The 61,080-nt window shown below is 32.7% G+C and overlaps 4 protein-coding genes across 6 annotated transcripts; 2 read left to right on the top strand and 2 right to left on the bottom strand.

The window, feature by feature from the left end:
* Positions 1–5,451: 5,451 nt before the first annotated feature.
* On the top strand, positions 5,452–11,627 carry LOC133318011 (uncharacterized). Its single transcript, XM_061519939.1, has 3 exons — positions 5,452–6,058; positions 6,197–6,319; positions 11,317–11,627. Exons 1-3 carry the CDS (start codon positions 5,540–5,542, stop codon positions 11,455–11,457), a joined length of 783 nt encoding a protein of 260 aa, XP_061375923.1. The 5' UTR covers positions 5,452–5,539; the 3' UTR covers positions 11,458–11,627.
* A 10,387-nt stretch (positions 11,628–22,014) lies between these two features.
* Positions 22,015–42,692, top strand: LOC133317976 (protein ARABIDILLO 1). Its single transcript, XM_061519895.1, has 12 exons — positions 22,015–24,057; positions 24,319–24,477; positions 24,566–24,646; positions 24,778–24,909; positions 25,804–25,931; positions 30,460–30,547; positions 36,885–36,979; positions 39,221–39,284; positions 40,091–40,266; positions 41,528–41,749; positions 42,022–42,106; positions 42,199–42,692. Exons 1-12 carry the CDS (start codon positions 22,705–22,707, stop codon positions 42,373–42,375), a joined length of 2,760 nt encoding a protein of 919 aa, XP_061375879.1. The 5' UTR covers positions 22,015–22,704; the 3' UTR covers positions 42,376–42,692.
* A 5,404-nt stretch (positions 42,693–48,096) lies between these two features.
* On the bottom strand, positions 48,097–48,984 carry LOC133318013 (V-type proton ATPase subunit G 1-like). The gene is made up of 4 exons (XM_061519940.1): positions 48,962–48,984; positions 48,736–48,828; positions 48,350–48,450; positions 48,097–48,240 (listed from the first exon to the last, which is right to left on the bottom strand). Exons 2-4 carry the CDS (start codon positions 48,821–48,823, stop codon positions 48,097–48,099), a joined length of 333 nt encoding a protein of 110 aa, XP_061375924.1. The 5' UTR covers positions 48,824–48,828; positions 48,962–48,984.
* A 2,530-nt stretch (positions 48,985–51,514) lies between these two features.
* On the bottom strand, positions 51,515–60,768 carry LOC133317970 (uncharacterized). Of its 3 annotated transcripts, XM_061519882.1 has the most exons (12): positions 60,635–60,768; positions 58,353–58,437; positions 57,973–58,024; positions 57,867–57,887; positions 57,729–57,782; positions 56,223–56,273; positions 55,952–56,014; positions 53,837–53,902; positions 53,613–53,651; positions 52,694–52,816; positions 52,480–52,572; positions 51,515–51,954 (listed from the first exon to the last, which is right to left on the bottom strand). In XM_061519882.1, the coding sequence occupies exons 1-12, from the start codon at positions 60,717–60,719 to the stop codon at positions 51,760–51,762; spliced, it is 927 nt and encodes a 308-aa protein (XP_061375866.1). In that variant the 5' UTR covers positions 60,720–60,768; the 3' UTR covers positions 51,515–51,759. The 3 variants fall into 3 exon arrangements, with proteins under 3 accessions (XP_061375866.1, XP_061375868.1, XP_061375867.1); XM_061519884.1 differs by lacking the exon at positions 57,729–57,782 and having other exon boundaries at positions 57,834–57,887; XM_061519883.1 differs by lacking the exon at positions 57,867–57,887.
* Between the last annotated feature and the right edge of the window lie 312 nt (positions 60,769–61,080).

Genomic DNA, 61,080 nt, shown 5'->3' with positions numbered 1-61,080 from the left:
GCTTCATAAATTTTTGGTTATAAGTAATTTTGAACACAAAATCAAAATTACTTATAATTAAAAAAAATTGAACATAAAATATGTTAATTCGAACACATTCAAAGCTTCTTATAATTAAAATTTTGTTGAGAGAATTTTATTTTTTTTTATACAAGTGATAATTGAACAAATAACCTAATACAACCTACTCAAATTTTTCATTATTAGACCAAACCTAGTGACTTTGTTGAGAGAAATTTTGAAAAAGGAAAAGTATTTTTTTAATTAAATTCAAACATGAACTTAAAAGTAGTTTAAGCTCCAAGTTGTGTAAAGGCTTAGAACTTATTTTAAAATCTTGAGAACTAAGTAGGCGGGGTGAAAGCATATATTCGATTTTATTCGATATCATTTTTTTAGTGCGGTTTAAAGTCTTATCCAGGACTCATTCCGAACTCCAGATTAATTCATATGGAACCTATAAAATTTTCGAGGAAAACTCTAAAAATAAAAAAAAGTTTTCAAGTTGCTGTGGAACTCCTCTAAAGTCTTGTTTATTTCAAGGAATGAAATAGAACCAAAATAGGAGTGAGTGATTCTCGTTCTTCCCATGCTTGGTTGGATAATTGGGATGAAAATGACCATTCCTACTATTATAAAAATAGATATTACATCATAAAATTGATGAAATTGCAATTCCACTTCACCATAAATGGATGTGAGCATAACCTATCTTTCACCGATGTGTTAAAATATCTGATGTGTTGTGTCCAACATTTCCCCGACACGTTGACATTTCTCGATATTCCTCGATATTCTGACACGTTCCAACATTTATAATATTTGAAATTTCATTATATATTATGAAAAATTAATTGATATTTTACCAAACTGATATAATAAAATTTAAAAGTGGATACTAAATAAATTTCACTGAAGTGTATAAGAGATTTTCAATTTGAAAATATAATAGTAAATATTTACATCTTATGGTATTATAAGTTTAGTTTCCTTTTTTATTAAATTATTAAATATTAAATATAATATACACTACATAAATTAAAAATATTATTTAATATTAAAAAGTTTCAAACTCTAATAATTTCTAAAATTAACATGTGAGAATATCGTGTTGTATCATGTCTTGTGTCTGTATCAATGTAACATAGATTTTAATTGTCCAAATTATATTTTCACTCTCAATCTTTTAAGGTCAATTTATAGATTATTTAAGCCCAAAATATCACCCCCGTTCTATCATGGGCTCAGCGCCAAAAACACTGGTTAGGCTCCATTCCAACGACCTTCTTAAATTTTCTACATCATCCTTTCTTTTTCTTATTGAAAAGTTCATTATTTTCTTCTCTGGTGGTTCTTGAAGGTTCTAAGCCCATGAACCAAGAAAAGAAAAAGGATTTTTGCACATACTATTAGGCACAATTAATTAAAAACTTAAGATATATGTCTACCAAGAAAGAAAAAAACTTAAAATATATTAGAAAATGAATAAAGCCCTTGCTAAAATTATTTTTATGTTTTCTTGAAATTTTAATTGGTTGTACCTAATATACTATATTGGTGAGGAAGAAAGGTGTTAGGATATTGACCCTAAGAGAGGTAACAAAAGAGGAACAAAAGAGAATGAATTTGATCAAAACATGTTACATCTTTCTCTCTTTTATACATCAGTTCCCTAATACGATTAATTATTCACGAGCTTACACATACCGCCAACTACTAACTCATTAAACTATGTGGCAAAATCTTCTAACACCATTGGTCTCCTACGTATACCAGTAGAACTCCAGCTTACGCACATGCTGATCTCTTCACCTAACAAAAGGAGAGCATATTTTGCAACTTACAAAAGAAACGTAAGAAATCAGGACTTTATTCTTCCTTGATACTCACGTATTAAAATTAACAATAAAAAAATTTAGTTCAGGAGCTCAAATTTTTGAGTCCACCACTCAATTTTTGATTAAGTGATATATATATATATATATATATATATATATATATATATATATATATATATAAAAAAGAAAGGATTCGTTTACAAATTTTTTTGATAAATTTTTACAAATTATACTATCTTCTCTTGGGAGAACATAGTGAAACATAGTGTTCTCCCGGGAGAAGATAATGTAGTTTGTAAACAAAAAAGTTTGTAAATATAACCTACCCCATATATATATATTTATATATACGGGGTAAGTTATATTTACAAACTTTTTTGTTTACAAATTCTTACAAACTACATTAAGTATGACCGGTCATACTTCAATCAAGAGTGTATGACCAGTCATACTTAGTGTAATTTAAAAAAAGAAATTATAAACAGATCATTTTCCATGTATATATATATTGCTTAACTAATCTCCAGTTACAAGAAATTTTCTCCCTTCGTGCGTATATATACTTCAACAATTGTGCCAACATTTTCTTTCTTTCTTTTTCTAAAAAAAAAAAAGTGAATCCTACAAGAATGTCTCTAGAGTAGGGGTGTTCGCGATCTGGATTGAATCAGTTTTGAAAGCAAAAATCATCTGATCCAATCCTTTCGATTTGATCATGCAATCATCCATTCGGTTTGAATTTTTTTTCAAATTCGATCTGATCCAATCCAATTTTTTTCGGTTTGGATTGGATCGGTTTTCAGTTTTTTGAAAATCTTAAAAAAGTTTCATTATTATTGTGCAAATAACATCTTTTGTATATATTGATTTTGTAAAAAAAAATTAAAATACAAAAGCAGTAAATGATAATATAGTTTTTTTTTAGACAATGCGATATGAAGCTCTACATAGATGAAATTTTGTTAATGAGATGTGACTAGGTTTTTTATTGGGTTTAGTTGATGGGTTAATGGGTCTTGGATTTAGAAATTTTTAGGCTATGATTGGGAAAAGACCAAAGTAGGTAGAGAGAAATTAATATATTTGGTCGATTTGGATTGGATCGATTTTCATCTACTAATTCAAAAACCGATCCAATCTAATTAAAATTTACGGGTTTTTTTCGGTTTTTGATTTTTCGATTTTCAATTTATTCGATTTTCGATTTTTCGGTTGGATCACCTCGGTTTGTATCAGTTGATGAACACCCCTACTCTAGAGCATGAGAGAAAACATCTCTTGTTACATAAAATTATTATTCCCTATATATAATCACAAAATGCAGGAGCCAATAGTTTAAAAAGGTAGAGCATCAAACCCAATAAATTTGTTATCAATCATAAAAAATAAATTTCTGGTTTGCTTGATTCAGAAAGGAAGATAATTTTTCTTGCGTTTGATAAAAGGAAAAATTTTAGAGTACTCACAAAATGAAATTGAGAATTTAATTTACTCAAGTTTGGTATAAGAATTGTAATTTTTTTTTCAAGAAAATCAAATTCTCAGGGTTCCGATTTGTGATGCCTAATCCCATGTAAAAATACCAATTGAGTAGTAGTGATATTTTGAGATTCTCACCATGTGGGAATATTTGGCACAGTTTTTATGATTAAATTAACCCTTTATTTTTCTTCTTCGTTCCTATTCTTTGATTCTTCTTCTTTCGTTCTTTGCTTGCTCCATACACCAGTAGGCACTGGAGGCTTCCAACACCTCCACTGAGAGTATAGCCCCAACAATGGCACCCAACGAAACTCCCCAGAGAAAACCACTCTTAGTAGCCTTAGCTGCTAAAGCACTAGCTAGGGCCCCAGGTGCAATTGAAAAACACTAGACATGAGACCAATAAAAGCAAAACCTCACAGCATGAGCAACACTTAAAAGGAGTGGCTACTCACTTACCGGCACTTGGATAAATTTTTTTTATCAGGAAAACGTAATAACTAGGAATATTGTATGAAAACAAGTTTGATGGGAAAGATTAAAAAAAGTTGTTTGGTACAGTCAAATTTTACCGAAAAAATTAATTTAAGTTTTTAAGGTCTGTTTGGTAAAAAGTAAAATATTGATGGGATAATTGGCGTAAACCACGAAAGTGGACATTTTAAATTTTGAAACTGAAAAAAAAATCAACAACGTTCATTTTCTTGTTTCCATGGTTGAAAATCTATCTGCCCTAAACACTTCCATGAACACTTTAATGGCTTGAGGAGGAGGAGCTGCAACTCGTCTCTTTTCCCACCATTGACCTTGAGTTGTGACTCGCCATGTTCATTTGCAGACCTGTTTCTTCAAAATTTATCTTATTTTGCTGTTTTAATTTAAAGGAAATAATGATCAAAGTAGAGAAAGAGAGATAGATGCATATTAGCTTTCATTGTAGACGATGATGTGTGATTCCTCTGCAAATTAGCTTTCTTTGCATACGTACGAGTAGAAAGGTAATCAGAGGGTCATTTTGGACAAAATATTCACGCTCTCTTTTTCTTTCCTAGCTAAACACCAATCACCACCTACAATGTGGTTTTTTAATGTTTTCGTTGCAATTTTTCACACAAATTACATTGCATTTTGCATGGTTAATCAATTTGCATAGCATAATTTTTTTGAGTCTTTTACCAAACATTGCCATCTTCAAATCCCAATTTAATTTGTGTAAGTATTTAGGACAAAGACCTCTATCAAAGAGCACCTTAGTGAATATATACATGATAAGAAATGACGCAGAATTTTGAAATAGAGTGAAATCTTCCAGTTTCCATGATGCCTATGAAATCTGCATGTCAAAGTCTTACAAGACTCCAACTTGAATTTTCACATCAAAGTGTGTTGGCGCTGACTAGTTTCCAAAATTAAAGGTTTTCTTTTATCGTCAGTAGCTATAAGTAGTTTGCTTCCTTCGTAGGAGTTGGTTTCCTGCATGATTGGCTGATTTATGGCACTGACTTTCTAATTTTTCTGGCTCCGTCACTGATTTTGCTATCAACAATTTACATGATTTTTTTTTTTGGTAGGCAGATTTTACATTATTTCAATATATGAAAAATTTGTCTTTATCCTTTTGTAATATTAAAAAAAATAAATCTTATTAAAATTTGTGAATGTTAAATAAATAATTAAATATTAAATTTCCATATAATAAAATCATATATAATATTTTTTTAAATGATCTCTCCATGGCTGATAATTATCGGGATATGTTTGTGGTTAGTGAAATATTTTTTTTTTCCCTTAATTATTTAGTTCTTTGGTTTATGTTGTGTTTGAAAATGTTATTACGATATATGGTCCACAGACATTATGTGGGACCTACTTTATCCAATTCCAACTATAATATTTTTCTTTTTTTTATATTTGTAAATTATGTGTTCACTTTTTCTACAATTAATATAAATAAATTAATTATCTAAATTAAGTTCAAAATAATAAAAATTACAATTTTTTTATAATTATAATTTATTTTAGAATTATAATATTTTTTTTTTTTTTTCAACCGAGTTCATTTTTAAAATAAATATATTATACATGCATGTTGACACTTAACACACTTCTTCTTCTTTTTATGCACACTTACACGCTATTATTAGAGAACCAGAATTCTCAGAGAAACTAAACCCGAAAAAGAAAAGAAGAAGAAGAAGAGCTAAAGAAAAGGTTCAAGAATGGGTGAAGTACACATTCAGAGTCAACAAGAACCCATTGTTGCAATTTATCCAACACCATTATTGCAAAAATCTCCAACAACAATGGATGAATATCAGAGCCAAGAACAAGATCATTCAATGGTGGAGCCCACTGACCGCTTCTCCATGCTGCGTCTCAACAGCTTCAACAACCGCCAGCCACCATGCGCCGCCGCCGCCGCCAACAACAACAACTCGATGAAGCGCCGATCACCCTCGTCCTCTTCCTCCGGCGAACCAAGAAGCGCCAAGAAGCTCTTCTTCGATCAAGAGGATCTCACCCTTCATGGCTTCTCCGCCATTTCACTTCCTGTCAGCCTCGGCACCTTCGCCGACAAAACTCCGTCGCGCCCTGTTCTTCGTCGCTGCTCTTCCGACCCCCACAGACCGCCGGCGGACTTACCGGAGCAAGCCACGCCGCCGCCGAGAGGGTATGGTTTGCCTCCTCTGCCTCCGGTCTTCGGAAGAAGCTCGTCTGATATCACTCGTGATTCAATGGTATGGAGGATTATGGAACATGCACGAGTTCTTGGAAAAAATTTAATCTTTTTTGGGTTTGGAATCACGGGTTTTCTTTGTTTTGTTGTTTTTCTTACTTCTTCTTTTTTTTCCTTTTTTTTTGGGGTGTGCTTGCAGAGACTGAAAAGGATGAAGGAGCGTTTGAGAGAGATGAGGCAATGGTGGGATGAAGCTATGAAAGATGAGGATGAAAAAGAAGACGAGTTCGCAGTTGCTGAAGATAATAAAGTTCAATCTCAGGTGTGTATGTTTGCCTTGTGTTATGGAAAATTCGTGCATAAATCGATAGTGAAGTGACTGCCAAACCCTTGGGTTATTGGATAATTTACATTATTTCCTTTATTTTTTTATATTTTTACTTTTTTTTTGAGTTGCTAATGTTGTAGTACTCGCACAAATAAGGTGCACTCTATCCTTTCTATTAATTGTATGATTCTTTTTCTTCATGAACCAAATGGTGTATTGATTGTTATTGTCTTTTCGAGTGAACTTCAACCAAGGTATTTGAGCAGTTTTGGCTTAACTTGAGGCTGTGATTTCAAGTCTTGAAGCCTGGAGTATCCAATAGGTATAGGGTCTTGATTAAAGGGAAAGTAGTGAGTTATGTCACCAGGTTCCCATTGCCTATCAAAGACTGTGTTTAGATTCCTGCATATTCAACTTTGCTTTATTTCAAGCGAGAATTGAGGCAGACCTTTTCTTTTTGGATTCCTTGTCGTATTTCATCACTTTTGAAAGTCTGCTTTACTACATCGTATTTTTGTAGCATAAGAACTAGGATAATCAGTGATATCATTATATGATGAGTGTTTGTTCATATTAATTTTGATTTGACTCATCTGGTTACATTTGTCTGGAGTAGTAAACTGCATAATTTTACTTGCTATTTTCCCAATCCAAAACAAAATTTTACCTGTGAGAATTCCTGATGCTAAAGGGACAAATTCTCTGTAAAGAACCAATTCAACCCAAAAGCTTAAGCTGTTGGGTGAGGCTACATTAATGGTTTAATATATCTCAACACGCCCCCTCACACGAGAGCCCACTGGGCTTGAAGGGTGGATAATGCACAGGTCCACCTACCTATGCGAACAAAGAAATTCCACTTAAAAGAAAGTGGGGGGCGACGAGGATCGAACCCGGGACACGAGGCTCTGATACCATGTAAAGAACCAATTCAACCCAAAAGCTTAAGCTGTTGGGTGAGGCTACATTAATGGTTTAATATATCTCAACATTCTCATATATTCCAAATTGCTGACAATTGGTTTTGATACTGAATTTTTCCTGTATATATAATTCTGAATCAGTAAGACTGAATATATTATGTAGAAGTTATCTGTATGTGCCTATTATATTAATTCAGAAGTTATCACTATTGGTTTGAGTTTTATCTCGATGATAGTACAAAATTGATTGTCCCTTGTCGAGCTGGGTTGTGATCCAAATCATCTGACCACACTGTGGTATGTAGAAGTTAAAATTTAAAAGTGTAGCTTCTTTAACTAAATTCTAAGTCTATTATGTATAAGTAAACATATGTTACCTAAGCAATTATAACTGATATATACACTGTTTCCTGGATTGGTTTTATCTAAATCAGATATCTGTTGATTGTATGATTCATTTTTGCTTAATGAGGAAAATTGAGTTGCCCACTGATTCACCGCTTTGTTCATACTCGTTGACAAAACTGACTTGTATTAGTCAAACTGAACTGAATTCAATTTGAACAGCTATCTTGATGATTAGTTGGAGTAACTAATTCCTAGATTGTTTGATATTGCCCATAAGATCTGTCCAATCATCTTTTCTTTGTAAAAATAAAAATAAAAAATCTGTAAGATTTCTAATACGTGGAAATTTTGGCATTTGAAGCTATGAAGCACCGACACTTCAAAAATCCTGACGTGTCGTGTCCGACACTTCCCGACACTCTTTGACACTCTGACACTCCAAAACGCAATGTAGAAACTCAAAAAATGGTTCAAAGGTTGCGTTGCGTTACGTTTTTAGCTCCAACTATTAGATTCGTTAGATTACGATTACCATTTTATTAAGTTTAATATAAATATTTGGGATATCTTATGTTTCTTTGCAAAATTGATTGGTATTATGAGTTTAACTTTATTTTTTTGTTAAATTATTGAATATTAAATATAATATACACTACATAAATTAAAGATATTATTTAATATCAAAACGTGTCCTAACGTGTCGAAATCTAACATTTTTTAGAATTAACGTGTCGGAGTATCGTGTCGTGTCGTGTCACGTGTCCCGTGTCGGTATCGATACCACATAGATTTGAAGTATTTTCATTTAAACCCTACCGTGTTGAGTTGTGAATTACTTAACACATACCTGATACCTGTTTGTATAGTAATTGTGATATAGTAATTTCGAATACAAGTTTGACCAATTCTGAACCTCGGAGATATTCTTGAAATTTTGCCTTTTAAATTTAGCTCTTATTTTATTTCTCTTTGGATATATCTGCCTCGGATTGTTTTTGGTATTATGACATGTTGATTGTGTTGATTCTTGAGTGTTAGTTATATTTCGATTGGTATTCGCTTCTGTAGTTGAATCTGCCCTCACTGTTTGTAAAATTGTTATTATATTTGATTTGATATTTCTGCTCTGCCAAATACATTATGTTTGGTACTGTTGAATGGAACTTTTTTATTTTATTTTGTAATTCAAACTTGAAAATTTAAGAGTGGGTTTGTTAAGTCTGTTTGTTTTACCTTTTTTATATGAGATTTTGATTTGTGCCAGCTTTATCTTTCCTCTGCCTTAATTAGAATCTAATTTGTAGTGTCAAACCTTTTAAAATATTAGTGGTCTCGTAAATAAGTATCATCTCTAGTTCAGTTTGATTCAAATATCTGAACTCATAGTGAAATCTTATATAGAATCCACATTGTTATTCTGTCTTAATTTTGGCACTTCTTGACATACTGTAGGGGACTATCCTCCAAATCTCTCCTATATGAGCAATTAAATGTCTAACTTGACTTTACATTGCTGACTTGTTATACTCGTATTTTGTGGGAATGATTTGTGCTTCTATGCAAAGATAAAAGACTGCACTGAAAAATTCAATTCTTGATTCTTCCCTTCTGTCCAAGTTTAATCTAGTATGATTTAAGATTGATAAGGTTATTTTATATGCAAGATGACAAATTCCTTTTGTTGTTGTTACGTTGTATAGTAGAGTATAATTGCCTCTATGCTTTTGAGTTGATGCTAGCGAATTGGGAGTAGTAAACTTCTTTGACCTCTAAATGGGTTCTCACTAGGGTCTAAGATAATAAAGAAAATAAAATAAGATTATTATACCATGTAAATGTTTGTGCTTAGTCTAGTAAGTTGATGAATGTAAGATCTGAAATATGCAAAAAGTAAATCACCCAATTTTCGTGCACCTCCCATTCAGTAGGTGTTATGAGTTAAGATATATTTTTTTCATGATAAAAAAAAAAAATCACTCCCCGTTAAACCCGACTAGCGAATGTTGAGCGGAGGTAATTCTTGTACGCGGTCTTACCCTTACATAATTGCAAAAAAACTGTTTCCTAGATTTTTTAGTCATGAAAGAGCAGTTTTACCACTGCTCTGGTTCGCCCCGCTCTATATGGGGTTGGAAAGTAGAGAACTCATAGAAGTGTTGAGAATTTGTAGTCCATGACACTAGGAGGCTTAATTCTGCAGCATATATGGCTTCTGTTTGAGGGATATTCTTTATTATGAAGAAAGGGAGTTTTTTAATAGGATCCTCTTAAGCCTGGGAAATAACTATAAACAATGGGCAGATTGAAATATATGACTAGAAGGTTGTGAATAATACCCAAGAGTCTTCAAGAGCTGAGTAGATTAATGGTTGAAGTAATTTAGAGATATGAATAAGTTGAAATTTTTTTATTTATTTTTTGTCATGAGCCTAATATTGAAAGAAAGAGTTCAAAGAACTTCTTTGGGGACTCTAGATTCCCTATAATGAGAAAGAACATGGGATTTAATTTTTGTATAAATTCTTTCATTGGACTTTTCAAAGTATGTACAACTATTGGACTTGTTATAACATGACAATTTGCTTTTCCACATGTGTAAAGGCATTATATATATATGTGTGTGTGTGTGTGTGTGTGTGTGAGGTGCTATTGGAAGTGGATTCTAATTTTTTTTTATTTGCTTGCAACATGTGAAATTCGTTAGTAGTTGGCATTAAAGGCTGTAAATGGATCATGCAAATGTTCTGTTTATGAAAATTTTGTACCAATTGTGTGAAATTGAGTTAATATTCTATTCTTTGATGGTTTGAGTACCTCTGTGGCAAAAGGGCCAACACTACGCATTCATGGACATGATGGTTAAATTATTTGCTTGAAGTTCTTTTTTGTTTTTGTTTTTGTTTTTTGACAGAACTAAATTTCTGTCAAAAAATTTCTGTCAAAAAATTCTTTGCATTTATGACATGATGGTTAAAATAAGTAAGAAGTTAACAACCTATACTGGTTCTAATTCAATTTCTGTTTGGATGAGTACATGTATGTCCGTCCCTGGAGTTTGGTGGACAAATAAAGTTGATTTATGAGGATAAACCCCATGAAGGGATGTCTATATAGAATGATGAAGTCTGTTTTATAAATCTGAATTTTTACTCTGCCTCGACTCCTTCTAAACCAGAAGAGGTGAGCTATTATCCTTATAATGAAAGTGAATTAGTCCTTAAATTAAAATTATCATAGGAGGGAATTTTTATTAGTGTGATAGGCCGGATGAAAAGGAAAGAGGGGGGGGGGGGGGGGGGGGTCTTTGCTGTGAGTTGGTATTCTGTGTGGACGTACAGTGAATTAAGAATGTTTGTGTGATTAATGAAATATTATAATGTGTAGTTATGTAATGTTGAGTTTAACCTAGCTATAGATGTATAATGCTAAACTAGTACCGTCAAAGACTAGTTAACTATGCTTGAAATTGAATCTGGTTAGTATAGCTGTTAATTTGCATCTGTTACTACTTTGAAACAAGTATTTCTCTCAAATTTTACGGACAAAATTCTTACTAATAGATCAATTTAAATATTTTCTTAAAGTGTGGGGTCAGAGGGTGTTACATTTCATCTTCAATGTATATGGTTCTTAAAGCCTTCAATTTTTTTTTGGATAGAAGGTTTTATAACAACTTAGACAAATTGCTATTTTATGCTTAATCCATATTTTTTTTTGCAGGATGAGTTGGGAAGAGATTCTGAAGAAGCTGTTAGTGTAGAATGGGCTGACAAGTGCGTAAGCCTTACTTTTAAGTGTCCATGTGGCAAAGGCTATGAGGTTCTTCTATCTGAAAACAACTGTTACTACAAGTTGGTCTAGTTGAATTAATATGTTCCGGCTCCTTTTAGTTTGGGATCACTATTGTTTTTATTCTCTTAGTTTGTCAAAGTCTTTCTGTTCTCATATGTCGCATTTGGTTGTAAATAGAACCAATGTATGTCACTTACATTCAATAATGTAAACAAAATGTACGACATGTTCAATGTAAATGGTCCTTTATGAATTTTCTTATAGATCATTTATGGTCTTGGTGGCCTCTGCCAATTTGGTTGTATGCTTTGCTGCTTATACACGGCATGTTTGGTGCATAGTATAGTGTAAGGCCTGATAGTGTAAGGCCTGATAGTATAAGACCTGATTGTATAAGACCTGATTAAATTTTAATACTATCCAACATTTGATATGGTATTATATAAGATAATAGCCTCCAATATTATAAAAATTAATATATTAAAAAAAATTATTTTGATATATTAATATTGAAATGATATATTAGTTCTTGAGAATTGTACTTGTAAGCAATATTAATACATCAATCTCTTATCAGGCCTAATCCCACCTCTTTAGGCCTGATTAAGTTATACATCATTTTGATGTATTAAGGGATTTTGTTGTATAAGCTTATATTATACGATGGTCACATCAAACAATTGAAAATATCATAACATATAGTATAAGCTTATACTGTCAAGCCTTATACATCATATCAAAGAGGCCCTAACTTTCTCAGACTCCGTAGCTGCAACAACTCTACTGACTTGAGGCTGCACCTTCCCATTGGAAGGAACAGAAACATTTCTCTACCTTTGAAAATGCATCTCTAAGTGATATAGGAGTATTACAAACTAATGAATGTGAAGTATATATTTTATATTTGTAATTTAAAATTATAATATGTACAGAAATGTTTTTATCCCAGCTTTATACTGAAAGTATATTTATTTTTGGGGAGATCCATGTTCTTTTCAGTAATTTTGCACAGATACATTGATTTTCACATAGAGACAGTACTAAAAGTACTTCTCAATTATTGCATCAAATGCAAGGTTAGTGAGAAGGAAGCTATCTTCATAAGAAATACCTAATTGTGCTGGTGACTTGGTGGATGTCCTAATTGCAATGATTATTAATGCAATTGTAACTTGTATTGTTAAAATTTCCCTAGCTCTAATACTATTTCTGTAGCAATTATTGGAATTGATTTAAAGAACTGACATGTTGACTGTCCTTTTGTTGGTACAGCCATGAGCTACTTAATTATCTCAATTACCATTTTTGACATGTTTCAGAAGTAATTTCTTTTATTAAAAATATACTGATCTGCAATAAAGAATTATGGTTACATTGATAAACTTGATTCATTGACTAGATTGTACTGTTACCCTTATTCTAGGAATCTTCTTTACAGTACTACATCTTGGTCATTTCTAGTGCTGTGTATAAATTCTTACTTGGCTGAATTGGAACTGTGTTAATCAAGAGTATTTTGTTTCGGCTATTAAGTCTACTTGGTGATTAAGTTTTTCACTTACTTAGGTTGATTTAGTACCTGTCTCCAATAATAATAATAATAAAATCATACCACAAGGTATTTAGACGTTAAAGTTTGTGTGCTTCCCATCCTTACCTACCATCGTACCAATAGAATTGACGAAGAATTTAGAGAGTGAGGTACTGATTAAGAATGAACCTTGCATGTGTGCTTTCCATCCTTGGTTAAATTGTAGTAGAGATTTTATGTAAATTCATTTACTATATTGCATCCCTGTAGAACATGAAATCAAAATTTGGGATTCTGGATTTTGTGGTGTGAATGTTTTGACTTAGACCAATGTGGCTGAATCATGGGTCCAATGGACAAGTTAAAAAATTTCATAGTTTTAGCTAATAGTGGTAATTTTATTTTACGTGCATGGTCTGAGATTGTGGAAATCTGAATAGTATATTTGATTCTGTAGAATTAAAATATTCCAAGCATACATATTTCATAATTTGCTAGTTTGTAGGTTAGTAATTGTGGGATAGGTTAGACTATGAAGACATTCCTACTTTCAAGCATATTTTAAACAGAAAGATTCTGAGTATGCACAACTTACAGTAGACAGATGATTTTTCTTAATTTTGGGGATACAAATTTTAAAAGGTGAAGAGATTATAACATCCCTTATTGGCTGTTTAAGAACTGGGACAGATTTCTAATTTTTACAAGTAGAGGGACAAGTCTCGAATTTTTTATTTTTAATTGTTGAAAACAGACTTTTGTAAATGAGTTAAGGTCATGATTGTGTGGGTGTAGTCTAGGATATTGCTATATGCATATGCTCTCAACCTATGATGCATGGACACGGGACACGACACAACACAACACGCCGACACGTTAATTCTAAAAAATGTCATATTTTAACACGTTGGGACACGTTTTGATATTAAATAAAAAATTTAATATATATAATATCATTTATATTTAATACATATAAGAGTCCATAGTAAGTCATATAACCAATCACATATTTAAATTTCATAACATAAATATAAATAAGTTTTCGTACTTTGTTAATTTTTCATGTCAAATTTCATAACAGAAAAAAATTAATTTATAAATTATTTCTTTTATATTTAGTTAACAAAATAAAATTAAGATTTAAAAACAAAAAACGTATCCGAGCGTTGACCGCGTGTAGGAAAAAGTTGACTGCGTGTCGGAAAAACGTGTCGGAACGTGTCCGAGAGTTGACCGCGTGTCCCCAAATATTGACTGTGTGTCGGACGCGTGTCCGAGCGTGTCCGTGTCGGACACGTGTCCGACACACAATTTTTTGAAAAGTTGCGTATTCGTGCTTTAGAGCTCTCAACAGCCGCATGAGTAAAAAACGTGAGGGTGTGGCCCGTATCGATATTAAAAGAAAAAATTGACACTTGATTTTAGAGTCGTTGATTTTGTCTTGATCTAACGACTCTAATTTATAAGTATATGATACCGTTGATTTATCTTAATCTAACGGCCTTCAGATATAATTTGACAGTAATGTCAAAGGATCTTGCCCCTAAATATATATATATATATATTCTTATCAAATGTTCCTACTACTGATTTACTATCAATCTAATATAACTATGTACTACCAGTAGTACATCAAAAACTATTCTCTCTCTCTCTCTCTCCCTTTCTCTTCAAAGTTTTTTTTAGAGATTATCTGTTGAAAAGTGGGATCTAACAATTAAAAAGTGGTAGTAAATTGGTAGTAGTAACATTTGGTAGTAAGAATATTCTACCTCATATATATATATGAAAAGGGGTATATTTACAAACTAAATTATTTACAAACTCTTACAACCAAATTTTAATTGTTGAAATTTGTCAATCTAATGGTTATAATTTATTAGGTCACACCTATTAATTTCCAATAAATTATTACAGTTAGATTGACGGGAATTAACGGTTAAAATTTGATTGTAAGAGTTTGTAAACAATTTAGTTTGCAAATAAAACCCTTTATATATATATATATATATATATAGGATTCTTTAACACCAGTGTCAAATTTCAAATTTGACACCTCATTTGATAGCTGTTAGATAAAAAAAGATCAATGGTGTCACATGCTTGCAAATCAGAGTCGTTGATCTTTTTTTATCTAACACTCTCAAATGAGGTGTCAAATTTGAAATTTGACACTGGTGTCAAAGGATCTTACCTTATATATATATATATATATATATATATATATATATACATAAAATATTGCTACCATGTTCTTTTATAATAACAATAAAATTTCTAGTGGATCTAAGCTATGAAGCTCTGCCACTTCAAAAATCATGACGTATCGTGTTCGACACTTTCCGACACTCCTCAACACTCCAATACTTGTTGCAAAGACTCAAAAAAGGGTTTAAAGATTGCGTTGCGTTATTCGTTGAATTTTGATTACCATTTTATTGAGTTTAATATAAATATTTGGAATATCTTATGTTTCTTTGCAAAATTGATGAGTATTATAAGTTTAGCTTTATTTTTTTGTTAAATTGTTGAATATTAAATATAATATATACTATATAAATTAAAAATATTATTGAATATCAAAACGTGTCCTAACATGTCAAAATTTAACACATTTTAAAATTAACGTGTCGAAGTATCGTATCGTGTCGTATCTCGTGTCCCATATTGGTGTCGATGTAACATAGGATCTAAGCTTCTGGATTTGGAATATTTGTTTGCTAGAGATATTGTGAAGAAAGAAAACATTAATAATTAAACATAGAGATAATAGCTTGATGTTAGATGATCCCTTTGACCAAAGGACTTTGACTTGTGATCTTTGTATTCTAATATGGGACTTTAAGGTCTTTTGATGTTTTGGATTAATGAGAGTTCTGTAAATAACTCATGCATTTTTTTATGGGATTTAGTTTTCTCAAGTAACAGAATGCAATTGGATTTTCCTGCACAAACATATTTTTGCGGGTCCCACCATTTTTGTAAAAAATAATAATTAGAAAAAATAGGCTCGCAAATCGATGGCGCTGTAGGAATGGATTATCCTATTATGCAACATAACAGTTATATTACCCTTTTTTGTTATTATAAACTCCTAAACATCATCTTAATTTGAATGAAATATATACTGGTATACATATTATTGTCATTCATTTGTGCACCATGGAATTTTGTCGGCTCTATAGAATTTTAGGTATTAGTTTTGACTAAGTTTTATGATCTCATTACCAATGTCATTGTTACGATCTGATAGATCGAGATGTTCAATCAGAGATTGGTATATTAATATAGGATTTGTTTACCTTCTCTCTTTGTTTGTCACTGTGCACACACCCCACGCCTTAACTATGTCGTTTCTTTTATTGTGCACAATGATCCGCTGATCTCTAGGGTACTTCCCCCATAGGTACCTGAGAGAAGACAAACAGATCCTATATTAATATATCAATCTCTGATTGGACATCTCGATCTATCATATCGTAACCGTGATGTTTATCAACATCAACATCAACATCAACAACACCTTTATCCCAAATTAATTGAGGTCGGTGGTAGATGAACCCACATGAAAGATACAAAACGGTTGAAAAAAAGTAAAAAAAGCAAAAAATAAATAAATAAAAATAAACAAATAGAATAAAAGAATAAAATAAGATAAGATAAAATAAAATAAAATAAAAATATATGTATATGTAAATAAATAAAAGTAAAAAAGAAAGGGACAAGAAGAAGTGGGGGAAATGAAGGGGAAAAAGACTAAAAAGGGACCATCTGGAACATAGGAATAACAGCGGGTCTAACCCTCCACCATACTTATAGCTTTTCTCCATTCCGTTCTAAGACATACTGTTTGCCAATCTATATCACACTCCATTAAATCTTGTTTTACTACCTTCCCCCAAGTAAGCTTTGGCCTACCTCTGCCTCTTTTTGTGTTTAGCTCTTGGTAACAAACTTCTGTTCTTACAGGAGCATCCATGGGTCTTCTCATCACGTGCCCAAACCACCTCAATCTATGTTCTCTCATCTTCACGTAACCGTGATGTTTATATATGATAAAAATTAACTCATTTGTGAAGTTGTTGAAATCCTTCTTGTTCCTATTCTGTTGAGCATTTCTACGAGAACATTGTGAAGTCCTTCTTACTCATGTTGTATAAAGTATTTCTAAGAAAAATTAAGGATTACCAATGAAAATAGCACATTTTAGATAACATGTTAGTTGCTTTTTTCTTTTTACACTGCCACACTTGGACTCATATTGATAATATATGTAACATTTGTAATCATGGAGTGTTAAGTTAAAAATGCAATGAATGTCATGGTTAATATTGTAGGTATTCGAATTTGACATTATCTCATCAACTATTTTTTTTTAAAATTACCACATGCAAATTTTAATTTATCAGTGCGAAGGTCATTTTAATATAAAATGTTTACAAAAATCATATTAATAAAATTTATGTTATTCAAGTGGGAGAATGTTATAAATTTTCTTTTGTGGCTACCATTAGTTGTTAATTTTATTTTATAAGAATAGATCGATAATATGGGCGGTTAATTTCAAAGAGACAAACATGATAATAACATTATTAAATATGATCATAGCTAGTTCTCGCATCATGACAATAGCACTTCTTATAATTCCACAATCACCTATATGCAATTCTTCAAGCTGATTAAGATTTCAAAACAAAAATGACAATTCTTTTAGGAGTTTCATACAAGTTAAGATATTTTACAACCCAAAAAATAATAATTATATATTCCATATTTCTGTATAATTTTGGAAAACTTTGAAGACTCTAGCCATGCATAAGATGGAATTCTTCAAGAGAAGTCAACTTGATGGGAGGAAAACCTACAAGCTTGATGCAACCCGAAAAATTCAAGCAGCTAAGTTTATCCATGAATCCAATGAAATGGTGAATTGTAATTAAATCATCACAACATATAAATGAAGATGTTTCTAAAATTAGGAGACCATATACATCAAGTATGTTTTAAACATGTACACGAATCAAAATTTAAAACTTTCATATTCATAAATTTCTGCTAAAGAGAGAGAAAACAAAGAAACAAGAACCAAATGAATTAGTTTATAAATACACAAGATCAAGGAAGTGAACCGATTACACTTGCCTTCGATATTCAATAAGCTAGCCCAATCGAGCAATGAAAAGCTACTATCACTTAACTTGCATATGAAATGTTTCTTTGAATGAAAATGAAATGGTAAATTTTTTTAAGATATCTCCACCTACCATTCCAAAACTCTTAAACTATTTAGATATCTCCTTCGATATGATATTTCATGTTGTCACCATGATGAGCACAAAGTTTATCTTCGACCTCCACCAAATCTTATCCTTTGAAGCAACAAGCAATGTTAAGAAAAACACTCATCTCTTTTTCCTCTAGAGCATCAAAGCTTACTTTAAATATCTTTTTTTTTTTTTTTTATCTTTTATTGGGAATAATTTCATACCAATATATTGCAAACTTCCATTCTTCTATATTACTTCCAAAGCCAATAGAAGTCTGCAAGCTTAAGTGACTGCATAGTTGAAAATGTTCCCATAAGTTGGATCAATTTTTTTTATTTTTAAAGCTTTCCACCTAAACTATTGAAGAGCTTCAGTCTTATTTGACCCATCTATCTCATATGTTCTTCCGATCTCATGACTTGCTAACAAATATTTGTTTCAAGTGATAACGATCACTTTGCTATAAGTACCAAACCAATTATATTTATGGTTAGGTTCCTTGTCATTCTAATATATATTATAAGTTCAATTGACTTTTCATTTTTTATTTCATTTTGAGCTTGCCCCATTGAATATTTATTCTATAAGTGAAATAATGGTAGGAATATCTTTCTTAGAATAGCTAGTAGTGCTGCCTTATTTGTTCACCATAGCCAACACAGAGCATGACATAAATAAGTCTAAAATTAGTGTTCTAATTTCAGGATTTTTGACCCCTGTGCCTTTTAATTAATAAAAAAATTGTCAATTTGCTCTCGTTTTCAAACTATTCCAAAAATTTGACCCTTCCCTCAAGTATAACAACAATCTACCCCTATTTGACTGTTGACCACACTGATACTCGAGTATAATACCCATATATTTGAGTATATTTACGTGCCATGAGTTTATACACGAGTATTGACCCAGATACTCGAGTATACTTGAGCATTTCTCAGCCAGAAACCCTAATATGAGTGGGTTTCGGCCTCATTTGTCATTTACCTGTTTTTTACTCCCAAATCTCTCTCGTTTCTCATCTCTATTCTAAGCCATCAAGATTGTATTTCATCCCACCGTCTCCAAAGCCTTTATCTTATGAAATCATTGTCATTACACCTACATATTCTAATTTTGTCTCAAAAATCTGGACCCAACCTAACCTTAGACCCAATTTTGTGTGAAAGATGAGCTCGAGTTCAAACACCTATGCTCCACAATGGGAGGCAATTTGAAGGTCCCAATGGTGTCCAATTTGAAGGAAAAATAAAAATGATGAAAATCAAATGGGACACTACATACAATGAGCTCAAGGGGAGAATTTGCCAAAATTTAGAGCTACAAGGCAGCCAATGCATTCATCGGTTGATAGCCAGGGTGGAACTACAGTTGGTAAGGATACTACATACTACATTAGTAACGATATATGTGATGATGAAGATGTGGGGTGTGTCATAGATGCTTTGACATCTACACGCTTTCAACTTAGTTCATTAACATAGAAATGCTATGGAATGTGCAATATTGTAAAGGCAACAAATTAGAGACTAAAATTTAACAAATCAAGTTATATCTTTTGCGTAACTAGCATTCATTTCTCTGTGAAAGCACTACTCAAACATTCTGTCATACACAAATGAAATAAAAACTGAATTAAATGGTCAAAACATTAAAGTAACCAGACCAAGCTTGATTCACAAGACTAAAAATACAAAAAAGAAAAGAAAAGAAAAAAACACCCAAATCGATTGCTAGGGCATACCAAAGTTATATGGATTGCAACGACGGTGGAGGAATAAAACACATACGAAGACGACGCGGACAGAGACGACGACAGTGAGAAAGAATGTGAGGGAATTAATGCGATACATGAGTATAGTGTGTGAGGGAAGAAATGTGAAATGAGGATTTTTAAAAAGCCCAGTTAGCGCGTTATACTTAAGTATCCCCCCTGATACTCGAGTAACTAATTCAAAAAATTTCCCATATTATGAGCAATATCCGAGTAGCCCACATGTGTGCTCAAGTATAGCCTTCTTTCGCGTATGATACTTGAGTATACCCCCATATACTTGAGTATATTGTTGGGTCAATGGTCAAATAGAGACAAATAAGTGAAATATTTTGGTACGGGGGCGAAGTGATAATTTTTTTATTAATTAAGGGACACAAAAATCCTAATTTCACGCAATCGATATATATAAGGATAAAGACTAATATAAACCCTGCAATATATTAGAATTACAAAAATGCTTTGATTTCCGCTCCAAAATGATGTCATTTTGGGCTCACCGAAGATAACTTATTTCCATTGACTTGAAAAATCCTTTACCTATATATATGAGTTTAATATTTCTCTTATCAGATAAACTTACTCTTATTATCGTAAAATATCGTTTTGAGATTGATTTTTTTTTTTTTTTTTATCAAATTATGAAAAAAGTTTCTCCACAATAAAAGTTATAATTTGTTGATTTCATTTTGATGAATCAAAGTGATGATGTGGATACAACGTACACTTGATGATTCCACGTCAACATAGTTTTGATGTTAACAAAGAAGAATGATTCAAAGACGAAGCAATATCAAAAAGCAAATGTGAAAGCATGCACCAAGTCTCAAGTATCTATCCAAGTCCAAAATCTCAAATGGTATATTTATTTAGGACTTAGGAAAAATGTGTAAAGATGTATAGATGATAAGCATTGCATGAGTTCAAGGTCATTCATCAATCATATATTTCAAAAGCATGCATCCTTAAAAGAAAAGTCAAAACAAATGGTTTTATAAGTACAACATTGGTTTGGAAGAGGTACCTACAAAATACAAACTTTTCTAGAAACCATTTGAAAAGAAAAGAAACTCAGAATTCGAGCAAAAAGGATGCTGCCATGAAATATCCGGATATTGCACATAGAATATCCGGATATCAAATATCCGGATATGAGCCCGATGAATATTCGGATATGTACGGATTACAATGGCTAGAAACGGCTAGAAACGGCTAGGAGCTGTCATTATAAATACCCACATCAGCTGGGATGAACAGTACACGACCCTATAGCATTTATTGAAGCTTTATTACTCTTGCTAGCCTTTTATTACTCATTAATTACTCATTTTGATCATTGCATACACTTGAGCTCATCTTTCCTTTGAAGTTATACATCTCTTAGTTCTTCAATTTGTTCAATCTGTACTTTGAAAGTACTTAGCCACTTCTAATCACCTCAATCTTACTTCTTGATTTGAGAGGGGAGTGAACCCTATATTTGAGAGGTTACCAAATTCATAAGAAAATTTGGAGTGAAAAAGTGTAAGGCATCAAGAGCCCGAAGTCTTGAAAAATTGTAATGGTTTGTCAAGCACCCTCAAGCTTGATAGTTAGTGAAAAGAATTGATCGAGCGGCTTCAGTCTGGACGTAGGTCACGATGGTGGTGGCCGAATCAGGATACATCTAGTTTGCAATTTCTCTAACCTTAATCTCTTCATTTAAGTATTAAAATTGCATCTTAGATTATCTTTATATATACGATTGCTTACTTTGTTGTTCACTACACTTGCTTTTACAATTAGACATTTCCTTATTAAATCACTTTATTAAAGAAATAGTCTTTAAAACATCAAAGGAGGTACTTTGTGAAAAGATTTTGTAATACTCAATTCACCCCTCTTGAATATTGTGTCTAACACATTTGCATGTAACGGCTTGTGTGATTAAAAATTAAAGTTATGAAATACAAATTGAATAAAACAATTAAGATTAGAGTAAAGTACCCATATATATATTTTTATATTTATGCATATAAAGGAGGCTGAATTTATGAGCTGTAATTTCATAGCGTTGTTGTTCTCCTTCTCATCCCATCCTCCTCATTGCCATTCCCCAATGCTGTAATTCTCTCTTTGTTGTGCTGCATTCTCCATCTATCCCTTAACCCCAATCACCTTCCTCTTCTTCTTCCCCTTCCATTTGTTGCATCACAACTCTCTCTCTCATACATAACCACAACCCTTTTCAGGGTCTTAGTTTCTCTATGAATTCTCTTTCTTTTCTCACACCCCATTCAACCAGCTTCATTTTTCACTCCTTTTTCTTTTCTTGGTTTCATTTCTAATTCTTATAATGCATCTGATTTGTGTTTTCAACCTCCAATAAAGGCCACATAGCCTGAGCTCACAGGTTTGAAAAAGGAGCATTCTTTTTGTGTTTAATTCTCTTTTTGTGTAAGTCTTACCTTCGTATAAATTCTGGTTTTATCTGTATTTTTGTATCCGGGGTTGGATTGTTTTGTGTTGTGGGTTTTCAGCACTTCTTATTTGTGTTGCAATTTGTCAACTTCGATGGCGGACTAGGGTTTTTCTTTTTTTTGTATGAAGGGGTATTCATATATTGGAGGATGGTATTCTCTTTTTCAATGGTTTTTGGATTTGGGTATTTGAGGTTGTTGTCTTGGTGAATCATTTCAGTGGTTTTGAGATTTAGGTTTTTGAGTTTGACGGTGTTGGTGTCGGTTTTGCTGTGATTTTGTGGAGATATGAGTCGTAGAGTGAGGAGGAAGGTGGCAAGGAAAGGTAAAGGGAATGTGGTGTTGTCCAGTTTCCCTGAAATTCAAGATGAGGTTTTGGATTTAGAACGCCAAGGAATTGTTGATTGGAGGAGCTTACCCAATGATACAGTGATTCAGTTGTTGTCATGTCTTAGTTATAGAGACCGAGCTAGCTTATCATCAACTTGTAGAACATGGAGGTTTCTTGGTAGCTCCCCGTGTTTGTGGACTTCTCTGGATCTTCGTGCCCACAGGTTTGATGCCAACATGGCATCTTCACTTGCTCCCAGGTGTGTGCATCTTCAGAAGCTTAGGTTTCGTGGGGCGGAGTCTGCTGACGCAATAATTCATCTTCGAGCAAGGAACTTGCGCGAGTTAAGTGGTGACTATTGCAGGAAGATTACTGATGCAACTCTTGCCGTAATTGCGGCTCGACATGAGTTACTTGAGAGTCTTCAGCTTGGACCAGATTTCTGTGAGAGAATTAGTAGTGATGCTATTAAAGCAATTGCACATTGTTGTCCTGGATTGAATAAACTTAGACTCTCAGGCATTAGGGACGTAAACGCTGATGCAATTAATGCCTTGGCTAAGCATTGTCCAAAGTTGACTGATATTGGATTCATTGACTGTCTGAATGTTGATGATCTTGCATTGGGAAATGTGTTATCGGTTCGCTTCCTTTCTGTTGCGGGGACATCGAATATGAAGTGGGGTGTGGTTTCCCATCTTTGGCATAAGCTTCCTCACCTGATTGGGTTAGATGTTTCAAGAACTGATATTGGTCCATCTGCTGTTACAAGATTGTTATCCTTATCACAGAATTTGAGGGTTTTGATCGCTTTGAATTGTCCTATCCTTGAAGAAGACACTAGCTTTTCTGCTAGTAAATATAAAAACAAGTTATTAATTTCCCTTCTCACTGATGTTTTTAAAGGACTAGCTTCTTTATTATTTAACAATAATACAAAGAAAGGAAAGAATGTGTTTTTGGACTGGAGGACATCAAAGAATAACGATAAGGACCTTAATGAAATTATACCCTGGCTTGAGTGGATGCTATCCCATACACTTTTACGATCTGCTGAGAGCCCTCAACAGGGTCTTGATAATTTCTGGGTTGAACAAGGTGGAGCGCTTTTGCTTAGTCTAATGCAGAGTTCTCAAGAGGATGTTCAGGAGAGGGCAGCAACAGGTCTTGCAACTTTTGTTGTAATTGATGATGAAAATGCTAGCATAGATTGTGGAAGGGCTGAAGCAGTCATGCGAGATGGTGGCATACGCCTCCTTCTTGGCCTGGCAAAATCTTGGAGGGAAGGACTTCAGTCTGAGGCAGCTAAGGTACTCCCTCTCGCCCTTTGTGTCTGTATTGTCCATCCGATCATTTCTAGTCATTTTCACTTGTACATGCTATGAGATAAATTGATATTTAGATTTTGTTGAGTTACTCTTGATATCTGATGCCTTTTCCATTCATAACATTGTGCAGTTTTTATGCACTATCCCATGCCTTTGAATGTTTTACTCTAGAAATCTGACCAAAGCAAAAGCTGACATAACCAATGTCTGGATATCTGTCCTCCAAACTTTCTAAATTTGCAGGCCATTGCAAATTTGTCTGTCAATGCCAATGTGGCCAAAGCTGTTGCAGAAGAGGGCGGAATTCAGATTCTCGCTGGTTTAGCTAGGTCAATGAACAAGCTGGTGGCTGAAGAGGCTGCTGGAGGATTATGGAATCTCTCTGTTGGAGAAGAGCACAAGGTAAATTTTTTAATCTGATTGGATTTTTCATTTTTTGAATTTAATGCTTAAAGTTTAAAATAGAAACTGAAGGTGGCTTCCATCATAGGCTGCCATTGCTGAAGCTGGTGGAATACAAGCTTTAGTGGATCTTATATTCAAGTGGTCTTCTAGTGGAGATGGAGTTTTAGTAAGTTTCTTTGATTTTATGGTTATGAGCATGTTAAGTGCCTTTTAAATTGCTCTTTATTTCCAGTAATGGAAATTGCTGTTTTACCATGCATATAGCAGTTGGTTGATTATGTAATTTTTGTTTTTTAGGAACGTGCTGCTGGTGCATTGGCTAATTTGGCAGCTGATGACAAGTGTAGCACAGAGGTTGCGCTAGCAGGAGGTGTACATGCTCTAGTGATGCTTGCCCGTAATTGCAAATTTGAGGGAGTGCAGGAGCAGGTAGTACTACTTTCTATAGTTTGGGTATAATCTATATCAGTTATCAAATTCTTTGAAGGTGTTCATTAGGTTGATAATACATGCCAATTGAAGATTGGAACTCGTGGTAGTCGTTTTAATATGCTATTATAATTATGTTCACAATTGATAATTTTTAATTCCTTTTTCCTGTGCCAAGGGGTCGGGGGCTACAAGATTTTATGTAAATGGTGGGGTTATTTGGTTTTTTACCTACTTTTCCTTAACTTTGAAGTTGGAAGGCTAAGCAATGCCTAAATCCCTTTGACATTGTGGTGCTATTTCATGACAAGTTGCATCTAGAATTTCACTCGAATTCCTGATTCCTTTATAGAAATTTTGAACTCATATTCTCGTTCTTGTCTTTCCTATTCTGAATAGATAATGATGTAGACAGATAACTGGAAGAAGAATCATGGGTTAACTATTTCTCTATGTGGTTTTCAAAATAATATATGGATTTTCATTTTTATTTCTGCTAATTTTGGGGCCATTGGTTACACCTCCCGATGTTATATAGTTTCTTTATATATATTGAGGGAAAAAGAATAGTTTTGAATATGTCATTTCAATTTTGATGCAAATGTGCTCTACATTGTGGCTTATTCTGGTCAATGGTCATGTGTCAAATGTGGGATAGCATGCACCTCTCAGTTGTGATCTGTCAACTATAGACAATGATAATTATTGTCTAGCTAAGAGGTGCTTTACATTGTTTCCTATGCATTATGTCTTCATGGTTACTTTCAGTGAAGATGCATTACTTTTTAAACATTGATGATTCGATGTATGCTTTTTTCAATTCTTGTGCTTTCCATTGAGGGAATGCGAGTAAATTGGTGTGGGATAATTAACATCACTACTCTTAAATATTAGGCTGCTCGTGCATTGGCTAATTTAGCTGCTCATGGAGATAGCAACAGTAACAATGCTGCTGTTGGACAAGAAGCAGGTGCTCTTGAGGCTCTTGTTCAACTTACACGCTCTCTCCATGAGGGTGTCAGGTAATCTTCTACCAGTTATTTACCTGTGTGTGCTATTGTACTTACATATTGCTTCAATGCTTTTGTTGAAAATTTAGGAATTAGATGGAAAAGGGAAAATGGAGATAGAGAGGGAACACAAGCAAATATATTTTTCTGTTGAGACTGAATAATTTGTGATACTGAACACTAACCTAACAACTGTACTAATAAATTATATTTCTCAACACTCCCCCTCAAGCTTGTTACATATAAACTCACTTAAACAAAAGAATCTTTAAACTTAACCCTAAACCTTGTAACTTTTGTACGGCTTCACAAACAATGATTCTAACCACAATACCATGGAAGAAAATGGCCACTGCTTGAGGCAAAACAATTACGGGTAGAGATGGCTGGAGTGATGCACAACTAAAGAATATCGAAGTTGTTGGAAAGATTTGCCCTGTAAAAGAGACTATACTAATGGAAGGAAAGATGCTGATAGGAACCAACTAATACCAAAAATGTAATTAAGAAACTAGAAACAGATTCTGACATAGATTTAGCAGATTAAATTGAATTCTGCTACCAAATTACAAAGACCAACTTCTCAAGACAAGAAAATTACAAATAAAAGAGTAAATCTGGAAAAGAAAGATAACCCAAACAACCTTCTGAGCAATTCGAGGAGCCCTGTAACCCTCCCAATATAGGCCCAAATTTCCCAGCGTGCCTATTATCATACAACTTTCTCTATTTAACCATGTCAGCATAGGTGCATTCTGTTAGAATTTTTGTCATCATGCATTCTGTTAGCAACTAATTCTCCCCTAACAGCATAGGTGTTGACTTAGCAAGTGGAAGTGATTTCATGCATCTCTTCCTAGCATAAACCTAGCATAAACCTTTAGGGGCCTAACAATACTCCCCCCTCAAAACTCTCGCCTTGTCCTCAAGGTGAGAAAAACCAGCGATAATTTCAGCCTGGATCCCATTGAGGGAATTGTGAAGTCCAACTTATACTTGAAGCATTATGCATTCTCCTGAGATCCCATTGCCTTTCTGCATTAACGCCATCGTCACTATCACACACTTGAGCATTCAAGGCATCGACCTCATGGTTGAAGCCAAAATAAGAATAACCCTTTGAAATCCCATTATTTGCATTCTTCATTCTTCCAATAATGGGGAAAATGATCCTAACAAAAAGGTCCTTCAACTCTTTACTAGCATTCCGGTAGCCCCATTCTAGATTAGATTGTTCTAAATCGAAATGTTGTAACCATTTTTTCCAAGCAGCATCCAAAAGAGTAGCTTGGAATTTTAAATCAACATATGAACCAATAGAAGACATACCATATATAATATCGCTATACCAATTTAGAACCTGTTGCAATCCTTTTTGAATTCCTCCATCTTTAATTTGTGGGAAGACAATGCAAAATCAGTTGAACCAACACGAAAGAAATCTTTCCACCATATATTATTAGTCACATTGCTCCCCTGCATCTCCACCAAATTTGTAGATGTAATGACAACTTGAATACTATCTTGTATTAATCTTAATCGACCTCCTGTCATCAAGGTCCCCCTAGTTGTTAGCAGACAAAGAGCATTGCCCTTGACTGGGGAGCTAGTGAGTCAACACCTCCAACGTAAAACTACTTTGTTTGACATTTGTACAAGCACCAATCACCAACCACTCCAAAAGGTAAGACCCAAAAAATAACACAACCAGAGTCACATTACAATCCCTAGTGTCCATTTTGGCGAACCCTTCATCATTCCTCTTGTTCACAAATGTCGACATGTCGGCCAGGTGAAAAAGCGAGGTTTAGGGTAATCAAGAAACGTATCCAACCTTGTCTCATCGTTGGCAGACCCATAGTATTTAGAATTGATAGCGCAAGGGATGATTGTCTGCTCTAGGCGAAGGCAAGATGAGGAGATAAGTTTGATTTCGTGAGACTTGAAACACTCCGTGGATAACATTCAAGAAAAGATGATGTTATGATCTATTTTGGATGGGCAATTAACATGTGTTTTGGGTTTGATTAGGCCAGGCAACAGTTTGGGCTTACAAGCCCAAAAGGAACCATTAAAAAAAAGGAAGGGTATTTTTTCGTTAAGTTGAGATGGGAACGTTTTGAGTGTGTTTTAGGCCTTATCTTTTTTACTAGCGACTTGTACCAAATTTCGTAAGCCCTTTCGTGACCAAGTACGCTCCCTCCTCTTCAGACGCGATCGCTGCCATTGTCTCTGTCCAAGGCTGTGTTGAGGAGACTTCTCTTCTCTTTCAAGGAAGTTCAAGTCTGGTGGTTCTGGCAATGGTGGTGGTTCAAATACCACCATCGGTGGGTGTGGTGTCACCAAAACATGTGATTTCTGAACCTTCCTCGTATTCTTTTGATCTTTACTTCGTATAGCTTCTCTGTCGTGCTCTTTCGTTGCAAAACCTAATGGTTGTTCTCTCGGTACCACCACTATCTTCCCTTTGTTTCTCCATTTTCTTTGAGTTTCAACACCACTCCTTCAATTGCAGGCTTCTTCTCAATGGTCTTAATCTCCTCCTTGTCAACTACGTGCTTCATCTTAATAGACTCTGTTTCTGATTTTGGAAACGCTGGTGGTGCTGCCTCCTCCTCCACGATCTCTGCCTCCTTCTTTTCCATGTTCTTTGATTTCACCGTCATAAATATTTTTTGCGATTATGACTCTGGAAAGTCAAATTCCACAACTTCATCTGCTACGCATATCTCAGGCTGGTAGTTTTGTAGAAATGCCTTCAAAAAAGTCCATTAACTTGCATTTTGATGAAGTCAACTCCAACATTTGTACCAACTAAATGCACCTCCTCCAAGCCCCTTCACCGCCTCTATCAACTTCTCATCTTCATGTATTTTCTCCGCTGAAAAGATTGTTCCAGATAGATTAACCATATCCCCAAGCTTCATCATCTTTCCCGTAGAACTTGGGATTTTCCTTTTTCCATAGCTTTCTTCTTAACAAGGCCATGGTTCAAAGCTATCCGGATCGGATAGCTCTGATACCAATTGATAGGAACCAACTAATAGTCTAATACTAGATATGTAATAAAGAAACAAGAAACAGATGACATAGATTTAGCAGATTCATTGAATTCTGCTACCAAATTACACACACCAACTTCTCAAGACAAGAAAGTTACAAATAAAAGAGTAAATTTGGAAAAGAAAGACAACCCAAACAACCTTCAGAGCAATTCGAGGAGCCCTGTAACCCTCCCAATACATGCCCAAATTTCCCAGCGTGCCTACTATCATACAACTTTCTCTATTTAACCACGGTGTCATCATGCATTCCATTAGACATGTCAGCATAGGTGCATTCTGTTAGACTTTTTGTCATCATGCATTCTGTTAACTATATTCTTCCCTAACAGCATAGTTGCTGACTCAGCAAGTGGGAGTGATTTCATGCATCTCTTCCTAGCATAAACCTTTAGGGGCCTAACAGATGCACACCCATAGAAAGTATTAGGCACTGCAGGAAATATTTACAGACCAGGAATAGGAAGATACTGCTCGAAATAATTTAGCAGAAATTTCCTGGACAATTACATAACAAAGCTCAAAAATCACCAAATAATATCTATAAATTTGCTACAATCATCATTTGGACGCTGTAATCCAGAAATATTAACTTCAAAATTGAATCCTGGCGAACCAAAAATCTTCTGGATGCTATTTAGAATGCCAAAATTAGCTCTGGCTTGAAAATAGCTCAGAATGACTCAGTTAATGATTTTCAAAGCCCCATTGCTCACATGTTCAATGGAGTGTGTTGTGAAAGTTTGATTTTAATCGTTTTCACTTTGTTGCCTTACCTTATAAAATAGAGTTCGGCAGTCCAAACTTATCTTTATCTGACCATCTCTCTCCTTAAAATATGATTGTTATTTAATAGTGTTGTAAATAATAGTATTTGTTTATTTATTTTCATTCTAGAATCTTCTTTGGGCTTAGCCCATTAAGTTATTTAGTCTCTTTAAATAGAGAGCAATTGTACAGATGTAATACACAATTTTATCAATAAGACTATCTCTTTTTTCAACTTGGTATTTCTTTTTTCAACTAATAGTTTTATAATTATTTATTTTGTTGAATGTTCTGCTATGAATTTAACACACCCAGGAACCCCTACCCTTTAGTAGACGTGTAGCTTGGAGCAGCAGCAAACCTGTTTTTTATTTAATTTTGTTTCCTAGTTTAGAAGTAGGATTTTTGGTAGGTGGTCAGGCATAGAAAGGAAAAGCATTTTTCTTAAACTATATTGTCCTGGTTGCTATATGTGTGTGTGTGTGTGTTTGTATGTATACGTATGTATGTATGAAGGATCCTTCCGCTTCATTGATGCTCTGCATTCTGACCATCTCTTTTTTTTATAGATAAATTTCCTCTATTTTTTTTCAAGGTTATTGTTTTTGGTTTTCCCTTTAGTGCTCCTTCTCTTTGACCTGTACTCTTGTACCTGCAAAAATATTACATTCATTCCTCTTTTGATTTGACTTTAAATCATGTTTTTACAGGCAAGAAGCTGCTGGTGCACTTTGGAATTTGTCTTTTGATGATAGAAATCGAGAGGCCATTGCAGCTGCTGGAGGAGTTCAGGCCTTGGTATGTTTTTTTACCATGTTTAGCTAACCTTTTTTTCAAACAAAATAGAAAACAAATATTATTAAATAGAAAGAAAAAGGTACCAGTGAGGAAAAGAAATCTTCCAAAAGAAACCACAAAGCTTAGAGAGGAAAAAATAAATGCAAGTCTAACACTGACTCTAGAAACCACAAGACAGTCCCAACCTATAACTAAAAAAGTTCCTAAAAAATAATTTGTGTGTAACAAGGAAGATTCTAAACTAAAAGTAAGCTCTCAACAACTCTCCCTTAACCTTGTACTCAGAAGCCAATTTCAAAACTTTTATGAAACCCTTTTTAAGCAATCTATTTCCTTTGCACCCTCCATAATTTTCTGTGGTGGGTAATCTTTAAAGCACCTTTTCCACCTTCTTCTTTGTACTATAGGTTTTTGGTTAACAAACCACCTTGACATGCTTTTTATTTTTCTTTTGATTAAAAAACAAGTTTCATTAAATCAATTCCTCAACATATTTGTTAGGGAAACCCTATGTAACACCCCAAATTCTAACAATTTATAATAGCATAAATAAATTCAATAATTTTATAAATAACAGTGAAGTTCAAAATAATAAAATTTGGGAAGTGTTACCGCCGCACCTGTACAGGGACAAGTGCAAGGCTAAATTTATTACATTAAAATAAAACCAAAGACTAAAGTTTAAATAAAGGAAATATGTCTTGTACATTTATTTAAATCTCATAAAATTTCTAAACTTAGGAATTAGCTAGAAATATCGGAGTTGTGATCCTCACTGCCCACAGCTAGCCCCATCCTTTACAACATGCTTCACTGAAAATCTGCTCCCCCGCAGCCGCAGGATCATTGCAGTCAAACAAACACAAAAGTCAGCAAAGCTGGTAATCTTAATAAAAAAAAAATATATAATTTAATATAAAAGATAAAATCAAATAACAGCTGACTCAAATAAAACATCAATGTATATATAGAATTAAATCTATTATTATAAATTTTCTTTATTAAAGTGGGAAGAGAACCATGGTAGACCCGGGAAACCCTGCCAGTCTACTCTGTGACCCGGGAAACCCTGCCAGTCACAAACAAATCACATTGGCCATAATCAATTCACATCTTCCTAGTGTGCACACTTCTTCCCAAAGTTGCTACTAGTATCCCGGGAAACCCTGCCAGACACCACTTTGGAAAGAACGGATATAATCTTTTTCACATCAGTTTCACATCGGAGGCATAAAGCCCAAAAGTTGTGTTCATCACCTTGGGAGGTACCATCCCAAAGCTATCCTCCCACCATTAATTTATTACAAACACACACAATCAGGAAAGATTCAATCATAATTATTTATTCTTTAAGTATTATCATCTGTAAATGAGTTACTCAAGGGCATTATAATTTTCCAAAGTATCATAATTCAAACAACTATTATCATAAATTCTCGAATTTATATAACAATTCAAACCTTCAACAGTCATCACAGTAAAATCCAAATCCGATCATCATCATAACTTTTCAATTTATTCAAGGATATGATAATTCAAATCTTCAACATTCATCACAGTAAAATCCAAATCCGATCATCATCATAACTTTCCAATTTATTCAAGGATATGATAATTCAAATCTTCAACATTCATCACAGAAAAATCCAAATCCAATCATCGTCATTCAAATAATCCCATCACATCAATTATCATAGTTATTAATAATATAAATATTCAAATTCAATCATTAAAACACATATTTGGAAAGTTTTTCTTAAAGAGTAAGTAGTATAATTCCATAATTTTCATAATTATTCAATAAGATCCATATATTGCACATGAATTAAATCTTATACCATACATTGCACATAATTATAATTTCTAAAATAATAACAATTTTTCAAAAATATTCTAATTATCATATGTAGTAATTTAAATTTAAAAAAAACAAATACCTATATATATAGAAATGTTCATACCAAACTATTAAGAACATCTACGGATTACATATAAGGATTATGCCCAAATTTCATATAATAGAGATAACCTAAACACCTAGGGATTAGGATTACATCCAAGTTTTATATAAAAGAAATAACTTACGAATAGGATTACATATACCAAAATTCATATCAATATAATCTATGACTCTCTAGGGATTAGGATTACATATATCAAACATATAACTACCTAAAGATTAGGATACACCCAATAAAATTTCATACACAACAAATCTACAACCACCTAGAGATTAGGATTACCTGGTCTCCGTTTTCGCTAGCTTCTAGAAGAAAAGAGTAATTTGGGGCAGAGAACCGGTTGGTAATCAGAAGAATATAAAATAAATTAAACTAAGTTTTTGAACTAAGAAGAGAGAATAGTAGAGGAGAAATGTTGAAGAGTGAATTGATTTGGTTAGGCTAGACCTCTATTTATAGTTGAAGTTTAGGGCTTACACATTACTGACTCAATGCTGACTCATCATATCTAAACAATTTATGTTTGTTGGCTCATCATATCTAAACAATTTATGTTTGTTGACTCATCATATCTAAACAATTGATGTTTGTTGACTCATCATATCTAAACAATTTACTAATCAATCATTACTAATCAAACATAAATACATAAATCATCAATCAATTAATAAATCAATTAATCATAATTTATATTTAATATATATATATATATAATTATATATTATCACATAAATCAAATAATATTACTATTATTATCTTACCTCTTATTATTTTAACTATTATTAACTCATTAGTTAAAAATATTAAATACCAATATTATTAATTACAAAAATACTAAATATCATTATTATCCAAAAATATTTATTATTATATTATTATTATTATTATTTTATTAAAAGAAAATATGGGGTATTACATTCTACCATCCTTAAAAGAAGTTTCGTTCTCGAAACTTAGAAGTTTGAGCTCCTCAAATTAACTTAAAGGCATAAGGTTAAAGTTAATAAAAATATGGGGTATTACATTCTACCCTCCTTAAAAGAAGTTTTGTCCTCGAAACCTTTTTTTTTTTTTTTTGAAACCCACTTGAAAAAAGTAAGCAAACAACAAAGAGTCATGCATAACCAAGCAAACAAGACAACATAGAATACAATAAATTTAAAAAACTACAAATTAATGAATTTTTAACTTTAACCAAGCTAGAAAAAAGTTTCGAAACTGAATATCTTCTTTAAACAAATAGAAATTTTTATTGCATATATTATCTTTCATTTGTTAGAAAAATTTTAATCAATTCAAGAACAACTCTAAAAGAAAGCTAATTACTTTTATTAAATAAGAACGAGTTACTAAAGATAGCATATAAAATTTTGAAAGAATAATATCAATAATAATTTTAAATCACAAAATAATTCCAAACATATAATCATCAAAATTCCGAAGAAATAGATCATATTTAAAGGACAAGAAAAATAACCCTTCAATACCCACCTCTCTGGATTTATTTATTTATCTTATGTCTCATTATTTTATTTCCTAATTTTTATTTATTTATGTATTTATTCTACTCAAGGATCTTTGATCCCTCGAGTCAGTATCAAAAGCAAACCCCAAGCCGAACCAGGAGCTCTGATACCATTTTGTAACACCCCAAATTCTAACAATTTATAATAGCATAAATAAATTCAATAATTTTATAAATAATAGCGGAAGTTCAAAATAATAAAATTTGGGAAGTGTTACCGCCGCACCTGTGCAGGGACAAGTGCAAGACTAAATTTATTACATTAAAATAAAACCAAAGACTAAAGTTTAAATAAAGGAAATATGTCTTATACATTTATTTAAATCTCATAAAATTTCTAAACTTAGGAATTAGCTAGAAATATCCGAGTTGTGATCCTCACTGCCCACAGCTAGCCCCATCCTTTGCAACATGCTTCACTGAAAATCTGCTCCCCCGCAGCCGCAGGATCATTGCAGTCAAACAAACACAAAAGTCAGCTAAGCTGGTAATCAATCTTAATAAAAAACAAATATATAATTTAATATAAAAGATTAAATCAAATAACAGCTGACTCAAATAAAACATCAATGTATATATAGAATTAAATCTATTATTATAAATTATCTTTATTAATTTTCTTTAGTGGGAAGAGAACCATGGTAGACCCGGGAAACCCTGCCAGTCACAAACAAATCACATTGGCCATAATCAATTCACATCTTCCTAGTGTGCACACTTCTTCCCAAAGTTGCTACTAGTATCCCGGGAAACCCTGCCAGACACCACTTTGGAAAGAACGGATATAATCTTTTTCACATCAGTTTCACATCGGAGGCATAAAGCCCAAAAGTTGTGTTCATCACCTTGGGAGGTACCATCCCAAAGCTATCCTCCCACCATTAATTTATTACAAACACACAATCAGGAAAGATTCAATCATAATTATTTATTCTTTAAGTGTTATCATCTGTAAATGAGTTACTCAAGGGCATTATAATTTTCCAAAGTATCATAATTCAAACAACTATTATCATAAATTCTCGAATTTATATAACAATTCAAATCTTCAACAGTCATCACAGTAAAATCCAAATCCGATCATCATCATAACTTTTCAATTTATTCAAGGATATGATAATTCAAATCTTCAACATTCATCACAGTAACATCCAAATCCGATCATCATCATAACTTTCCAATTTATTCAAGGATATGATAATTCAAATCTTCAACATTCATCACAGAAAAATCCAAATCCAATCATCGTCATTCAAATAATCCCATCACATCAATTATCATAGTTATTAATAATATAAATATTCAAATTCAATCATTAAAACACATATTTGGAAAGTTTTTCTTAAAGAGTAAGTAGTATAATTCCATAATTTTCATAATTATTCAATAAGATCCATATATTGCACATGAATTAAATCTTATACCATACATTGCACATAATTATAATTTCTAAAATAATAACAATTTTTCAAAAATATTCTAATTATCATATGTAGTAATTTAAATTTAAAAAAAACAAATACCTATATATATAGAAATGTTCATACCAAACTATTAAGAACATCTACGGATTACATATAAGGATTATGCCCAAATTTCATATAATAGAGATAACCTAAACACCTAGGGATTAGGATTACATCCAAGTTTTATATAAAAGAAATAACTTACGAATAGGATTACATATACCAAAATTCATATCAATATAATCTATGACTCTCTAGGGATTAGGATTACATATATCAAACATATAACTACCTAAAGATTAGGATACACCCAATAAAATTTCATACACAACAAATCTACAACCACCTAGAGATTAGGATTACCTGGTCTCCGTTTTCGCTAGCTTCTAGAAGAAAAGAGTAATTTGGGGCAGAGAACCGGTTGGTAATCAGAAGAATATAAAATAAATTAAACTAAGTTTTTGAACTAAGAAGAGAGAATAGTAGAGGAGAAATGTTGAAGAGTGAATTGATTTGGTTAGGCTAGACCTCTATTTATAGTTGAAGTTTAGGGCTTACACATTACTGACTCAATGCTGACTCATCATATCTAAACAATTTATGTTTGTTGGCTCATCATATCTAAACAATTTACTAATCAATCATTACTAATCAAACATAAATACATAAATCATCAATCAATTAATAAATCAATTAATCATCTAATATATATATATATAATTATATATTATCACATAAATCAAATAATATTACTATTATTATCTTACCTCTTATTATTTTAACTATTATTAACTCATTAATTAAAAATATTAAATACCAATATTATTAATTACAAAAATACTGAATATCATTATTATCCAAAAATATTTATTATTATATTATTATTATTATTATTATTTTATTAAAAGAAAATATGGGGTATTACACCCTCCTTGAAAAGACAATGTGATTTACACCAAACAGAAACTAAGTGTCTAATCTTTTCCCAAATTAGCTTTTTTGCTATGGAAAGCTCCTTAAAGATACGAGCGGTATGCTCCAACCATACACCCCAAATTGTAGTTTTGATTGCACATTGCCACAATACTTTAGCCTCTTCTAAAACCATTAAAGCTGATAATCAAAACTTGGTCCAAGGACCTAGGGCAAACCAAAAGTTCACCAATAATGCATTACAAAGAATTCATTTTTTTGTAACAAATTAACAATCTTATTTGACAGTTAATGAGTAGTGGCCATAGAGATAAATAAAATTATTTTTCCTTAATTTTTTTTAAAATAAACAATCTTTTTGTGGATCTCATATAAATTATTTTACCATAGCATTTTTTTTTTCTGGAGGCTAAAAAGTTGTGTTTTGATGCTTAGATATTGTGGTTTTGTAGGTTGCTCTTGCCCAATCTTGTTCTAATGCCTCCCCTGGACTTCAAGAGAGGGCTGCTGGTGCTCTCTGGGGATTGTCAGTTTCTGAAGCCAATAGGTAATTATATTTTATCCTGATAATATTGCTCTTCTGAATCTCGATTCTTAAGACATTTTTTTTTTGAACTATTATCATATATGATGGAGTATTGGAGTAAGACTATTCGCCGACTTGAAAATAATACTTCTCTTTTATGACTGATAGATTACATTCTTTTAGAGTGTAGTACTTGTCTATTTTTGGATTTAGGCTAGTTTATCGTATTGATCTTCTGCCTATCTGTTTCCTTTCATTTCCCTCTCTCCTCTTTTGTGTTCCAGAGGAATTCTTTGTGGTTCTTCGTATATTTTTCTTTCTTTTTAACAAATCTCTCCCTCTCTCTTTTTAAACAAAAGTGATATTGAGGGTTTTGGAATTTTCAAACCTGCTTTCATGATCCCAATATTTTTAAACCTATCTCTAATCGTATTTTAAATTGAAATCCTTATGATGAACCACAAAGAAAATTTAACACAGAATATTCTATTCACCACTTTTTTTTGAGACAAAAGCTCCCTCTAAGGTAAGCCCGTCTGTTAAGTGCACAAGTAAAAGTTTATCCACCCTTGAATTTTTGTAAGTTAAGAAGACGCTGTACTGTAAATTAAAGTAAGGGTTGATGCATCTTTATATGTGCTCTTTACAAACAAACTCACTTTAGAGAAGCCTTATCCGTTTTCTTTTTTACCTTAAAAATGTTTTTGGACCTTTTAAGACCTATTACCGTATCTTGCATAATTATCTAGGTTCCAAATCTGTATCTCCGATTCCCTTCATCCAAATAGGCCTAAGGTTTAATAATTGATATTCTTTTTCTGATTGAATTCGGGTTATTTGAGTGGTAACGCAAGTGTTATTGTAATTGTAATTGCATATTATATTAGATTCCTCAGTCCTCACTGCTACAGTTTTGGACGTATCCTGTACTTTTTTCTTCTTTATTCCTCCCACTAATTTTTCATAATAACTCTTGTAGTCTTGCATCAAATTGAGATTCATTAGCCAAAACTTCTATAGACCGGGACCCAAAATCTAGTTAAATGGTTTATTCACTTGAATGAAAAATATGGCATGGAGGATTTGAGTGCAAGGCGTGAAGACTTTCAGGGATCCTGTCAAGTTTGATTGCATTGGAGTTACATTGCAAAGGACGGTCAAGTGCCAAGGATACTCTTGACAACTTAAATGTGGTACATATGCAGTGGAAAAGATAAGTTTCTGCGTGTTGTAAGGCTTTTTAGTGGTGATGGTTGTTCCTTTGTGGCACAACAAGGCACAAGTGTTTGGTGGAGATCTGTAGCTGTGGAAACTATGAATATATTCAGTTAATTTTTTTAGGCGGGGAGGGTGATTGTTCTGCTGGGTTATTCTAGAAAGTTAGGTTCTTGTTTGTGCAATTTAATTTGGTGCTTTTTCTTTTTCAAATGCTCGACAGTCTGAGCATATTTATTCAATTATATATTTTGCATATTTAAAATATAAAGCATAATAGATTTTTTCATATTTATATGAAATGGGATTATAATTAAATATTAATCACTAATTATTTTAAATATGGATACTTTCCTAACAAAAAATGACATCAAAAGAATGTCCTAGTTTAAATTATATTTTAGAAGTGATTTGAGGGTTATTTTTCTTCACACACACACACATTATATATATATATATATATATATATATAGTTGAATATAGTTTTGTACTTTAGGTAGGATCTTTATGATTCGGGTTACGATTCCACAATTTACGAGTTTCCCACCCCTTTCCGATCCTTGGTAGGATATCGATTTTGATTACCTTGCTTGTTACTTTAGTGCCTAGGTTGACTGTATGTTGTTTGTTGGTATCTTGTAATTAGTAAGACTAATCTATGTTCCGTAGTATGTGGTGTGAGTTTACCCACAGCATATGCTTTTCTTTTCTCCCTCTTAATACCATCATAAATAGTTTCCAACTAATAGACTTTGCCAAAAATAGGGAACAGGAATTAGAGGACCTTTTCCGGTCTATACTTTTCCGTTTCTCTAATATGATAAATTATTCTAGTTCAATGTTCCCTTTGTGTGTTTGTATTTTTTTTTTTTTTGTTGGTTTCTTCTAAAATATTCTTAATTGTAATGAAAGATTTGTGACATTTTTCTTTTCTTTTCTTTAAATATGGATTTGAATTTTTTCATGCAAGTGGTCATTCCATAATTTCATTATCTTTCTACACTAGATTATACTTATTTTCATTAATGTTGGTCTTTGTTTGCTTAGCATTGCCATTGGACGAGAAGGAGGTGTTGCCCCTCTGATTGCACTGGCACGGTCCGAAGCAGAGGTAATTTATTTCGTTGATGTTCAATTTCTATGGATATATTTATTTAATCAGCACTACACATCTGCATAACAATGCTGAAAAAGTATCCCATTTTGGTGGATAAATTAGTTCTTTGTTGGCCTTGTTACTATTAGCAGTCTTTTAAGTTGCTTTGGAGTAGCTTTTTGCACTTATATTGGTGCCTTCCTTTTCCTCTTTTGTGTTGTATTAACAATTGTTCATAACTTCATATTAACTATAGCATACAACACTCGTCGTCATCTATTAAGTGATTAATGAATGCGTTCCACATGATAGTGGGTCTGGGTCAAGCAGGTGGTTAAACATACTTATACTTTCTGCTTGCTGCTGTTGTTGTCAGCATCTTCCTTTAGTTTTAAGAAAGTGACTTCTATAGTTTAAAAAGTTTACTTGTGGTATTGTAGTTTTGGAATTTCTCACCATATATACTAAACCCTTTCCCAGTTGAATCTGATGATAGAAAGAATAACATAATTGTCAGTTGCATACACACAAGTATAGCCATTGTGCCAAAAGCCTGTCTCCTTGGTGGCTGGTGCATTTTTTAATGCATTATGAGCTACCATATAAGTATCTCGTCTTGCCTTGTTGTTAATCTTCCATATTTTAGACACTTATGGGCATTACTTTGTATATTCTAGTATATGTGAGTTCTGACACCTTCATACTGTCTCCGTAAGTATTTTCCTTCCCACAAAAAATTTATGTTTTTTGTCTGTGTATCCTTCTAACATTTTTATATTTTTTAAAATCTTGATTAATTCCAAGCCACTTTCCACTTTCAGGATGTTCATGAAACTGCTGCAGGAGCACTATGGAATCTTGCTTTCAACCCTGGTAATGCTCTACGAATAGTGGAGGAAGGTGGAGTTTCGGCCCTTGTTGATCTCTGTTCTTCATCAGTATCAAAAATGGCACGATTCATGGCTGCGTTGGCATTGGCTTACATGTTTGATGGGAGGTAATTAACATGATTGAAATCCACTGTCTGTCTCTATTATTCTTTTTGTTTTGTTTCTTAGAATGCTCATATAGTTTATTTTTCATTTGATTGTTGCCCTTTATTGAAGATTAAAGTTCAACTGATGACTTTTTATGCTGAACTCTGTGGCCTCAGTCTTAAAAAGAAAACAGGGTTTGAATGCGGGAATACAGTTTTGTATATAACTTGTTTGTATGAATAGTCAAATATAGGATACACAAACAATGTTCAGATGTTGGTATTTTCTCTCTGTCTATTAGTTTATGGTCCTCATTCTAGAAAACTGAGACCGGGAACGAATGGATGAGGAGAACCTTGAAGTTTGTTATGAGAATCAAGTGTACAAGACCAAGTTGCTTTATATGATTCTACATTTCATTGAAGGCTTATAATTTTTGTTAGACTATAATATAAACCATTAAAGAGGCCCTCACCTAATAGCTTGAGCTTTTGGGTTGAATTGGTTCTTTACATGGTATCAGAGCCTCGTGTCCCGGGTTCGATCCTCACCGCCTCCACTTTTTCTGGTGGAATTTTCTTAGCACAGGTAGGTGGACCTGTGCATTATCCACCCTTCAAGCCCAGTGGGCTCTCGTGTGAGGGGACGTGTTAGAGTATAATATAAACCATTAAAGAGGCCTTCACCTAATAGTTTAAGCTTTTGGGTTGACTTGGTTCTTTACAATTTTTAAGTCCAAGCTTATTCTTATCATCCTTATGTTTTTGCAATTGATGATATACCTCCATTCCCCAAAAGTGAAGATTGAGTAGTAAGGTGATCATCTATTATAATGGGAGTCTATAACTTTTTGACAGTTGTATTTGAGTTGCTCATGTCTTTTAATAAGTGTTCGTCCAATTATATGGATGAAATGCCTGTATGTGAATGTTCTGCCTATGGCTAATTATGACTGGAGGATTAATCAGGCTGTACAAAACTTCATATATACATCATACCTCAGAAGGTGCATCATGGTTTTGATGGATGAGTATTTAGTTCCCTTCCCAAGTATAAACTTCCTTCTCTCCACTTAATAGTTATTTAGTTACACAAATGTTGAATCACTATGATTCTGGGAAGTAACTGCTTTTTTCTCCCAGCTCACATTAACAGAATGAATATGTGAAGCAAATGAAAATGGAGACTTTACTGTAGTAAAAAAAATTGGTTAACCACTGTAGGTGGGATATAAGAGACCACTTAATGCATATTATTTGAGCCTCATGGTGCGTTTTGCAGAATGGATGAATTTGCTTTAGTAGGCACTGCGTCAGAAAGTATTTCTAAGAGTGTGAGCTTGGATGGAGCTAGAAGGATGGCTTTGAAACACATAGAAGCTTTTGTCTTTATGTTTACTGATCCACAAGCATTTGCGGCTGCTGCAGCATCATCAGCTCCTGCAGCATTAGCACAGGTTACCGAAGGTTCTCGTATTCAAGAAGCAGGGCATCTGAGATGCAGGTTTCTCTTTCCTTCTGATACCAGCAAAAGTAGCTCTTTTTCATTACAGTTGTACCTTTCTACCTCATGCCTTATTTAGTCATATTTTCTGATGATACAATATCATTTTTCAGCCTCCGGCTATTATGGCATCAAGATTTTATGTTGTGTTTTCTAATGCCAAAGTGTCATACAATTCTTCTTTCATTGCTCTCAAATTCTTATTCTATCGACTGTGTGTGATTTGGTCATTGTCAGTATATTTACCCTATTTTATTTTGAGTATTCCTCAGTGGTGCTGAAATTGGAAGATTTGTTACTATGCTACGAAATCCATCATCTATACTCAAAGCTTGTGCAGCATTTGCACTCCTCCAGGTAACTATAGCAACCTGCTTGATTTTCATCTATATTTGGTTTGAGTTCTGATGAGATTATGTCTCTCTTGTGTGTTGATCCTTCAAATGCAGTTTACAATTCCCGGTGGACGACACGCAACGCACCATGCTAGCCTCATGCAGAATGCAGGAGCAGCAAGAGTTCTGCGTGGCGCAGCAGCAGCAGCTACTGCTCCACTTGAAGCAAAAATCTTTGCCAGAATTGTTCTCAGGAATCTTGAGTATCACCAGATAGACCATGCAGTGTAGATCAATTCATGTGTCTTTTTTACAGTCCTCTTTCTCAAAGTCAGTTTGGACTTGTGACATTTCAAATGTACACAACTGCTCTCAACGTGCCATTAGTGACAGGTTCTCTCCTTTATCTTTCATCCTTTGGAACTGCTTGGTAAACAGTTCTTATTTTGAGATGTATTTCTTCACCTCTTGTATCAATCCCTTAGTAACAAGGCTGCAGCAGATAGGCAAATTCATATGAATTTCATTGCCTTGATATTCTTTTTCTTTTTCTTTTTGTATTAGTTTAACATATTCTTTATAAGTTTAGAGCTATTTTTATAGACTTTAAGGTTCGGTTCACTTCAATTACCACCTAGCTATAGAATTTGACGGGAAAGCATTTATGAAATAACTTCTTTGCTTTGGCCCTTCAATTTTAACAGATTCTTAGTCTTTAGTGTTAATCAATATAAAGAAAGGTAATAGAAATAGAATATGTTCATTCGTCAATATTTTTTTGGTATATGTTGCCCAAGTAGTGTGCTAGTGTACGCGACAATAATATAAGATATGTTTGAGACCCAATATCGTATTGGCAAAATAATTGTCTTCAAATAATAACAGGATGTTGGGGGTAAGGATAAGCAAATCTATATTTTAGGAGCACTATATAGATATAGACGTAAGTTTAAACTTTAGTATAAAATAATATATATATATATATTTTTTGGTAAGCAGTATAAAATAATATTTTAGCTCCTAAGAAATACACCTGTTATTAAGCTTGTGTCATTTTAAGATTTTGGTTTATAATGCTAAAAAAATTATGATTTTTTTAAATTTCAAATAAAGAAAAATAAAAAATATTTTTTTTTTTAAAAATGCCGCCATATATGACTCAACAAATAAAGCAGAGAGAAAACAACTAAATTATGTTAGCTATTTTTTTTTTGCCAAGCAAATACATGTAAAATTAAATCTTATTTATAAGAAGTTTTAAGTTATATATATATATATATATATATATATATATATATATATATATATATATTTAATTTTATGTCAAAAACCAACTTAAAAGAAGAAAATTATAACGTTATATAAGGCTTAAAAATTAATGCACAATTGACGCACATGTAAGCCTTTTCAAATGAAAGCTTGAAAATGATGCATAATACTCAAAAAATAAATAAATTATATTTAGCTTTTAACAAAGAATATCAAATATAAGGAAAACCCCAAAAGACCTTAAACATTTGATTTCTTTCAAATCGTAAGTCCAAAATTTGCTAAGAGAATTCATTGTTTATTCAAAAAATTCAAACAACAAAACCTTATCGACTATAAAGCCAAAATTCTTCCAAACATTCCATCTATTCACAGATTCAAAATTTAAATAACAAACTCTTATTAAACTGTGAATCCTAGTTTTTTTCTAAAAAATGTAACTTTTGTTCCAAAACCAAAAAATCACCGTCAGGGAACAAAAGTAACACTACATAGCTAATACAAAATACAAAAGATGTAACTCACGTTCAAAAAATAATAAACTTTATGCCAAAAGACAATAAAACAAAACTTTTCACGATTCATCATATATAAAAATCACAAAACTTAATTCCCTCATGATTCAATATGATTATGGCTCTGATACCAATTGTTGGAATTTTTAATTCCTGTAAACTTTATGGTGATAACTATCACCCACAAACCAAGATCCATCATACCAAATCATAAAGAAAAATAAGAACAACATAAAGGTGGAGGAATACTTGTTTCCATTGCAGCGGAATAACTTTGATCTTGTCTCTTGGGGTTTGTAGTCTTCCTCAGTCAAATCACCCTAAAACCTTATTCCTTAGTGTGCCGTCTCTCTCTTGATAGGGAAGAGAAACTAGGGTTGTTTTTTTGACGTATTGGGGACCATAACCCTTTATAGTGTTTTTATCTTTATTGTTGGGCCAATAAGCTCCCATTATACCTAGTTGGCCCAACACTGGTATCCACTCATTCAGCCCATACTCACTTAGGAATCTATTTGGGAATATTTAACTGATCACTTTAATTTACCCAATATATATAAATAGCACAATATAATTATTAATATAATATGTGACCTACAATAATTATTAGAAAATTATAATTTCCTAACATTTGGTTTATAATGCTAAAAAAATTATGATTTTTTTAAATTTCAAATAAAGAAAAATAAATATATATATATTTTTTAAAATGCCGACATATATGACTCAACAAATAAAGCAGAAAGAAAACAACTAAATTATGTTAGCTATTTTTTTTTTGCCAAGCAAATACATGTAAAATTAAATCTTATTTATAAGAAGTTTTAAGTTATAACCTCCAAAAAAAAGAAGTTTTAAGTTATATATATATATATATATAATTTTATGTCAAAAACCAACTTAAAAGAAGAAAATTATAACGTTATATATCTTTAAAATATTTTATCGTAATATATATAGAAGTATTTAAGAATTAATAAAAAGTGATTCTTTTATATTAAAAAAATACTTAACTGTGTTAAATCAATAGTTATGAAAAGATTACAAAAAGAATTAGGTGTAATTTTTGTGTGTAAGTTTAGGATTTACTGTTATTTAACAAGCTTTAATGTTGTATGGTGAAATTTACTCAAATTTATTATGTTTAGCTTCTATGTAAAGAATGAATATTCAAATTTTTTATCAAATGATGATAGTTCAGTTAGCGTCATGAAACTGAGCAAATAAGGGTGAGAGCATGTGTTCGATCCTCTCCAGTATCATTTTTGAGAGGGTTTAAAGCCTTAATCCCGGGACTTGTCTCGAATCGGACTAGTCACGAAGCGATGAACTGATTGGAATATTTTCAAAAAATAAAAAATAAAAAAAATTCAAACTTTTACCTACAAAGATTGCTACTGTTAGTACTTTATGCAATACTCTTGAAAGATCTTAACATTGTCATGATTCTGTGATTGTTTTTCTTTCCCTCCATAAACGATAGAATTAATAAGCATTCAACCAGAGTGACCTTAAAAAATAGTCAGAATAGGGTTGCTCTTTGAAAAGATAGTTATATATATGGACCAAATTTTACACAGACCTCTCGCAGTCGCAAGCGTGTGATTAATCAATTGTCGAACTGATTCAATCATTTAATTCTTTATAGAAAAGTATTAATTAAAACCACAAATTTATGATGAGTTCCTTCTAAATTTATTGGTTATATAGGTATTTATTCATAATATATATATATATGACAAATGTGCATTGATGTATTTCCCGTGATCGAAATAATTTTTATTGAGTTTTCGTAGAGATATGACAAAAGGTACTTATTTTTCTTTTTCTTTTTGTAGAAATAATTTTTCTTTTAACTGTCTATTTAAGAATATCGTGAACTCTAATTTATTTAATTATTTTTCATTATTTTTTATTTATTTATCAAAAGCTATCACTACTCTGAATCCTAGTTCGCTAATCAATTTTTTTATTACTATTTCAACAAGTAATTAACTTTGATGAAGGATACTCGTATTCATCTAACATTACATATAACGAGCAATCGAACCTAACAAATTGAACCTACCTTATTCTTAAGAATACTTCAATCCAAGTTGGATAACGTTTTTTTTTAATGGTTTATATTATTATCTAACATACTCTCTCACGCAAGAGGACTTTGGGCTTGAAGCGTAAATATTGCATATGCTCAAAAAAATTTGGTTTACTTAATGCTTATTTAATTTCACAAGTGGAGAGTAGTGATGATCGAATTCGTGACCTTGTGGTCATTGAAGTTTTGATACCATGTCAAGAATCACTTCAACCCAAAACGTTAATGTGTTGGATGAAGACGTTTTTAATAATTTATATTATTCTCCAACACTTATTTACAATTTAATTTTTATTTCTGGTTGGTTAATACTTTTCTTTTTCTGAACATTTCTTCGGAATTTTGTCACGCTGTCAGAAAAAAATGAGTAGAATGTGTCTCATGCCTTGTAATACAACAAATGCAAAGCCTCCGAGCCAGATGATTGCCTCTTGGTTAGAGTTATTTCACAGCAAGCAAAGAGAAAAAAAAAACATATTTCCTAAAGCATTCTTAATAATATAAAAATATTACTAAGCATATAATTATATTAAATATGAGAGAGAGAAAAATTGATATTGTTCACTTTGCAACAAGTGATAGTTGTTTAAGGCAAGAGTTTTGTAGCGAAGTCTTTATGCAATGGCAACCCAATCTTTAGAAGCATCTTCCTAGCTTTGCCTGTTTTATTGTAGGTGATGGCTCCTTCTTTCAGCGTTTTCAGCAATCACTGAATCATAAGAAAACACACAAACACAAAAATATATATTATTAAACATTATAATCAACAAAGACTAATTTGAAAGATATGTCATCCGTAAATAATGTTATAGGTGATCATCATGCCATTGTTTATGACTGTTTCTTTGTATTTCATGGTAGTTTTATCTAGACTTTTATTATATAATATAATCATCAAAAGATCTAGAAGTGTACGAAATTTATATTCACAAATTATATTGTGTATACACTTGTTTTGAACTTACAAAATGTTTGCCACTTCAAGAGTTGCGCGAAAACGAAGAAGGAAAGTTCAAGCCTTAGGGCCTATATATGTATCTTTCTATACCAGAAGAGATTATTAGTCTTATACTTTTTTGGGTATAGAGATATTCAAAGAACAACTAATTTTATTACATAATGATCATATACTTCTAACCAATCACATAAAATGATATGATGGTTTGTATTGTAAACAGAACCTGACTTCAACATTATAAGCATTCTAAGATTGATGGAAATTACTTTAGAAGAAGAATGAAAATTTTAGTTTCATCACTTTTATATTCAGAAAGACTCGAGTATATGTGATTTTTTCCATGTCGATAACTAATGTTTCTCTACGTTTCCACGTGAAATGGTTGTGCATTTTCCATCTTACAACCCTTTTTAGAATTGGTGTCTATTCTTAGACAACAAAAGAAAAAGGGTTGAAGTTTTTTCCTATTCTTCAACTTCCTAAACTATAGTTTTCAGATTTTATTTAGGGAATATTATTTCTGCATCTGTGGTAAATTTTTTTTTTTTTTACCACAAAGAGTAAAAATAAAGTGGGTCCATAATTTAATTAGTTTCTCTCTTTATGAGTTTCTCTCTTTGATTTACTCTCTTCCTGGAGCAGATATGTAGTGGTCCAGAACCATTGGTCCCTCATAGAGAGAAAGGAGAGGAGAGAGGAAGAAAGAGGAAAGAGAGGGGGACTAGGGAATTTCCTGCCATATACTTAGAAACAATATTTTCTTTAATTTATTGACCAAAACTCCCCAACCTATATAAAAGTGAAGAAAAGGAGACAAATTTCATTTATTGCTAAGTACAAATTTTTTTTTTTTTTTTTTGATAACAATTACAAAATTATTGGTTAAGCAGATAAAATGAAAGAGATAACTGAGGAGCAAGATAAATGTACAACCACTCAATAAGCTCTCTGAAATAAAATATTTATAAAAACAAATTAGCAACCAATAATTGCTACATTAAGTGGTAAATAACTTGTTTATCTTAGCTACAGGTCTCTAGTTCTAAACGAAAAAAATAATTTTGGAAGAAACATTCCAAATACAGGTTAAAAGACTAGTCGAATAAACAATGAACCGGATAGGAAACTAAAAAGAAAAAGGGAAAAAGAGGAATTAACTTACTAACCTTTGGCCATTATGTTTTAATATTTGTAACATACTTGAGTAGCATGTCAACAACTTCTGTTGAAACCTTTGAACCTGATTTCTTTAAATTTTTAATCTTAACCTCTGTCTCCTGGTCAAGCCTTTTTACATTAGATCCAGAGCTCCCAGTGGTCTAAGGAAACTCAACCCAATAGCAAAACAAAGTAATATTATTAATCAAATGAAAAATGTGTAATATTTAAATTTTGAACTATCATACCATAAATATATCGTTTTTATACCTCTGAAATTGACTTTTGATATTCATCTTCCATGTGAGATCTGTATTGTGCTGCCTCCTTCTCAGCCTCATCTTTTGCCTGCTTCAACCTTTGGGTTCTCACTGAGAATTTGAACACATCATTGATTCATTTCACATTTGTAAATGATGATAACTTTATGGGAAAAACACTTCTATGAAAAGTATTTTCTCATATTGTGATTCTTCGATTTGCCTGTAATTTTTTTTATTTTTTTAATAAGTATAAGACCCATCACTAGTTGAATCACAACACGAGAAAACAATTCTCATGCAACATGAGAAAACAATTCTCATGTAACATGAGAAAATCAAAGCCCTAACTTTATATATAACAATAAAATGATAAAAAGAGCTATTGGATCTTACAGTTTCTTGCATTAGAAACAATGTGTTGGGCTTCTTGTTCAGCAGTTAGTAGCATCTGAATGCCTCCTTGTCCTTTGAAGGGATCCATTGTAACTGTAGGTCAACAAAATCAATATTCAAAGAACTTGGTATATATGATTGTGAGCTTCAATTTGTATTGTTCATTAGCGTTACACATGTATAAAATGAGAATAAAGTTTGAAGAAACATAACATCAATTTCTTACCTAAATGAAAGAAACTATTCCAAAATCACATGTAGGTGGAAGAACTTTAATGTTATTTGATGGAGATTTTTGTTTTCATAACTCTCCGAAAGCAATGGGAACAGTTTTGTTATGTACCAAGTCAAACTGCGTTGTTTGTGTGGATGGTTTCAAAATGATTTCTAGTACAAAAAATAAAAAGAAAAAAGGAAAAAATATTTCTTATTAAGAAATATTAGAATAATTAATTATACAATTCAAAAATTTGTTGTTAATTTTAAAAAAGCATTTAAATATGACCTTTTAATATTTTAACTTGTGGAGGAACAAAATCGAAAACAAAGTCGTCATCAGTCAGTGATAATATATATCTTTTCATTTTAGTGTTTTCTAGATGAATAAATTAATAAAGAGTAAACACCATTTTTAGTCCCTGTCAATATCTACGAAGTCCTTTTTAGTCCCTGGAAATAAAAAAGGACCAAATTGGTCCCTGAAATTACAAAAAAAGGGTCATGTTAATCCTTATGTCAACTCCCAAATATGTAGAGTGGCCCTTTTCTTGTATTTTCAGGGACCAATTTGGTCCTTTTTTGTTGTCAGGGACTGAAAAGGACTTCGTAGATATTGCCAGGGACTAAAAAGGGTGTTTACTCATTAATAAATTAAAAGTTTATATCATTAAATATTTATATAATGAAATATAAATAGCAACCTTCTATTTGATTTTTTTTTTCATTAGTAATTGTCGCTTAGCATTTTTTTTTTAAAGGCCACGAATTCTAAAAGATTCATATCTTTTTTTTTTTTTTGCCAGTTAAAATATCCGGAGTTACATTTGTTATATATACTGCACAAAAGAGGGAAGTGCAACTTTTTTCCCCCATGTTTTTGTACAAATTTTATTGGGTAAGGATGATTTTACATACGTATAAATTATATTTTTAATTATTTACTTATATTTAATTGTTCTAATTTTTTTAATAATGCAAGTCATTAGATACAAGTAAATCAATAACAGACTTCAATTTTATTATTCTCCTTATTTCTCTCTTAAAATTATAATGTCATATTAGTGTTACTTACTGTTGGATAAATGAGTGGTATCAACTACTTTGATTTATTCAATAACCACTCGAATTAACTGCTATATTCTCGCCCTACAATACTTAGCTTACTCTTACCATCTAGCTGGTCTAACAGTTTTTTTAGTAAAATATTCCCTTTAGTTTTAAGGATAAATTATGATCACAAGTAACACTTAAAAGCATTTCTCCATTACTTGAATCTTAAGATTTACATATAGTTCTGGGTCACTTTGTATAATAGTCTCAAGATACTTAAGCTGTGTGATTTATGGTATGTTATGAGTACTAATTTACATCTTCAAGCCATTGGTAATGTTTCTTGTTAAACTTGCATTTCATATACTGCTTTTTTCTTCTACTTAATTCGAAATTATATGTTTCCAAACTTTTCTCCACTATTCTAATTTATCATTTATCCCTTTCTCTCAACTTTTTTTAATGGGATTATATCATTAGAAAAAACATGCATTAAGGCACGGGCTCTTGCATTTGTTAAATAAGTTCGTTTAAAATTAAAGTAAAAAGATAACACCTTAGAGTCAATGATAATGAGTGTAATCCTATAGTCTCTGTGACTCCATCATCGTTCATAGATTAGGAAATACAAACTCCTTATCATAAACTTTTTCCAAGTGAATGATAACCTTCTATAGATCTTTTTATTTTCTTCGGTACCTCTCCAAATTTTGCAAAGAGTAAATTGCTTCCATAATAAACCTTCTGAACATAAAAACCAAAAAGTTTCTTTACACTGTGAATCTCTATCAATATTCATTCAATTATTCTTTTCCACAATCCGTATTGTCATATGAGCTTAATCCCTATACAATTAGCGCAATATGAAATGAGATTTGATTTGATTGATAAATCAAATCTTATGTTTGAAGTGTTAAAAACATAAATAAATATTTATTTTTCAAAGCCCAGGAATTTCAATGATGTAGATTTAGGAATCCAATCAAATTTGTTAAAATTTAATTTTGATATTAAATATAACTTTTTTTGTTTTACCTCTCGTACCAAGAAAAGAATTAATTACTACACTCAAATCCATTTTTAGTTAATCAATTCCAAACATAAAATTTGATATCTAGATCTAATCAAAGTAAATTGATATTAAATTAAGTCAAATCATTTCCAATTTTAATTGATTCTAAACACAGCCTAAATTTAAAAGAACTAGAGTTGCTCGAAAGCATGTTTGTAATTAAGTAATTTGTTTGAAAATTAGTATCTCATATATTGCACAAGTATTTTTAAATTTAAGTAAAAACTAAATGAAAAAAAAATATTTAAGTGAAATAAATTTTTAAATTATAAATGAGGTATATAGAATTAATTCGGATAGAATCTAAAAAATTTAAATTATATCAAAGTATAAACCTATAAAAAAATTGAATTAAAATTTCTAAAAAGGAAAAAGTTAAAAATAACAGGTAAACTCAAGATTAAGTTAGAATATATTGTAATTTAATATATTGGAGTGGATAATAATGTTGAATGCCAAAGCAAGAAAAAATTCACTTAAGACCAATCGGGGCTTTTTAAGGCAACAATCAAGTTTGGAAACTGATACCAATTACAAACATCAAACCGAACAATAAAAAATTAGGCAAAAGCCTGTTTGAGCAACCAAAAGCCCGTTTGGCCAAATACACCCAAACATACACCAAGAATAGAACAGTATTCCACTGGTTAATAGCTATTCTCACTTCATTGAGCCCAACAGTTTCAACAATCAGAAGAAGGTTCTTGTATTTTAGGCCTTGTAACTCTTGATGTCTGGTCCTTCAAGTATGGCACTATATAAGTTTTCATTTCACTACAAGAGATATCAGCATGATCCCCTGACACGTTAACGAATTTAACTTTCCCAGCTTCATCTAGAGTTTTTAAGCCAATCCAGTCTTCAGTGTATAGCTTAGTCTGCATGAAATAAAACATGCTATTGATATCAAATACCTGAATATGAAAAATGATATAACAAATATATGTGAAACGATAAAATCGGCTTGGTGGAATGCACTAAAATTGAAAAATAATTAACTGCCTCAATATATACCATGACAAATAGATGGATGATAATGTAATTCAATCACTTGGTAAGAAATTACTCATGTGATCATCCTATTACTGCTTCTAAGCATCATGCACAATAATTGGCATAAAAGGCCTTCAGGTAAAATACGTACTACTAGCTAAGGCAAAAGAACTTTAGTTTACCAACAATACTGGTTCAAGTGGAAATGAATTTGTTTTTCTTAACCAGAGAGCTCTAGTTTGAACCCTAAGAATGGAGAAAATGGTATCGGGAGAGCCTCTCTTTACATGGATTTGATAGTGCTTGAACCGGACTAGTTAGGTTCCGATGAACCAATTGAAAAACAATAAATACAAGCCACACATATCATCTTGCAAGAATAAACTACAGATATGGAATTCTTAAATTACCTGTTGTACTGGCAAAACAGGATGGAAGGCCCCAGCTGGATAATAACCAAACCAGGATGTTTCTTTTGGTATTAAAATTTTATCTTGCTCAAACTGGTTTCATTGCAGACGAGACAGAGCAAGATGGATCAACCAGATTGATACAATAGTTGTAAATTGGACAAATCCAAATTAACAAGAGAGATCAGAGAAAGATTAGATAGTTCTAACGCACCATGATAAGTACCAAATTCTGTAAGCTAGCAAATCGTTGCTTGTAGGTAGAATTCCTCTTATTAATAATTTCATTATTAAGCTTAGGAAGGAACCTACACCCCTTTATGTAGCCAGCAATATCCTGAAAAAGATACAAGAACAGGTTATGTTTCCTTTCATCTAATTTGAAAGCCCGTAGGTATATTTGATGAATTTGCTATGTAAAGAACCAATTCAACCCAAAACCTTAAGATGTTTGATGAGGGCCGTTTTAATGGTTTATGTTGAGATATATAGTCCCACATTGGTTGTATAAGAACCTAATGTGGCCTTTATAAGGCCTTGGGCACCTCCCACCCTTTGAGCTAGCTTTTGGGGTGGTGTATCCCAATGTTCTTTACATGGTATCAGAGCCTCGTATCCCGGGTTCAAAATCTCGCCGCCTCCCATTTTCTCTTGTGGAATTTCTTAGCACAGATAGGCTGGGCCTGTTGCATTGTCCACTCTTTAAGCCCAATGGGCTCTTGTGTGAGGGGGCGTGTTAAGATATATAGTCTAATATTGGTTGTATGAGAACCTAATGTGGCCTTTATAAGGCCTTGGGCACTCTCACCCTTTGAGCTAGCTTTTGGGGTGGTGTATCCCAAAGTTCTTTACAGTTTATATTATTCTCTAACATGCTGCAACCAAAATAGTTTATTAATGTGTCACATGCGATTAGACAAGCAAAAGGCAACTTATATCTAACAATACTTCGGTAAAGTGAATGCAATTGACAAAGGCAGGTCAAGACTGCATTGTGATCCAGTATAGAGAATTGCATCTCCAAAATCTCCCTACATGCATGGCTGAAATTGTTTGAATATTGAAAAAGCAATCTTGATGAAAATATCATCCAAAACAGAAGTATACGAGAAAAAAACCAAGATCATACTCACTATTGGTATTTTAACATATCCACTGAGAGTCAGATGTTCCTGCACCAGCGCATTGGGCAAAGAAATAAGAAAACTAAGCTATCTGTTTTAGGAATGGATTTCAGAAGGAAAATATTTTCAAAATGAAAGTAAGACTTAAATAGGTATAATCCGACATACATTTTGTAAATGACCATAGTCATTATCTCAAAACAATAAAAAGAGTGGAAAGTCAAAGTCAAAACCTGGACAAGGCTGCTGTAGATCACAAATTTGAGTATATCATCAACAAGTGTGCATATCAACTCAGACTGGAAAAACAACTCATGTTAGACCATACTAAGACAATGCTCTATAACAAAGTTACAGATAAATTAGCAGCTTAATTATTTGAATGTTTATACTCGATCCAAAAATATGACATGTTCAACGTTTAGGATCAAGATCTCATGGTCTGCCAAATGTAGTAAATAAAATAATTTTGATAATGAGAGTGTTGTAACAACCAATGGCTAGGGCGTATGCTTATTATTTATTGGCATACTATAATAAAATGATCATGTTTATCACTTAGAGATATTATAAAACTATTCATGTTCCTTACAACTTAAATTTTTGGGAGAGTTGGTTCGTGACATCAAATAAGAGCTTCTATGATCAAGTGGTCTAGTTCAATTTTTGCCGCCACCCATTGCCATTCTTCTAATAAAAAGTTAAATTTCAGCACAAGGCAAATTAGACTTATGCATTATCTACACTTCAAATCCCAAAAGGTTCCTGTATGAGAGGGCATGTTAGAGATATAATAAAATCATTCAGGTACCTTCACCCAACAACTTAAGTTTTTTTTCCAGCACTGGTTGTTTAGAAAAAAGAATTGATATTACAGAAATGAAGAATGAAAGAAAAGAATGGAAATGGGAGGAAAAATCTGTTTCTTCACAAGAAAATGGAATGTACACTCAAGAGACACTTCTCTTACCAAGGGGCATTCCCCTTCAACTGAGCACTCTCACCCTAACTCAATATTTGTCAAAAAGCTGCTCCTCAAAGAGGGGTATATCCCCTTATATACATGCAAGTGGACTATTGTGACAAGCCTCCTACTAACTAACCTTTACTAACTAACTAATTCAAGCTCCTAATAACAGCCTTAACTAATTCAACTGACTGCCTTCGGGTATTGCTCTTGTATTTATGTTCATAATAGTTTTTGGGAGAGTTGGATCTTGTTGAGTAGATTGAATGATTTATTAAAGGAATTGAATTGTTAGATGCCCACTTATCACATAGGTATATGTTACGAAGAAAGGGAGGGACAAGTAATCAGGAGTTCACATAGCAGGGAGGGAAATGTGAGAGATAATCATCACGGGGATTTGCAATGTAACAACCTTCACACATGGAAAGGAAAGAATTGGCTGGAATGAAGGAATGAGTTGAGAGGAGCAGGGACAGGAGAAGGGTAAGCAAGTATTGAGTGAGAGGAGAAGTGTCTGCAGTGCCTTTATTTTCTTTTCTGTTTTTGTGAGTGTTTTTCATCAGTTACAAATCTCCCCTCTGATAAGGATATTACCTTAATATCAGTATAAGGGAAGATATTCCAGTAGTGTTTTCAATAAACAACACTCTGTTTTCCAGTTTTCTATCATGAATCCAGATGGGAGATCCTTTGCAGCCTAATTAAAGTAAGGCTGTGAGATGTGTGGATGGACTTTGGTGTTCCAGTGGATTAGGAACCAAGGTGGGACAACTTTGGACAGAAAAAATGAGGCCTAGAGAGTTGGCAGACTATGAGAAACTAGCTTCAAAGGGTTTGGTTCCCCTGGCTTAGGGGGAAAACAAAGTAAAGGTCTATATGGTGCAAGTGGGCAATAACATAAGCAACTGCAGATTCGAAGAAATGCAGTTCAACAAAAATCTAGAGGATCCAGACTCATGCACAGACTCAAACTTCACTCTTGTCTTTTTATTGTTCAGTAATCATGATTTGATTTGATCCTTCCAAAAGACCTTCAAAACAAGTATATCCTCTCATTCTCTGTGGGGCTGAATGCGTAATCATCGAGAGCAGGTCCAAACTAGCAATTTCCTGATTCATTGCAATGTCTACAAAAAATAAAATAATTTGGCAATTGCTATTTATTTATCTGATGAGGAAACTATATTTATTACACTTTTTAGTAAAGCATTTTGCCCAAAGAATGTTTAGTTAGTATCTGCACTTCTATATAGAAAGCCAACATCAAGTGGATCAAGTTCATATACAAAGTTTACCCATCTTAACATTAGCAAAAGATAATTAGTATCTAGAGGAATAACAGAGACTTTCTAAGCGCAGTAGTAAAATAAGCACATACTCCACAGAGAGGAATAGAAGCGGTACCAGCATGTGGACCTCCCACTGATATAAAATTCTTAACCTGCATCACATACAAAGAATAAAAGTATAATACAATACATTAAAATATTGTTACAAGTAGAATAAATAGTAAGAGCTAAAAGAACTTTAAGAACATGTCCAAGGAAACAGAGTACTCAGAATCAAACATTTAAATGCAATATCAGGATTTCTTTTTCCTTTATAAGTAACAAAAGTGCAATATCATTGATCATAACGTTAACTCTTACGGGAGGTCCTCCATCACAAAATTCAATAATCCCTCTACCAATCAAGCTTCCCTGAGAACCAAAAGAACTAATACGTTGTTAATATAAGACCAATGAAGTAAGTCAAAAACTGAAAGTTCAGCAAGACAATATTAAAACAAACAGAAGAAAATCGTACAGGAGGAAATGCAATCAAGATAATTATGAGAAATTTTTCATATATTCTAATAGGCCTTATACACGAGTACTACTTTGAGGTCAATGTGAGAGCGGGGCAGAAGGGGAATTGGGACTGTAAAGGGCTCTAACAACCTTGCCTTGCCTGTGTGGCAAGGAATGTTGAAAAAGGAGGGAATTGGTTAGGAATAAGGATAAAAGAGGGGGAGGGGGGGGGGGAGGGGGGAAGGAAGACAGAGAGTTAGGCAAGAATTGAGCGAGGTAGAGAGGTTTAGGAAGGGATGGGATATTCTGTGTGACTGCAGAACTCCCCTTGTTATTTCTTTCCTTTCCTGCATTTTCTATGTGATTTCAGTCCCATCAGCGGGCTACTTGGGCTTGCATGGAACTTGATCTTCCATTATTTCTAATCTAATTCCAGGTTCCTATCGCTTTCATTTTATTTCTTGACAAAAAAAAAATGCCCTGGAAATATTAGAACATGAAGGTTGAATGAGATGGAAAAGAGCTTCCATATTTTGCCAGTTTAATTGTAACTATGACCCAATAGGGTGAACTGGCCTGATCAAAGGTCTGTGTCACTAGTTAGCAGTAATCAGAAGGCCAGTCCAGATTTAATACCCATGCCTATTATATTACAACAGGATTTTGCAGCTCATCTTCGTTTACATAGCTACCATTTATTTCAACTGTTAATTATTTATACAAAACAAAAACACATAATCTGAAAGGTCTACATATAGAAACATAAATATATACATAGATCTGTGCATTTAATCTGTAAATGTTACATTCTTGCAAGCTTTGAATGTTCCCCATACATATATGAGCAAAAAACCATATGCAATATGGCATCTTACAAGATGTCTTTCTTTACAAAGTTCTCAAACAAAATTGGATCGGTTACAGAAACATCGAAGATCAACACAGTCATAGTATTGAATGCGAAAAAAAAAAAGTCTAAAAAAAACTATTGCATGGAATTTAGAGCCTGTTTGGATCTTCTCTTTTTTAAGCTAGAATCTACTTATAAGCTAAAGCTAAAAAAAAAGCTAAAAGCTGTTTGGTGATTACATAAATTTTTTGACTTAAAAGCACATATTTCAAGAAAACTCTCTCTCTATCTCTATAGCTCTTCATTTCAAAAAAAAGCACACAATTCAAGAAAATCCGATAAGAGCTTAAATAAAGCTCCTCCCAGGAGCTTTTTTGGCTTTTCACTTTTTTCTTCATTATAAAAAAAAGAGCTTTTCATTATAAGAGCTTTTCTCAAAACCTGTTTGGCTTAACTTTTGCTTATAAGTAGCTTCTAGCTTAAAAAAGAAAGGATCCAAACAGGCACTTAGTCACCTGAGAAAGTCCAACAATGTTGTAACCCTGACTTAGATCACTCATCTTCTTCACCTATAGATAGAAACAAACACTTGAAGCAAAAAGAAATTAGGAATAAACTACCGGGACAAAAAAACTACCAAACATCTTCACCACCTTCTCACAGGCAATAGCTGTCTGCAAGGATATAGAGTAATAAATGGTTACTAAATTATCAAACACCACACATCTGAAAAATGGACGCACTTGCTTCAATAGTCACCTGTTTTAATAGGGGCTTGGTCCAAGAATCCCATGATCCATTTCCAATTTCTCTACAGATGGATCAAGCACATATAATAATTAAGGATTTATTACATCCCAAATTTTAATTTTTATTTTGGGTAAAAGAAATCTCCAAGTAAAATATCTATTTCTCAGGCTATGAAAGAACAAAAAGGGGTAACATATGCAACAAACACTCTATCTCAATGTCTTTCAGGCATACTGCAAAAGATTTTGCACAACTGCCTCCACCTATAGCAGATTGGAACCAAGATTACTTGGCCCTTGGATTACGCTATAGGATAAGGATTTACGACCATACAGTAAATTATGCTCAAATGAGTATAATAAATTTCAAGAAATTTAGCAATAGCATACAAGCAATATCCTTGAGAACCAGACCAGTCACTTAAAAGCTTAACGAAGTTTTGGATTCCTCGACTCTTGCATTTATTATAAATACCTGACACAAAGTTCAAACACAAAATCAGTATATTATGGCTAAGTATCCAATAATTTTGTGTATATAGACTCGTTCTAGCTAAAACATGCATTCAACTGTACAATAAAGAAACATTGACACCAATCTCAGATCTTCAGCCTATGTTACATTGACGAAGATAATTTATTTTTTTGTACCTCTTACGACAATAAATACTTCTCTCTTTGCTTATACAAAAAACTAGGGGTGTTCATCAACCGATCCAAATCAATTCAAACCGCAGTAACCGAACCGAAAAACCAATAATCGAATTAGTTTTCGGTTTGATTGGTGAAAACAGATCCAATCCAAACCGATCCAATGTATTATGTATTTATTATTTTTGAAAAATGATGACTTTGAATATTAGATGTTATTGATAGCAAACTATCTTGTTTTATTTTTTATCTTCGAATCTTGTTGTCTATTAATCTATTTTAACTCTTCATGAATTTCAAGACTTGTTTTAATTTGAAAACTTGAATTTTCTAGTGGTTTGTAATTTTGTATGGCTTTATTTTGATATAGCTAGTGAATTGTATGCTAAAATTTTAGGTATTTCGAAAAATCAAAAACCGATTCAATCCAAACTGAATAAAATTGATTGGATTGGATTGCATTTAAAAAAAAAATCCAAACTGAATGGATGATTACATGATCAAACCGAAGGGATTGGATCAGATAATTATTGCTTCAAAATCGATCCAGACCGCGAACACCCCTACAAAAAACACCATTTCTTAATTACTCTTTCCTAGGTGCATTTCCTTAATTACTTCATTTCAAGATATTTTCGGCCCACCCATGTAACCCCCTTCCCCATAAGAAAACTTCACATCCATACTCTCTCCCACTTTTAATTCGTTGACATAAATCATTAATCTTTTGTTAGAACTTATTTTCAAAAGGATAAACCCTGACATCTTTTTCTCTGAATTTCAAAAGCAGTAAAATATGCAGAAGCCTAAGCAACAAGCATTCTAACATCATAAATTGAAATATCCTAATCCATATGAACTCTAGAAGCAACATTTTTACGACAGTGGAGAAAAGGTTACACAAATCCATTGGAAATCAGTAACTAAATGCCCATTTCAGTATGATAACAAAATGATCAAATTAGTGAGTATGAGGCAGATTGTTTCAAAGGGGTCGCAAGAAGTGACAACTAATAATAATGACCATTCAACAGCAGAATTTCCTGAATCCATTTCTTGTTCACGTAGTGAACAAAATGCCCATTTCAGTATGATAACAAAATGATCAAACCTAAAAAGATTGAGCAATTAACATATGGTGTTTTTCGACAAATTAAAGAAAAGCAGTATGCTATTGCCCACCATTTCTGAGACATAGCTTAGTAGGAGACATAGACTTCCTATTTCCTATCTAGTGTCTGCACTTCATGCAGTAAGGAACTATACTATCACACAACATTCTGCTATTCTGAAGACAGGAAAATATGGAGAAATGTAGCAGATATTATGCTCCATTCTAGTGTCTACAGAAAGATATTACACTAACATACATTATTGCTGTGATTTTGAACACCTTGTATTCTAAAGGGCAAGCTGGTAATATAAAGCTTCCCGTATGCTACTGCAGATCCACGAAAGGGTCAGACCTATTAAGCAGTTTTACCTAACATTTACATTTTTGGAGATTTCTCCACTGGTTCATCGATTAATCAACTAATCCGGTCGAACAGGGGAGGACCACAACACAAGGGCGGCAAAGCTCACCTTATCAAGTTTTTAACATAGCTGCGTAAGCTCAAGACCATTGGTAAAGTTGTAACAACCCTTACGTTATTGGTGGGTTTTACCTAATATTTACTAGTTACATATGGTGGCAACACCACCAGTAGAGGTATTTGCAAAAATTCCAAAGAAGACTAAAAATTAAATTTAAGGAAAACAAAAGGCTGGAAACAAAAACAAAACAGAATGTGATAAATATTATTGGTAGTTCATTAGTAAGTAAACAGAATCTAGCCAAACGATCTATTTGTCCTTCTAGTTTTAGCTATAAAATCAGGCATCAACCGAATCTACAATTAGGAATTTAAAGTTTTAAACTCATTATCTCATTGTCCACCACTTCTGACAAATCTAGACAAATTTTTTGTGTGCTGAAGAGCAGAAATAAAGGTTGAGGAAGAAGGAAAAAAAAAGCGTACCGTGCAAAACAATGAAGGGAATAGATTGTGCCACTGTGATGAATGCGATAAAGAAGAGAACAAGCAGCACTCTCGGGTTACCCATTTTAATCCAAAGTGACACAACCAGACTGACAGAAACCCAATGTTCAAGATTTTATGGTTTTTTGTGGATCGATTATTCGATTTGTTCGATGTCATTATTTTATAAGAAAACAACCTAACTGGTAGTAAAAAAATAAAAATGATACTAAATATAACATTTTTTGTTAAAGAAAAGTGTATATCATTGTAAAAGAGACAGTTTTTTATTCCAAGGTTTTTTTACATGGTATCAAAGCCTCGTGTCCCGGGTTCAATCATCACCGCCTCCCACTTTCTCTTGTGGAATTTCTTAGCACAGGTAGGCTGAACCTATTGCATCATCCACTCTTCAAGCCCAAGGGGCTCTCGTGCGAGGGGTCGTG

This window comes from Gastrolobium bilobum, unplaced genomic scaffold (genome assembly GCF_033153095.1).
Source record: "Gastrolobium bilobum isolate Gb01-03AN ecotype WA unplaced genomic scaffold, APGP_CSIRO_Gbil_v1 utg26319, whole genome shotgun sequence".
NCBI lineage: Eukaryota > Viridiplantae > Streptophyta > Magnoliopsida > Fabales > Fabaceae > Gastrolobium > Gastrolobium bilobum.
This window is presented reverse-complemented; position numbering and strand designations above follow the sequence as displayed.

Coding starts and splice junctions, on each gene's coding strand:
- LOC133318011 (XM_061519939.1), top strand. CDS start 5,540: ATGGGTGAAGTACACATTCAGAGTCAACAAGAACCCATTGTTGCAATT. Junction 6,059..6,196: donor ATATCACTCGTGATTCAATG/GTATGGAGGATT, acceptor GTGTGCTTGCAG/AGACTGAAAAGGATGAAGGA. Junction 6,320..11,316: donor ATAATAAAGTTCAATCTCAG/GTGTGTATGTTT, acceptor TTTTTTTTGCAG/GATGAGTTGGGAAGAGATTC.
- LOC133317976 (XM_061519895.1), top strand. CDS start 22,705: ATGAGTCGTAGAGTGAGGAGGAAGGTGGCAAGGAAAGGTAAAGGGAAT. Junction 24,910..25,803: donor TTGAGGGAGTGCAGGAGCAG/GTAGTACTACTT, acceptor CTTAAATATTAG/GCTGCTCGTGCATTGGCTAA. Junction 42,107..42,198: donor CAGCATTTGCACTCCTCCAG/GTAACTATAGCA, acceptor CTTCAAATGCAG/TTTACAATTCCCGGTGGACG.
- LOC133318013 (XM_061519940.1), bottom strand. CDS start 48,823: ATGGATCCCTTCAAAGGACAAGGAGGCATTCAGATGCTACTAACTGCT. Junction 48,451..48,735: donor TGTTTCTAATGCAAGAAACT/GTAAGATCCAAT, acceptor TCAAATTCTCAG/TGAGAACCCAAAGGTTGAAG. Junction 48,241..48,349: donor ATCAAAAGTCAATTTCAGAG/GTATAAAAACGA, acceptor GAGTTTCCTTAG/ACCACTGGGAGCTCTGGATC.
- LOC133317970 (XM_061519882.1), bottom strand. CDS start 60,719: ATGGGTAACCCGAGAGTGCTGCTTGTTCTCTTCTTTATCGCATTCATC. Junction 53,903..55,951: donor CTTCTATTCCTCTCTGTGGA/GTATGTGCTTAT, acceptor TTGTTTTTCCAG/TCTGAGTTGATATGCACACT. Junction 53,652..53,836: donor TCTACAGCAGCCTTGTCCAG/GTTTTGACTTTG, acceptor GCGCTGGTGCAG/GAACATCTGACTCTCAGTGG.